Raw genomic sequence first — 72089 nt, 5'->3', positions numbered from 1 at the left:
GGAATTCCGATACCGAGTTCCGATATTTTTGTGATATTGGAAATCAGAATCGGAAGTTCCCAGTCATCTTCGGCGTGTGCGGTGCGTATGGTTCCTAGGGTCTGGAGGAGAGGAAACTCTCATTCAGGCCCTGGGATCCATATTCATGTAAAAAAATAAAGAATAAAAATAAAAAATATGGATATACTCACCCCTCCAAAGGACCCTGGCTGTCACCGCTGCAAGCGTCTGCCTCCGTTCCTGAGAATTGCAGAGTGAAGGACCTTCGATGACGTCGCGGTCACGTGAGCGGTCAGATGACAGCCAGGGTTCGTCAGAGGGTGAGTATATCCATATTTTTTTTTTTTATTCTTTATTTTTTACATTAATATGGATCCCAGGGCCTGAAGGAGAGTTTCCTCTCCTCCAGACCCTAGGAACCATCCAGGATACCTTCCGATATTTCTGTCCCATTAACTTGCATTGGTATCGGGTATCGGTATCGGCGATATCCGATATTTTTGGGATATCGGCCGATCCCATCCGATACTGATACTTTCAAATATTGGAAGGTATCGCTCAACACTAGTAATGATTTCCGCAATGAAAATAAACTTGCCATTTCTACATAGAGCAGAGAAAAGAGAAAAATTATATGGGTAAAAAGGCAATTCTAAGTACACAATGCCATATAAAATGATGATTGCAATGTATTAAAAGGATAAAAACTTTAATGGGAGTGCTTCTTTAACTCCTTCATGACCCAGCCTATTTTGACCTTAAAGACCTTGCCGTTTTTTGCAATTCTGACCAGTGTCCCTTTATGAGGTAATAACTCAGGAACGCTTCAACGGATCCTAGCGGTTCTGAGATTGTTTTTTCGTGACATATTGGGCTTCATGTTAGTGGTAAATTTAGGTCAATAAATTCTGTGTTTATTTGTGATAAAAACGGAAATTTGGCGAAAATTTTGAAAATTTTGCAATTTTCACATTTTGAATTTTTATTCTGTTAAACCAGAGAGATATGTGACACAAAATAGTTAATAAATAATATTTCCCACATGTCTACTTTACATCAGCACAATTTTGGAAACAACATTTTTTTTTGTTAGGAAGTTATAAGGGTTAAAATTTGACCAGCGATTTGTCATTTTTACAACGAAATTTACAAAACCATTTTTTTTAGGGACCACCTCACATTTGAAGTCAGTTTGAGGGGTCTATATGGCTGAAAATACCCAAAAGTGACACCATTCTAAAAACTGCACCCCTCAAGGTGCACAAAACCACATTCAAGAAGTTTATTAACCCTTCAGGTGCTTCACAGCAGCAGAAGCAACATGGAAGGAAAAAATGAACATTTAACTTTTTAGTCACAAAAATGATCTTTTAGCAACAATTTTTTTATTTTCCCAATGGTAAAAGGAGAAACTGAACCACGAAAGTTGTTGTCCAAATTGTCCTGAGTACGCTTATACCTCATATATGGGGGTAAACCACTGTTTGGGCGCACGGCAGGGCTTGGAAGGAAAGGAGCGCCATTTGACTTTTTGAATAAAAAATTGGCTCCAGTCTTTAGCGGACACCATGTCACGTTTGGAGACCCCCCGTGTGCCTAAAAATTGGAGCTCCCCCACACGTGACCCCATTTTGGAAACTAGACGCCCCAAGGAACTTATCTAGATGCATAGTGAGCACTTTGAACCCCCAGGTGCTTCACAAATTGATCCGTAAAAATGAAAAAGTACTTTTTTTTCACAAAAAAATTCTTATAGCCTCAATTTTTTCATTTTCACATGGGCAACAGGATAAAATGGATCCTAAAATGTGTTGGGCAATTTCTCCTGAGTACACCAATACCTCACATGTGGGGGTAAACCACTGTTTGGGCACATGGTAAGGCTCGGAAGGGAAGGAGCGCCATTTGACTTTTTGAATGAAAAATTATTTCCATCGTTAGTGGACACCATGTCGCGTTTGGATAGCTCTTGTGTGCCTAAACATTGGGGCTCCCCCACAAGTGACCCCATTTTGGAAACTAGACCCCCCAAGGAACTTATTTAGATGCCTAGTGAGCACTTTAAACCCTCAGGTGCTTCACAAATTGATCTGTAAAAATGAAAAAGTACTTTTTTTTCACAAAAAAATTCTTTTCGCCTCAATTTTTTCATTTTCACATGGGCAGTAGGATAAAATGGATCATAAAATTTGTTGGGCAATTTCTCCCGAGTACGTCGATATCTCATATGTGGGGGTAAACCACTGTTTGGGCACTCGGCAGGGCTCGGAAGGGAAGGCGCGCCATTTGACTTTTTGAATGGAAAATTAGCTCCAATTGTTAGCGGACACCATGTCGCGTTTGGAGAGCCCCTGTGTGCCTAAACATTGGAGCTCCCCCACAAGTGACCCCATTTTGGAAACTAGACCCCCCAAGGAACTTATCTAGATGCATATTGAGCACTTTAAACCCCCAGGTGCTTCACAGAAGTTTATAACGCAGAGCCATGAAAATAAAAAATAATTTTTCTTTCCTCAAAAATTATTTTTTAGCCTGGAATTTCCTATTTTGCCAAGGATAATAGGAGAAATTGGACCCCAAATATTGTTGTCCAGTTTGTCCTGAGTACGCTGATACCCCATATGTGGGGGTAAACCACTGTTTGGGCGCACGGCAGGGCTCGGAAGCGATGGCACGCCATTTGGCTTTTTAAATGGAAAATTAGCTCCAATCATTAGCGGACACCATGTCACGTTTGGAGAGCCCCTGTGTGCCTAAACATTGGAGATCCCCCAGAAATGACACCATTTTGGAAACTAGACCCCCAAAGGAACTAATCTAGATGTGTGGTGAGGACTTTGAACCCCCAAGTGCTTCACAGAAGTTTATAACGCAGAGCCATGAAAAAAAAAAAAATTATTTTCTCAAAAATGATCTTTTAGCCTGCAATTTTTTATTTTCCCAAGGGTAACAGGAGAAATTTGACCCCAAAAGTTGTTGTCCAGTTTCTCCTGAGTACGCTGATACCCCATATGTGGGGGTAAATCACTGTTTGGGCACATGCCGAGGCTCGGATGTGAAGTAGTGACGTTTTGAAATGCAGACTTTGATGGAATGCTCTGTGGGTGTCACGTTGCGTTTGCAGAGCCCCTGATGTGGCTTAACAGTAGAAACCCCCCACAAGTGATCCCATTTTGGAAACTAGACCCCGAAAGGAACTTATCTAGATGTGTGGTGAGCACTTTGAACCCCCAAGCGCTTCATAGAAGTTTATAATGCAGAGCCGTGAAAATAATAAATACGTTTTCTTTCCTCAAAAATAATTATTTAGCCCAGAATTTTTTATTTTCCCAAGGGTTACAGAAGAAATTGGACCCCAAAAGTTGTTGTCCAGTTTCTCCCGAGTACGCTGATACCCCATATGTGGGGGTAAACCACTGTTTGGGCACATGCCGAGGCTCGGAAGTGAAGTAGTGACGTTTTGAAATGCAGACTTTGATGGAATGCTCTGTGGGCGTCACGTTGCGTTTGCAGAGCCCCTGATGTGGCTTAACAGTAGAAACCCCCCACAAGTGACCCCATTTTGGAAACTAGACCCCGAAAGGAACTTATCCAGATGTGTGGTGAGCACTTTGAACCCCCAAGCGCTTCATAGAAGTTTATAATGCAGAGCCGTGAAAATAATAAATACGTTTTCTTTCCTCAAAAATAATTATTTAGCCCAGAATTTTTTAATTTTCCCAAGGGTAACAGGAGAAATTTGACCCCAATATTTGTTGTCCAGTTTCTCCTGAGTACGGTAATACCCCATATGTGGGGGTAAACTACTGTTTGGGCACATGCCGGGGCTTGGAATTGAAGTAGTGACGTTTTGAAATGCAGACTTTGATGGAATGCTCTGCGGGCGTCACGTTGCGTTTGCAGAGCCCCTGATGTGCCTAAACAGTAGAAACCCCCCACAAGTGACCCCATTTTGGAAACTAGACCCCGAAAGGAACTTATCTAGATGTGTGTTGAGCACTTTGAACCCCCAAGTGCTTCATAGAAGTTTATAATGCAGAGCCGTGAAAATAATAAATACGTTTTCTTTCCTCAAAAATAATTATTTAGCCCAGAATTTTTTATTTTCCCAAGGGTTACAGGAGAAATTGGACCCTAAAAGTTGTTGTCCAGTTTCTCCTGAGTACGCTGATACCCCATGAGTGGGGGTAAACCACTGTTTGGGCACACGTCGGGGCTCAGAAGGGAAGTAGTGACTTTTGAAATGCAGACTTTGATGGAATGGTCTGCGGGTGTCACGTTGCGTTTGCAGAGCCCCTGGTGTGCCTAAACAGTAGAAACCCCAACAAGTGACCCCATTTTAGAAACTAGACCCCCCAAGGAACTTATCTAGATATGTGGTGAGCACTTTGAACCCCCAAGTGCTTCACAGACGTTTACAACGCAGAGCCGTGAAAATAAAAAATCATTTTTCTTTCCTCAAAAATTATGTTTTAGCAAGCATTTTTTTAGATTCACAAGGGTAACAGGAGAAATTGGACCCCAGTAATTGTTGCGCAGTTTATCCTGAGTACACTGATACCCCATATGTGGGGGTAAACCACTGTTTGGGCACACGTCAGGGCTCGGAAGTGAGGGAGCACCATTTGACTTTTTGAATACGAGATTGGCTGGAATCAATGGTGGCGCCATGTTGCGCTTTGAGACCCCTGATGTGCCTAAACAGTGGTAACCCCTCAATTCTAACTCCAACACTAACCCCCCCACACCCATAACCCTAATCCCAACTGTAGCCATAACCCTAATCACACCCCTAACCACAACCCTAATTCCAACCCTAACCCTAAGGCTATGTGCCCACGTTGCGGATTCGTGTGAGATATTTCCGCACCATTTTTGAAAAATCCGCGGGTAAAAGGCACTGTGTTTAACCTGTGGATTTTCCGCGGATTTCCAGTGTTTTTTGTGCGGATTTCACCTGCGGATTCCTATTGAGGAACAGGTGTAAAACGCTGCGGAATCCGCACAAAGAATTGACATGCTGCGGAAAATACAACGCAGCGTTTCCGCGCTGTATTTTCCGCACAATGGGCACAGCGGATTTGGTTTTTCATATGTTTACATGGTACTGTAAAGCTGATGGAACACTGCTGCGAATCCGCAGCGGCCAATCCGCACCGTGTGCACATAGCCTAATTCTAAAGGTATGTGCACACGCTGCGGAAAACACTGCGGATCCGCAGCAGCTTCCCATGAGTTTACAGTTCAATGTAAACCTACGGGAAACAAAAATCGCTGTACACATGCTGCGGAAAAACTGCACGGAAACGCAGCGGTTTACATTCCACAGCATGTCACTTCTTTGTGCGGATTCCGCAGCGGTTTTACAACTGCTCCAATAGAAAATCGCAGTTGTAAAACCGCAGTGAAATGCGCAGAAAAAAACGCGGTAAATCCGCCATAAATCCGCAGCGGTTTAGCACTGCGGATTTATCAAATCCGCAGCGGAAAAATCCGCAGAGGACCAGAATACGTGTGCACATACGGAAACCCTAACCCTACCCCTAACCCTACCCCTAGCCCTAACCCTACCCCTAACCCTAACCCTAACCCTACCCCTAACCCTACCCCTAACCCTAACCCTAACCCTAGCCCTAACCCTACCCCTAACCCTACCCCTAACCCTACCCCTAACCCTACCCCTAACCCTACCCCTAACCCTACCCCTAACCCTAACCCTAGCCCTAACCCTACCCCTAACCCTATTCTAACATTAGTGGAAAAAAAAAATTTCTTTATTTTTTTATTGTCCCTACCTATGGGGGTGACAAAGGGGGGGGGGGTCATTTATTATTTTTTTTATTTTGATCACTGAGATATAATCTATCTCAGTGATCAAAATGCACTTTGGAACGAATCTGCCGGCCGGCAGATTCGGCGGGCGCACTGCGTATGCGCCCGCCATTTTGGAAGATGGCGGCACCCAGGGAGAAGACGGACGGGACCCCGGCTGGATCGGTAAGTATGATGGGGTGGGGTGGGGGACCACAGGGGGGGGGGATCGGAGCACGGGGGGGAATCGGAGCGCGGGAGGGGTGGAACGGAGCACGGGGGGCGTGGAATGGAGCACGGGGGGGCTGGAATGGAGCACGGGGGGGTGGAACGGAGCACCGGGGGGGGTGGATCGGAGTGCAGGGGGGTTGATTGGAGCACGGGGGGAGCGGACAAGAGCACGGGGGGGAGCGAAGCACTGGATGGAGGGGAGCCGGAGCAGTGTACCGGCCAGATCGGGGGGCTGGGGGGGCGATCGGTGGGGTGGGGTGGGGGCACATTAGTATTTCCAGCCATGGCCGATGATATTTCAGCATCGGCCATGGCTGGATTGTAATATTTCACCCGTTATAATAGGTGAAATATTACAAATCGCTCTGATTGGCAGTTTCACTTTCAACAGCCAATCAGAGCGATCGTAGCCACGAGGGGGTGAATCCACCCCCCCTGGGCTAAACTACCACTCCCCCTGTCCCTGCAGATCGGGTGAAATGGGAGTTAACCCTTTCACCCGATCTGCAGGGACGCGATCTTTCCATGACGCCACATAGGCGTCATGGGTCGGATTGGTACCGACTTTCATGACGCCTACGTGGCGTCATGGGTCGGGAAGGGGTTAAGACTTGCCACAATAAAAGTCACATATATTGTGATTTCAATCTTTTACTTTGATTTTGGGGTGTCCAGCTTTCAGTTAGTTGATTTTGTTTCCAATTATCATTAAATTGTCGTTTTTGTTCTCAGCAGATTACATACAGATAATTGTTATCAGTAAATGTTTTCATCTTGAATCTTTCATTCAATGAGATCCAATTAGCAACGTATTTGCCATCAATATCATTGCTTTAATGTGTATGTGGATATCGAGGCACTACGTTTTTGTCACCTTGGCTTACCTTCAGAAATTGTTAGTTACAAGAGAGAGCTAGAAGTAAAGTTTTACTGTTGTGGTGAAGATAAAAGAAAATAATTCACCGCAAAAGGTTTGCATGGCTTAATTTATCAATTCCCTGAGGAACAGATTGTTTCTGCTGCAGATAGAGCTGTACTTGTTTGTTACTGAAACTTTTAACATTTGTATTTTTTCTACCTATTATTTATGATGCAAGATGTGTTATCTAGCTGAAACATAATAATAGATGTTTAAACCTGATTAAAATGAAGCTTTACTTTAAAATGATTTTGTAACATTTTTAAAAAAAATGCTATTAACTACTGTTGAGCATTCTGATACTGCAAATATCGGGTATCGGTCGATATTCGCTGTTTCGGATTTCCGATACTGAGTTCCAATATTTTTAAGATATCGGATACCAGAATTGGAAGTTCCTATAGTGCAATGATGCACTATAATGGAGTGTGGGCGGTGCGTGGGCGGAGACTGCGTCTGTGCGTGACCGTGGGGGGATCTATGCGGGCTGCCAGGGGTCTGTGCGGGCCTCTCAGGGGTGTGTGCGGCCTGCCGGGGGTCTGTGCGGCCTGCCGGGGGTCTGTACGGGCCTCTCTGGGGTCTGTGCGGCCTGTTGGGGGTCTGTGCGGCCTGCCAAGGGTCTGTGCGGGCCTCTCGGGGGTCTGTGCGGCCTGCCGGGGGTCTGTGCGGGTGTGCAGGCATCGTCTGATGGGACTACAAATCCCATCGGGCTATGCCTGCTACAATGGCAGTGATTGACACATTAGCCAATGATGGGACAGTATAAGCCCCATCATCCCGCTAATGTGTTGAATGTAAAAAAAAAAATACTACATACAACATACATGCAACATACTACATGTATACAACATACATACTACTTATATACAACATACAAACATACATGCATACTACATACAACATACATACAACATAATACATACATACATACTACATACATACAACATACATACAACATACTACATACATACAACATACATACATGCATACTACATACATACATACATACATACTACATACATATTACATACATACAGTACTTTATACATACAGTACTACATATGCAGTGCCCCAGAGTCCTGGTCGTTGCAGTAATGTCGCTCTGCCACTAAGGGGAGTGATGTTATGTCTAATTGCACTAAAGGAGTTCACCTGACCAGGTAGAACAGTCACACATTACACTTCACACTCCGGCCACCAGGGGGAGCAAAAGGCACTATGTATTAGGGCCACTCCTCACACTCTGGTAAAACTGGGGGTTGGATAGGAAGTTAGGGAGAAAGCAACCTGGGAGAGCTCCAGGGAGGACCTGTCAGGGGTGGGTTCCTGGCAGGTACCTAGCAGAAAGAACAGTATGTTATGGAGCCGTGCCTGCACTACCTTGCGGCGGCATCCTAAGGAAGGACACGAAGCGAAGTATATTGTGGAGAAGTGAGAAACGAGATCACAGCACAAGGAGATAGAACCAATAAGAGTCATGCCTCGAGATCGGCAACATCCTACTGAGGCGCGTAGCGGTGGCCGGAACGCCGAGGAAGTAACAGACTTCAAGCATTACTTCAAACAGCGGCAGGACAGTTGATTATAGGTTGGCTGTCTACTTTAAATCACCTAAGCAGACATAGGGGACAAACGTGGAGAGGGGCGTCTCTAGGGTCCCAGAATAGCTCCAAGCCTACCCGTCATACGGGTGTGTCCTAGCCATATTATCTGGGGCCAGAGAGAGAAAAAGAACAGATACAAAAGTTGTGAGGACTATCCCGTGGTGCTCAGCAGGGAAGGACTGCAACACACAGGCGCTAGTTGGTAGGCACTGATTTCCACCTGCAAAGGGAACTCTGGATGTGCCTTCGGACCGGCCGGTCTCAGCCAGCCCTGTTAGCAGTGCTCTGGATTGCGGATCTTGAAGCCTTCAGTAAAAAGGTAAAAAGACTGCAACCCTGTGTCCTCGTTATTATCTGCCATCTACAGCCATCAGTAGCACAGGCATGGGAGAAAAGGCGTCCATTCTCGGCAAACCACCCCCGAGCACAGGCTCTGAATGCTGGCATTGCAAAACTACTGTCCCTTGAAATGCTGTCATTCAGGCTGGTGGAGACTACCACTTTCCATAACTAGATGGCATTGGCAGTCCCACAATACAATGTGCCCAGCCGCTTTTATTTCAGCTGGCAAGCCGTCCCTGCCCTGCAAAAGCATGTGGAGGGACACATAAAACACACGCTACTGAACACCGTCAGTAGCAAGGTCCACCTCACCACCGATGCGTGGACCAGTCACCATGGACAAGGGCGATACCATTCCCCCCAAAAATTAATTTCAGTACGGCCTGTTGACATTTGGCCACGGCTGTGCTCATATCGGTCGGAACAGGTAAGCGTTCACGGATCAAGGTGGAGGTAGACTGCGGCGGCTCCTGCAGCGATGATTCTGAGGAAGTGGAGTATGAGGAGCAGGCAATGTGTACAGACTGGATTCCTGCAATCCTTGGAGTTTGGCAGAACATGTCCTGCGCCACTCGCACGATCTGTACCCGGCTCCACAACATTAACCCAATGGGCAGTGAGGGAAAGGTATCGCCCTTGTCCATGGTGACTGGCCCACGCATCGGTGGTGAGGTGGACCTTGCTACTGACGGTGTTCAGTAGCGCGTGTTTTATGTGTCCCTCCACATGCTTTTGCAGGGCAGGGACGGCTTGCCAGCTGAAATAAAAGTGGCTGGGCACATTGTATTGTGGGACTGCGAATGCCATCTAGTTACGGAAAGTGTCAGTCTCCACCAGCCTGAATGACAGCATTTCAAGGGACAGTAGTTTTGCAATGCCAGCATTCAGAGCCTGTGCTCGGGGGTGGTTTGCCGAGAATGGACGCCTTTTCTCCCATGCCTGTGCTACCGATGGCTGTAGACTGGGCTGGGAGTGTGAGGATGACTGGGAATGTGGTGATGTGGGTGGAATTACACTGGGTCTCTGGACAACAGTGCCAGAGGTTCTTCCATGGCGAACCTGTGAGGAAGCCGAACCAGCTGTGTGTGAGCTGGAGGAAGAGGCAACAACACGAGCTGAAGAGGTGGTAGGTGCCACTGTAGGTTGGCCTAGGTCTTCAGTGTGTTTTTGTAACTCCACCGCTGGCTTGGTCCGCACATGTTTCCACATATTTGTGGTATTGAGGTTGCTGACACTTTTCCCTCTTTTGACTTATTGATGACACACCTTGCATTTACTAAGCAAATGTCATCTGCAACTGTGTCAAAGAAGGACCAGGCACTGCAAGTCTTGGGAGCGCCCGTTTTGGCTTTTGGAAGAGCCATGCTCTGAATGGGTGCCGAAGTGGCGGCTACAGACACCGCAGTCTTTCCCCTCCCTCTCCCTCTTTGGGCCGTTCAGGGAATCACTTCCTCAGAGCTGCTCCCACCACCTTCTTGTACCTCATGCCACGATGGGTCAAGGACCTCATCATCTACACTACTCTCTTCCCCCAACTGCTTCTACTGGGTATTCTCGGCAGCACAGTACGCACCAGAAAGTGGCACCTGAGTCTCATCATCAGATGCGTACTGAGGTGTGCTGGCCAAAGGCACTGGTGTTGTGAATTCTGTTATCGAACTCCCTCCTGTGGTCATGAACGGTACTTCGGCGAGTTCTGTCCATGGACTCCCTCTGGTGGCTGTGAGTGGAGCTGCTGGTTCTGAGGTTCCTTCCACAGGTGACCTAGTTTAGTCTTTGGCTGGTTGCTCTATTTAACTCCACTCTGATCATTACTCCATGCCAGCTGTCAATGTTCTTGTACTGGTTCAGTTCACTCTTGAATCTTTCTGGTGACCTGTCTACTCCAGCAGAAGCTAAGTCCCTGCTAGTTATTATTTGTTCATTATTTCCTTGTCCAGCTTGGTATCATGATTTTGCCTTGCTAGCTGGAAGCTCTGGGATGCAGAGTGGCACCTCCGCACCGTGAGTCGGTGCGGAGGTCTTTTTGCATACTCTGCGTGGTCTTTTTGTAGTTTTTTGTGCTGACCGCAAAGGTACCTTTCCTATCCTCGGTCTGTTTAGTAAGTCTGGCCTCCCTTTGCTGTAACCTATTTCATTTCTGTGTTTGTGACTTTCATGTTTACTCACAGTCAATATATGTGGGGGGCTGCCTTTTCCTTTGGGGAATTTCTCTGAGGCAAGGTAGGCTTTATTTTCTATCTCTAGGGCTAGTTAGCTCTTAGGCTGTGAAGAGGTGTCTAGGTAGAGTTAGGTACGCTCCACGGCTATTTCTAGTTGTGTGATATAGAGTTGAGCGACCTTGACCTTTTTAGAGTCGAGCCGGGTTTCGCGAAACCCGACTATCTCAAAAGTCGGGTCGAGTGAAATCGGCCGATTATGACGTAAAGTCGGGATCGACCGAAACACGAAACCCAATGCAAGTCAATGGGGCAGCATAGTCGGCAGTGAGTGGGGGCCAGGAAAACACCTAGAGTGCCCATTTTAATGTCAAAACCATCCATTCTTCTTAATGAAGCTTGTCAAGCGTAATTTACCTTATAATAATTGGAAGGCATTTGAAATTGGGGGTCATTTGGCTAAAGTTGTGGTGGGTAGGGCTGGTTCAAGTAATTAGTGGGCCCAGGAAATCTGGACCACGTCACGGCAGTGGAGCAGGGAGAAGTAAGTATTTCAACTTTGCAAGTGCTGTGAACCTGAGCAAGCAGGGGGGGCCCACTCGTTGGCATTGGCACTGGCACAGGGCCCCTCAAAGTACAGCGGTGTGTTTGCACGGCGGGGGCGCCTCCCACCGGCAGCAACACTTTTGCGTACCATGAGAGGCCCTGTGCCAGTGACGTCGCCAACTAGTATTCCTCCCCCCACCTGATGAAGGAACCTGCACTTTCATCTGCACCTTCCTGTTTGTCCCCGTGTAAGGTGGTATGGTATGCGGGAAGGGGGACCTGACTTTCAGCAGGGTCACAATCTTGCAGTGTAGCGTGCACGGGAAATGTTGCGTTATGGGTCAATGTACCAGCAGACTCATCTATCACTGGCTGGGCAATGGGCAGGATGAGGAGGAAACACAGATATAGGCCCAAAGAATAAAGTGGGCTAAATGCAGTTCAAAATTGGTAACACAGGACTAATCAGGGGGCATTGCAGTGGAGGACAACTGGAATGAGAGGCTGACACAGAGAGTAGGCCCAAATCAGTAAGTAGTCGAAATGCAGTTCAAAATTGGCAACAGTAGTAAACAGGCGGCACAGCTTTGTTCAGTGGAGGAGAACAGCAAGGAGTGGCAGACACCGATAGTAGGCCCCAACCCAACTAGTAGGCCAAATGCAGTCTAACATTAACAACTACTTAACGAGCGCCTGAAAACGGAATTTCAGGACAGGAAACCAGGAGAACAGCAAGGAGCGGCAGACACCGATAGTAGGCCCCAAACCAACTAGTACGCCAAATGCAGTTGTTCCGTTTAACCACAATTTAATGAGAGCCTGAAGATAGAAGTTCAGGAAAGGCAACCTGGAGAACACCTTGGAGTGGAACACACCATCTCTCTACACCCCATACCCAATTTGTAGGCCTAATGCAGCGTAGTTTCCAACAACTACTAAACGAGAGCATGATGATCGAAGCATTGGCGAGGAAACTTGGGGAACACCTTGGAGTGGAACACACCATCTCTCTACAGTGGAACACACCATCTCTCTACACCCCATACCCAATTTGTAGGCCTAATGCAGCGTAGTTTCCAACAACTACTAAACGAGAGCCGGAAGATCGAAGCAATGGAGAGGAAACCTGGGGAACACCTTGGAGTGTAACACACCATCTCTCTACACCCCATACCCAATTTGTAGGCCTAATGCAGCGTAGTTTCCAACAACTACTAAACGAGAGCCGGAAGATCGAAGCAATGGAGAGGAAACCTGGGGAACACCTTGGAGTGTAACACACCATCTCTCTACACCCCATACCCAATTTGTAGGCCTAATGCAGCGTAGTTTCCAACAACTACTAAACGAGAGCCGGAAGATCGAAGCAATGGAGAGGAAACCTGGGGAACACCTTGGAGTGGAACACACCATCTCTCTACAGTGGAACACACCATCTCTCTACACCCCATACCCAATTTGTAGGCCTAATGCAGCGTAGTTTCCAACAACTACTAAACGAGAGCCGGAAGATCGAAGCTCAGGAAAGGCAACCTGGGGAACACCTTGGAGTGTAACAAACCCTCTCTCTACACCACGGAAGGGCTGATTCTTAGGAAGGAAGGCTGTCGGAAAGAAGCAGGGCGCGTCCGAGGGTGATTATATTCTTATTAGGTATATACTCACCCTCGGACGCGCCCTGCTTCTTTATTTGTAATGAATGTTTATTTGCAATGTGGTTTTGACTTACTCAATTTTTTTGGTAAATAATGATTTTATTATTTTCATTGTTTTGCATCTTCTTGGCAATAATATAAAGAAGACGCGACAGGACAACACTCGGTGGATGCCATATCTGTGTTTAAAATTGAAAAAACTTTTCAGTTAACTACTTGCAGGAGAAAGTTATTGTAGCTGGTGGCCATTATTAGTACTGTACCAGATTTTTGTTGTATGTGTTTGTTTTTAATGTTAAAATGTCTGCATTTGATATCTCTCCAGTATTTTCTTTTTTATAAGCAAAATACTTATTTTTATATTTTCTGATGTTGGTTCCAGGGGTACACGGGCAGCAGTGGTGTGGTCAGTGGAGGCCTAGTGGAAGGAGTGACCGCAGACAGGCATCGAAGGCCTAAAATAATAACACATGGCTGTAGGCAATTTTAAATTGGTTACAGGGGTACACGGGCAGCAGTGGTGTGGTCAGTGGAGGCCTAGTGGAAGGAGTGACCGCAGACAGGCATCGAAGGCCTAAAATAATAACACATGGCTGTAGGCAATTTTAAATTGGTTCCAGGGGTACACGGGCAGCAGTGGTGTGGTCAGTGGAGGCCTAGTGGAAGGAGTGACCGCAAACAGGCATCGAAGGCCTAAAATAATAACACATGGCTGTAGGCAAATCTAAATTGGTTACAGGGGTACACGGGCAGCAGTGGTGTGGTCAGTGGAGGCCTAGTGGAAGGAGTGACCGCAGACAGGCATCGAAGGCCTAAAATAATAACACATGGCTGTAGGCAATTTTAAATTGGGTCCAGGGGTACACGGGCAGCAGTGGTGTGGTCAGTGGAGGCCTAGTGGAAGGAGTGACCGCAGACAGGCATCGAAGGCCTAAAATAATAACACATGGCTGTAGGCAATTTTAAATTGGTTCCAGGGGTACACGGGCAGCAGTGGTGTGGTCAGTGGAGGCCTAGTGGAAGGAGTCACCGCAGACAGGCATCGAAGGCCTAAAATAATAACACATGGCTGTAGGCAATTTTAAATTGGTTACAGGGGTACACGGGCAGCAGTGGTGTGGTCAGTGGAGGCCTAGTGGAAGGAGTAACCGCAGACAGGCATCGAAGGCCTAAAATAATAACACATGGCTGTAGGCAATTTTAAATTGGTTCCAGGGGTACACGGGCAGCAGTGGTGTGGTCAGTGGAGGCCTAGTGGAAGGAGTGACCGCAGACAGGCATCGAAGGCCTAAAATAATAACACATGGCTGTAGGCAATTTTAAATTGGTTCCAGGGGTACACGGGCAGCAGTGGTGTGGTCAGTGGAGGCCTAGTGGAAGGAGTGACCACAGACAGGCATCGAAGGCCTAAAATAATAACACATGGCTGTAGGCAATTTTAAATTGGTTCCAGGGGTACACGGGCAGCAGTGGTGTGGTCAGTGGAGGCCTAGTGGAAGGAGTGACCGCAGACAGGCATCGAAGGCCTAAAATAATAACACATGGCTGTAGGCAATTTTAAATTGGTTACAGGGGTACACGGGCAGCAGTGGTGTGGTCAGTGGAGGCCTAGTGGAAGGAGTCACCGCAGACAGGCATCGAAGGCCTAAAATAATAACACATGGCTGTAGGCAATTTTAAATTGGTTACAGGGGTACACGGGCAGCAGTGGTGTGGTCAGTGGAGGCCTAGTGGAAGGAGTGACCGCAGACAGGCATCGAAGGCCTAAAATAATAACACATGGCTGTAGGCAATTTTAAATTGGTTCCAGGGGTACACGGGCAGCAGTGGTGTGGTCAGTGGAGGCCTAGTGGAAGGAGTCACCGCAAACAGGCATCGAAGGCCTAAAATAATAACACATGGCTGTAGGCAATTTTAAATTGGTTACAGGGGTACATGGGCAGCAGTGGTGTGGTCAGTGGAGGCCTAGTGGAAGGAGTGACCACAGACAGGCATCGAAGGCCTAACATAACAAAAATGTCAATACAATGGTATTGTCAGTGGCAGGCATTGAAGGATGTCAGCGCATAGACTAAACATTGGTGGAGCTGTGAGATAATTTTGCAAGTGGTAGAGCACTGTTTGAGCTGGGGTGGGGGGAAACTGTCTTGTGGCCGGCGGTACAGGCCCAGGGCCCCTCATATTACAACGGTGTGTCTGACGTTGGGTGCGCACCACCACCGCCAGAGACACTTTATTGTACTAGGAGGGACCCAGTGGCAGTGCCGTCGACCAAAAGCGGGCTCACCCACCTCTTCAGACAAACTGCACTCTCACGGGTGCTGTCGCCAAGTGTCGATACCACGGCCCCGTGTGGGGAGTTTGGCCATTTAGTGAGGTGTAAACATGTCGTATGCTGGACAATCAGGTGCAGAAAATTACGAGATTGGAAAAGGCATTCAGAATAGTCCACAGGCAAGACCTTTTCATAGGAAAGCTAGGTGTCAGCCGGGCAAGGTGGGGCAAAAGATTTCGAAATCCAGTTGTGGTTCATTTTAATGAAGGTTAGATCATCTACATTTTGGGTAGCCAGACGAGTCCTTTTTTCTGTTAGTATTGAACCTGCAGCACTGAATACTCTTTCTGATAGGACACTAGCTGCCGGGCAAGCAAGCTCCTGCAATGCATATTCTGCCAATTCTGGCCAGGTGTCTAATTTTGATGCCCAGTAATCAAATGGGAATGACGGTTGAGGGAGAACATCGATAAGGGATGAAAAATAGTTTGTAACCATACTGGACAAATGTTGTCTCCTGTCACTTTGAATTGATGCTGCAGTACCTGTCCTGTCTGCGGTCATAGCAAAATCACTCCACAACCTGGTCAGAAAACCCCTCTGGCCAACGCCACTTCTGATTTCTGCCCCTCTAACTCCTCTGGTCTGCTGGCCCCTGCAGCTCGTGTGAGAACGATCACGGGCGCTGTGTGCAGGGAATGCCAGAAGCAAACGGTCAACAAGAGTTGATTGTTTGGTTGCTAATATTAGTTCCAAGTTCTCATGTGGCATTATATTTTGCAATTTGCCTTTATAGCGAGGATCAAGGAGGCAGGCCAACCAGTAATCGTCATCATTCATCATTTTAGTTATGCGTGTGTCCCTTTTGAGGATACGTAAGGCATAATCCGCCATGTGGGCCAAAGTTCCAGTTCTGAAATCTGCGGTTGTGCTTCGTTGAGGGGCAGTTTCAGGCAAATCCACGTCACTTGTGTCCCTCAAAAAACCAGAACCCGGCCTTGCCGCGCCAACAATTTCCAGTGGCCCCGAAAAAGCTTCCTCATTAAAAATATAATCATCCCCATCATCCTCCTCGTCCTCCTCCTCCTCTTCGCCCGCTACCTCGTCCTGTACACTGCCCTGGCCAGACAATGGCTGACTGTCATCAAGGCTTTCCTCTTCCTCAGCTGCAGACACCTGATCCTTTATGTGCGTCAAACTTTGCATCAGCAGACGCATTAGGGGGATGCTCATGCTTATTATGGCGTTGTCTGCACTAACCAGCCGTGTGCATTCCTCAAAACACTGAAGGACTTGACACATGTCTTGAATCTTCGACCACTGCACACCTGACAACTCCATGTCTGCCATCCTACTGCCTGCCCGTGTATGTGTATCCTCCCACAAAAACATAACAGCCCGCCTCTGTTCACACAGTCTCTGAAGCATGTGCAGTGTTGAGTTCCACCTTGTTGCAACGTCTATGATTAGGCGATGCTGGGGAAGGTTCAAAGAACGCTGATAGGTCTGCATACGGCTGGAGTGTACGGGCGAACGGCGGATATGTGAGCAAAGTCAACGCACTTTGAGGAGCAGGTCGGATAACCCCGGATAACTTTTCAGGAAGCACTGCACCACCAGGTTTAAGGTGTGAGCCAGGCAAGGAATGTGTTTCAGTTGGGAAAGGGAGATGGCAGCCATGAAATTCCTTCCGTTATCACTCACTACCTTGCCTGCCTCAAGATCTACAGTGCCCAGCCACGACTGCGTTTCTTTCTGCAAGAACTCGGACAGAACTTCAGCGGTGTGTCTGTTGTCGCCCAAACACTTCATAGCCAATACAGCCTGCTGATGTTTGCCAGTAGCTGCCCCATAATGGGAGACCTGGTGTGCAACAGTGGCAGCTGCGGATGGAGTGGTTGTGCGACTGCAGTCTGTGGACGAGCTCTCGCTTCTGCAGGAGGACGAAGAGGAGGAGGAGGGGGTGCGAACGGCTACAGCCAATTGTTTCCTAGACCGTGGGCTAGGCAGAACTGTCCCAAACTTGCTGTCCCCTGTGGACCCTGCATCCACCACATTTACCCAGTGTGCCGTGATGGACACGTAACGTCCCTGGCCATGCCTACTGGTCCATGCATCTGTTGTCAGGTGCACCTTTGTGCTCACAGATTGCCTGAGTGCATGGACGATGCGCTCTTTAACATGCTGGTGGAGGGCTGGGATGGCTTTTCTGGAAAAAAAGTGTCGACTGGGTAGCTCGTAGCGTGGTACAGCGTAGTCCATCAGGGCTTTGAAAGCTTCGCTTTCAACTAACCGGTAGGGCATCATCTCTAACGAGATTAGTCTAGCTATGTGTGCGTTCAAACCCTGTGTACGCGGATGCGAGGCTAAGTACTTCCTTTTTCTAACCATAGTCTCATGTAGGGTGAGCTGGACTGGAGAGCTGGAGATCGTGGAACTAGCGGGGGTGCCGGTGGACATGGCAGACTGAGAGACGGTGGGAGATGGTATTGTTGCCACCGGTGCCCTAGATGCAGTGTTTCCTACTACGAAACTGGTGATTCCCTGACCCTGACGGCTTTGGCCTGGCAAAGAAACCTGCACAGATACTGCAGGTGGTGCAGAAAATGGTGGCCCTACACTGCCGGAAGGGATGTTGCGTTGCTGACTAGCTTCATTGGCCGAGGGTGCTACAACCTTAAGGGACGTTTGGTAGTTAGTCCAGGCTTGCAAATGCATGGTGGTTAAATGTCTATGCATGCAACTTGTATTGAGACTTTTCAGATTCTGTCCTCTGCTTAAGGTAGCTGAACATTTTTGACAGATGACTTTGCGCTGATCAATTGGATGTTGTTTAAAAAAATGCCAGACTGCACTCTTTCTAGCATCGGATACCTTTTCAGGCATTGCAGACTGAGCTTTAACCGGATGGCCACGCTGTCCTCCAACAGGTTTTAGCTTTGCCACGCGTTTTGGGCAAGATACGGGCCCGGCAGATGGAACCTGTTGCGATGTTGATGCCTGCTGCGGCCCCTCCTCCTCCGCTTCAGAACTGCTGCCGCCTGCACCCTGTTCCCCCAATGGCTGCCAATCGGGGTCAAGAACTGGGTCATCTATTACCTCTTCTTGTAGCTCGTGTGCAACTTCGTCTGTGTCACCGTGTCGGTCGGTGGTATAGCGTTCGTGATGGGGCAACATAGTCTCATCAGGGTCTGATTCTTGATCAGCACCCTGCGAGGGCAATGTTGTGGTCTGAGTCAAAGGACCAGCATAGTAGTCTGGCTGTGGCTGTGCATCAGTGCACTCCATGTCAGATTCAACTTGTAATGGGCATGGACTGTTAACTGCTTCACTTTCTAAGCCAGGGACGGTATGTGTAAAGAGCTCCATGGAGTAACCCGTTGTGTCGCCTGCTGCATTCTTCTCTGTTGTTGTTTTTGCTGAAGAGGACAAGGAAGCGACTTGTCCCTGACCGTGAACATCCACTAACGACGCGCTGCTTTTACTTTTACCAGTTTCACGAGAGGAGGCAAAAGAGCTAGAGGCTGAGTCAGCAAGATAAGCCAAAACTTGCTCTTGCTGCTCCGGCTTTAAAAGCGGTTTTCCTACTCCCTGAAAAGGGAGCGTTCGAGGCCTTGTGTAGCCAGACGACGAACCTGGCTCCACAGCTCCAGACTTAGGTGCAATATTTTTTTTCCCACGACCAGCTGATGCTCCACCACTACCACTACCCTCATTACCAGCTGACAATGAACGCCCCCGGCCACGACCTCTTCCACCATACTTCCTCATTGTTTTAAAAACGTAAACAAACTAACGGTATTTGTTGCTGTCACACAAATTACACGGTGAGCTATAACTTCAGTATGATTTAGCTACCCCTTTACAGGTGAGTGAGACCACAACGAAAATCAGGCACAATGTTACACACTCTGTTGTTGGTGGCAACAAATGAGAGAGATGCCACACACGCAGGACTGTCACTGAAGCACAAATGTAAATATTAATCTCCCACTGATTTGATTTTTTTTTTTTTTTCAGGGAGACTTTAGGAAAAAAAAAATAGAATAAAATGATTTTTTCAGGAAGAATTTAGAAACCAAAGAAAATAAAATGATTTTTTCAGGGAGAATTTAGAAAACAAATAAAACAAAAAAAGGCTTTCTATGGCCCACTGAGTGAGAGATGACGCACACAGGAGTCAGGAGTGGCACACAAGCCCAGAGGCCAATATTTATCTCCCACTGATTGATGTAGTGATTTTTTCAGGTAGATTTTGGAACCCAAATCAAGCTAAAAAAATAATAGGCTTTCTATGGCCCACAATTGGAGAGAGAGAGAGAGATGGCACACCCAGGAGTCAAGACTGGCACACAAGCAGAAAGGGCAATATTAATCTCCCACTGATTTTTTTTTTTTTTTTTTTTTTCAGGGAGACTTTAGGAAAAAAAAAATAGAATAAAATGATTTTTTCAGGAAGAATTTAGAAACCAAATAAAATAAAATGATTGTTTCAGGGAGAATTTAGAAAACAAATAAAACAAAAAAGGCTTTCTATGGCCCACTGAGTGAGAGATGACGCACACAGGAGTCAGGAGTGGCACACAAGCCCAGAGGCCAATATTTATCTCCCACTGATTGATGTAGTGATTTTTTCAGGTAGATTTTGGAACCCAAATCAAGCTAAAAAAAATAATAGGCTTTCTATGGCCCACAATTGGAGAGAGAGAGAGAGATGGCACACCCAGGAGTCAAGACTGGCACACAAGCAGAAAGGGCAATATTAATCTCCCACTGATTTGTTTTTTTTTTTTTTTCAGGGAGACTTTAGGAAAAAAAAAATAGAATAAAATGATTTTTTCAGGAAGAATTTAGAAACCAAATAAAATAAAACGATTTTTTCAGGGAGAATTTAGAAAACAAATAAAACAAAAAAAGGCTTTCTATGGCCCACTGAGTGAGAGATGACGCACACAGGAGTCAGGAGTGGCACACAAGCCCAGAGGCCAATATTTATCTCCCACTGATTGATGTAGTGATTTTTTCAGGTAGATTTTGGAACCCAAATCAAGCTAAAAAAAATAATAGGCTTTCTATGGCCCACAATTGGAGAGAGAGAGAGAGATGGCACACCCAGGAGTCAAGACTGGCACACAAGCAGAAAGGGAAATATTAATCTTCCACTGATTTGTTTTTTTTTTTTTTTTCAGGGAGACTTTAGGAAAAAAAAAATAGAATAAAATGATTTTTTCAGGAAGAATTTAGAAACCAAATAAAATAAAATGATTTTTTCAGGGAGAATTTAGAAAACAAATAAAACAAAAAAAGGCTTTCTATGGCCCACTGAGTGAGAGATGACGCACACAGGAGTCAGGAGTGGCACACAAGCCCAGAGGCCAATATTTATCTCCCACTTTTTTTTTTTGTTCCAGGGAAAATTTATAAACCCAATAAAAAAAATAATAAATAGGCTTTCTATGGCCCACTATCTGAGAGACAGAGAGAGATGGCACGCTTAGGACTGGCACACAAGCCCAAAGGCCAATATTAATCTCCCTTTTTTTTTTAAGGGAGAATTTATAAAACCAAAAAAAAAATAAATAAATAGGCTTTCTATGGCCCACTATTTGTGAGAGAGATGGCACGCTCAGGACTGGCACACAAGCCCAGAGGCCAATATTAATCTCCCACTTTTTTTTTTTTTTTTCAGGGAAAATTTATAAACCCAATAAAAAAAAAATAAATAAATAGGCTTTCTATGGCCCACTATCTGAGAGAGAGAGATGGCACGCTTAGGACTGGCACACAAGCCCAAAGGCCAATATTAATCTCCCACTGATTGATTTATTGATTTTTTCAGGTAGAATTTAGAACCCAAATAAAGCAAAAAAAAAAAAAAAAGGCCTTTCTATGGCCCACTGAGTGAGTGATGATGCACACAGGAGTCAGGAGTGGCACACAAGCCCTGAGGCCAATATTTTTCTCCCACTGATTGATGTAGTGATTTTTTCAGGTAGATTTTAGAACCAAAATCAAGCAAAAAAATAAATAGGCTTTCTATGGCCCACTGAGTGAGTGATGATGCACACAGGAGTCAAGAGTGGCACACAAGCCCTGAGGCCAATATTTTTCTCCCACTGATTGATGTAGTGATTTTTTCAGGTAGATTTTATAACCCAAATCAAGCAAAAAAATAAATAGGCTTTCTATGGCCCACTGAGTGAGAGATGACACAGACAGGGATGGCACTCTAGCAGAAATGTCAATCTTAATCTCCCACAAAAAAAAAAAAAAAAACAGGGAGTGTCCTTCAATTACTATCTCCCTGCAGTAATCTCAGCCAGGTATGGCAGGCAGCAATAAGGAGTGGACTGATGCACAAATTAAATAAAAAGTGTGTACAAACCAAAAAGATAGCTGTGCAGAAAGGAAGGAACAAGAGGATTTGTGCTTTGAAAAAAGCAGTTTGTTTGCACAGCGGCGTACACACAGCAATGCAGCTATCAGGGAGCCTTCTAGGGCAGCCCAATGAGCTACAGCGCTGAGGGGGAAAAAAAAAAAAATGTAGCTTCCACTGTCCCTGCACACCGAAGGTGGTGTTGGGCAGTGGAAATCGCTACAGCACAAGCGGTTTGGTGGTTAATGGACCCTGCCTAACGCTATCCCTGCTTCTGACGAAGCGGCAGCAACCTCTCCCTAAGCTCAGATCAGCAGCAGTAACATGGCGGTCGGCGGGAACTCCCCTTTATAGCCCCTGTGACGCCGCAGACAGCAAGCCAATCACTGCAATGCCCTTCTCTAAGATGGTGGGGACCAGGACCTATGTCATCACGCTGCCCACACTCTGCGTTTACCTTCATTGGCTGAGAAATGGCGCTTTTCGCGTCATTGAAACGCGACTTTGGCGCGAAAGTCGCGTACCGCATGGCCGACCCCGCACAGGGGTCGGATCGGGTTTCATGAAACCCGACTTTGCCAAAAGTCGGCGACTTTTGAAAATGAACGACCCGTTTCGCTCAACCCTAGTGTGATAGGATTAGGGGTTGCGGTCAGCAGAGCTCCCACTTCCCAGTGCTTGTCCTGTGTCAGTTTACCCATCTGGTCGTTCCGGGTGCTCCTAACCACCAGGTCCATAACAGTACAGCTGGCCCAAAGTATTAATGTATCTCAATAGAGGGATAAGAGAAGTTCTGAGACCATTTTTTTTTCTCTGCAGTGTGTTTTGTCTTTCTTTTCCCCTTAACCTCTGGATGGTTCAGGACACAGGTGTAAATATGGACATTCAAGGTCTGTCCTCTTGTGTGGATCATCTCACTGCAAGGGTACAAAACATTCAAGATTTTGTGGTTCAGAATCCGATGTTAGAGCCTAGAATTCCAATTCCTGATTTGTTTTCTGGGAATAGATCTAAGTTCTTGAATTTCAAAAATAATTGTAAACTGTTTCTAGCTTTGAAACCCCGCTCCTCTGGTGACCCCGTTCAACAAGTAAAAATCATTATTTCTTTGTTGCGTGGTGACCCTCAAGACTGGGCATTTTCCCTTGCGCCAGGAGATCCTGCATTGCGTGATGTAGATGCGTTTTTTCTGGCGCTTGGATTGCTTTATGATGAACCGAATTCAATGGATCAGGCAGAGAAAATCTTGCTGGCTTTGTGTCAGGGTCAGGACGGAGCGGAGGTGTATTGTCAGAAGTTTAGAAAGTGGTCTGTGCTTACTCAGTGGAATGAGTGTGCCCTGGCGGCAATTTTCAGAAAGGGTCTTTCTGAAGCCCTTAAGGATGTCATGGTGCGATTTCCCACGCCTGCTGGTCTGAATGACTCTATGTCCTTGGCCATTCAGATCGATCGGCGCTTGCGTGAGCGCAAAGCTGTGCACCATTTGGCGGTATTATCTGAGCATAGGCCTGAGCCTATGTAATGTGATAGGACTTTGACCAGAGCTGAACGGCAAGAACACAGACGTCGGAATGGGCTGTGTTTTTACTGTGGTGATTCCACTCATGCCATCTCCGATTGTCCTAAGCGCACTAAGCGGTTCGCTAGGTCTGCCACCATTGGTACGGTACAGTCTAAATTTCTTTTGTCCGTTACTCTGATTTGCTCTTTGTCATCCTATTCTGTTATGGCATTTGTGGATTCAGGCGTTGCCCTGAATTTGATGGACTTGGAGTTTGCCTGGCGCTGTGGTTTTTTCTTGGAGCCCTTGCAGTATCCTATTCCATTGAGAGGAATTGATGCTATGCCTTTGGCCAAGAATAAGCCTCAGTACTGGACTCAATTGACCATGTGCATGGCTCCTGCACATCAGGAGGATATTCGCTTTTTGGTGTTGCATAATCTGCATGATGTGGTCGTTTTGGGGTTGCCATGGCTACAGGTCCATAATCCAGTATTGGATTGGAAATCTATGTCTGTGTCCGGCTGGGGTTGTCAGGGGGTACATGGTGATGTTCCTTTGCTGTCAATTTCGCCTTCCACTCCTTCTGAAGTCCCTGCGTTTTTGTCAGATTACCAGGATGTATTTGATGAGCCCAAATCCAGTGCCCTACCTCCTCATAGGTACTGCGATTGTGCTATTAATTTGATTCCTGGTAGTAAGTTTCCTAAGGGCCAACTGTTTAATTTATCTGTACCAGAGCACGCCGCTATGCGGAGTTATATAAAGGAATCCTTGGAGAAAGGTCATATTCGCCCGTCGTCATCACCGTTGGGAGCAGGGTTCTTTTTTGTGGCCAAGAAGGATGGCTCTTTAAGACCTTGTATTGATTACCGCCTTCTTAATAAGATCACAGTCAAATTTCAGTACCCTTTGCCGCTGCTGTCTGATTTGTTTGCTCGGATTAAGGGGGCTAGTTGGTTCACCAAGATAGATCTTCGAGGGGCACATAATCTTGTGCGAATTAAACAGGGCGACGAATGGAAAACAGCATTTAATATGCCCGAGGGCCATTTTGAGTACCTGGTTATGCCATTCGGGCTTTCTAATGCTTCATCTGTGTTTCAGTCCTTTATGCATGACATCTTCCGAAAGTACCTGGATAGATTCATGATTGGATATTTGGATGATATTTTGGTCTTTTCGGATGATTGGGAGTCTCATGTGAAGCCGGTCAGAATGGTGTTCCAGGTCCTTCGTGCGAATTCCTTGTTTGTGAAGAGGTCAAAGTGTCTCTTTGGAGTTCAGAAGGTTTCATTTTTGGGTTTCATTTTTTCCCCTTCTACTATCGAGATGGACCCTGTTAAAGTTCAGGCCATTTATGATTGGACTCAGCCGACATCTGTGAAGAGCCTGCAGAAGTTCCTGGGCTTTGCTAATTTTTACCGTCGCTTCATTGCTAATTTTTCTAGTGTTGCTAAACCGTTGACTGATTTGACCAAGAAAGGTGCTGATGTGGTCAATTGGTCCTCTGCGGCAGTAGAGGCTTTTCAGGAGTTGAAGCATCGGTTTTTTTCTGCCCCTGTGTTGTGCCAGCCAGATGTTTAGCTCCCGTTTCAGGTCAAGGTTGATGCTTCTGAGATTGGAGCAGGGGCTGTTTTGTCGCAAAGAAGTTCTGATGGCTCGGTGATGAAACCATGTGCCTTCTTTTCTAGAAAATTCTCGCCTGCTGAGCGCAATTATGATGTTGGCAATCGAGAGTTGTTGGCCATGAAATGGGCATTCGAGGAGTGGCGACATTGGCTTGAAGGAGCCAAGCATCGCGTGGTGGTCTTGACAGATCACAAGAATCTGACTTATCTCGAGTCTGCCAAACGGTTGAATCCTAGACAGGCTCGATGGTCGCTGTTTTTCTCCCGTTTTGATTTTGTGGTTTCGTACCTTCCGGGCTCTAAGAGTGTGAAGGCTGATGCCCTGTCAAGGAGTTTTGTGCCTGACTCTCCGGGTGTTCCTGAGCCGGTGGGTATTCTCAAAGAGGGGGTAATTTTGTCTGCCACCTCCCCTGATTTGCGGCGGGTGCTGCAGAAGTTTCAGGCTGATAGACCTGACCATTGTCCAGCGGAGAAACTGTTTGTCCCTGATAGATGGACTAGTAGAGTTATCTCTGAGGTTCATTCATTCGGTGTTGGCTGGTCATCCTGGAATCTTTGGTACCAGAGATTTGGTGGCTAGATCCTTTCGGTGGCCTTCTTTGTCACGGGATGTGCGTTCTTTTGTGCAGTCCTGTGGGACTTGTGCTCAGGCTAAGCCCTGCTGTTCTCGTGCCAGTGGGTTTCTTTTGCCCTTGCCGGTCCCAAAGAGGCCCTGGATGCATATTTCCATGGATTTTATTTCAGATCTCCCTGTCTCTCAAAGGATGTCGGTCATTTGGGTGGTTTGTGATCGCTTCTCTAAGATGGTCCATTTGGTACCCTTGTCTACATTGCCTTCCTCCTCTGATTTGGTGCCATTGTCTTTCCAGCATGTGGTTCGTTTGCATGGCATTCCGGAGAACATCGTCTCGGACAGAGGTTCCCAGTTTGTTTCAAGGTTTTGGCGGTCCTTTTGTGCTAAGATGGGCATTGATTTGTCTTTTTCCTCGGCTTTCCATCCTCAGACAAATGGCCAAACCGAACGAACTAATCAGACTTTGGAAACATATCTGAGATGCTTTGTTTCTGCTGATCAGGATGATTGGGTGTCCTTCTTGCCTTTGGCTGAGTTCGCCCTTAATAATCGGGCCTGCTCGGCTACTTTGGTTTCGCCTTTTTTCTGTAATTCCGGTTTGCATCCTCCTTTCTCTTCAGGGCAGGTTGAGCCTTCGGACTGTCCTGGTGTGGATACTGTGGTGGACAGGTTGCAGCAGATTTGGACTCATGTGGTGGACAATTTGACATTGTCCCAGGAGAAGGCTCAACGTTTCGCTAACTGCTGGCGCTGTGTTGGTCCTCGACTTCGTGTTGGGGATTTGGTTTGGTTGTCGTCTCGTTATGTTCCTATGAAGGTTTCCTCTCCTAAGTTTAAGCCTCGTTTCATTGGTCCGTATAAGATTTCTGAAGTTCTCAATCCTGTGTCATTTCGTTTGGCCCTTCCAGCTTCTTTTGCCATCCATAATGTGTTCCATAGGTCGTTATTGCGGAGATACGTGGCGCCTATGGTTCCCTCCGTTGACCCTCCTGCCCCGGTGTTGGTCGAGTATGTGGTGGAGAAGATTTTAGATTCTCGTATTTCGAGACGGAAACTCCAGTACCTGGTCAAGTGGAAGGGTTATGGTCAGGAAGATAATTCCTGGGTTGTTGCCTCTGATGTTCATGCTGCCGATCTGGTTCGTGCCTTTCATTTGGCTCGTCCTGATCGGCCTGGGGGTTCTGGTGAGGGTTCGGTGACCCCTCCTCAAGGGGGGGTTACTGTTGTGAATTCTGTTATCGAACTCCCTCCTGTGGTCATGAACGGTACTTCGGCGAGTTCTGTCCATGGACTCCCTCTGGTGGCTGTGAGTGGAGCTGCTGGTTCTGAGGTTCGTTCCACAGGTGACCTAGTTTAGTCTTTGGCTGGCTGCTCTATTTAACTCCACTCTGATCGTTACTCCATGCCAGCTGTCAATGTTCTTGTACTGGTTCAGTTCACTCTTGGATCTTTCTGGTGACCTGTCTACTCCAGCAGAAGCTAAGTCCCTGCTAGTTATTATTTGATCATTATTTTCTTGTCCAGCTTGGTATCATGATTTTGCCTTGCTAGCTGGAAGCTCTGGGATGCAGAGTGGCACCTCTGCACCGTGAGTCGGTGCGGAGGTCTTTTTGCATACTCTGCGTGGTCTTTTTGTAGTTTTTTGTGCTGACCACAAAGATACCTTTCCTATCCTCGGTCTGTTTAGTAAGTCTGGCCTCCCTTTGCTGTAACCTGTTTCATTTCTGTGTTTATGACTTTCATCTTTACTCACAGTCAATATATGTGGGGGGCTGCCTTTTCCTTTGGGGAATTTCTCTGAGGCAAGGTAGGCTTTATTTTCTATCTCTAGGGCTAGTTAGCTCTTAGGCTGTGAAGAGGCGTCTAGGTAGAGTTAGGTACGCTCCACGGCTATTTCTAGTTGTGTGATAGGATTAGGGGTTGCGGTCAGCAGAGCTCCCACTTCCCAGAGCTTGTCCTGTGTCATGCAAAAGCATCAGAAAAAGAAGCGCACTTACCCCAGGTACGGTGGTCACAGTTTTATTCGGACATATTTAAAACATCGGCAGGGAGGAAAGTGAACAGTGAACGGACTACAGCCGTTTCGTGCTATACGGCACTTCAACGCGTCCTTGATAGCAAAAGGAAGTGAGGGGTGTTCTTTTATTTCCACAGGATTTACTGCTCCTCCCCCTTCCTTTAGCTACACATCAGGTGATCAAATCACCTGTATTCGAAACATGATAGTGAATAAACAAAGATACAAAAAGTTAAAAACAATCATAATCAAACAACAAACAAAAAAGTGGAGACAATATATAGATACATTATCAGTAAAAAAGCTATTCTGAAAAAACTTTTACAAAAAGACGGACATGTCAATTCTCTCGTTCAAACCTAAGGGACCTAGAGCGCCTGCGCGGAGTATCCACCTCCCTTCTCTCTGTAATAGGAGGCGATTCCAATCGCCTCCCTGTTGCGGCGAGGCCACTCTTTCCAGTCCTGCAAATCGCAAGGTGCGTACATCACCCTCATGATGAGTCTTCACATGATTAATCAGTTTCGGGACCCCTTTTCCTGTCCTAACTGAGTTGAAATGTTCCCTGATCCTGATAATCAAAGGCCAAATAGTCTTACCAATATAGAAGAAGCCGCAAGGGCAAAAAATGATGTAAACAATATATGTGGACCTACAAGTTATAAAATCATGTACCACATGTTGAATAGGACCAATTCTAATACTATTGCCCGTGAGATGGTACGTGCAGAAATTACATTGTCCGCACTTAAAATTGCCTTTTGGCGCATTCCCACCTAGCCACGTCTCCCATTTGGAAGCAAATCTATTACGTACCAGCATGTCTCTCACATTTTTGCTGCGACGACATGCGAACAAGGGTCCTCTGTCAACCATTTCTTTTAAATCGCTGTCTTGTCCCAAAATCTGCCAGTTTTTTCTAACTGCGGACCTGATGGCCGAATCCATGGGCCCAAATTTGAAACAAAAAACAAATTTCTTTTCTTCTTTTTTGTTGTTCCTACCCGAAGAATCGCTAAGGTTCGTATTTGTAGCTCTGCTGAGCGCTCTATCCAAAATAGGTTGCGGGTAACCCCGTTCCACAAACCTGCTGTACATCTCATTGGACTGCTGCTCGAACCCTCTTGTGTCACTATTCACTCTTTTGACTCGTAAAAACTGGCTGAAAGGCAAAGCCTGTTTAGTATAGAAGGGATGGACACTATTGAAGTGTAGTAGAGAATTAGACGCAGACGGTTTGCGATGGATCTGTGTGAATGGTACCCTCATTCACCTTCAATTTGACATCTAGAAATACCAATTCATCCCCTCCGAATTGAGAAGTGAACTTCATGCTCATGGTGTTGGACCCCCCCAGGTACTCCACAAAATCTGTAAATGCCACCTGGGGGCCGTCCCACACCAGGAACATGTCGTCCATATACCTAGCATAGAATTTGATATGCTGGAGAAAAGGATTTCTGGAAGAGTAAATGTATTCCTCCTCAAATTTGGCCCAAAATAAATTGGCCAGGGTGAAGATTTTAGGGTCAGGCATAGAGCAGCGGTGCGGTGACATTTCTCTTTTGCTCTTGGTTGGACTTGTCCTGTGTCAGTTTACCCATCAGGTCATTCCGGGTGCTCCTAACCACCAGGTCCATAACACACTGGCCCACCCGCTTCTTCAGAATCAGAGAGACAAAGCTGTTGGGCATCACTGCATACTGCCTCTTCTTCCATTTCTCCAATGCTGCTTGGCTGGCCCCCTCTTTCCAAGCCAAGAGATTCAGAGAACAGAAGTAGAGATGGCTCCTGTCCTGGGCTCTCTGACTGCCTGGGCAATTTGGCAGGTGGTGAAGAGACAGATGGGTGCTCTCCAGTGCTCTGTGCCTGAGAGGATGTGGCACTAATTGAAGTCGATGCGTTAGCTGGCATCCATCCGACAACGGCTTCAGTTTGTTATTTCCGCAGCAGCGGGGTACGGAGATCTCCTACAAAGCTGCGCATGAAGAACTGTTCCCTGCTGAAACTGGGTGATGATGAGTCACCGATGCCCGCAGCAGGCACAGAATCCCCTCGTCCTCTCCCTGCTCCACGCCCACGCCCACGTGCCTTACTCCCTGCCTTCTTCATCTTGGTAGACTGATAAAGATAGGCAGAAAAGTACTAAGGGCTTAGTGTGCTTATTCCTGAACAGCTCCTAACAGGTATAAGAAACACTAATTTTCTAAACTGTGGACTAGACTTTTATATGAGCTAATGTGGCCTACACAACTGTAAAGTGGTGTGTTTGGTGAACTTTATTATTTTTTTTTCTTTGCAGAACAGACTACAGAGCAAGCTGCACTCACACACAGACCGCACAGACAGCCGTGAACAGCGCTGCAAGGCCAAAACAAGCTCCTCTATGTAATTCTATATAGTGTTTTTCCACAATCTAGCAGGATACGGAGGGAAAGCCACTAATAGGATAAATTTGAAAAACTGTGCAGCAGGCTGCACTAATTGCAAAAAAGGACAATGGATTGAACAGTATGAGGCAGTGACGCACACTGAGCTGACTACAACCAGCGGTGGCTGCGGACAGACTACAGAGTGAGCTGCATTCACACACACAGAGACCTTGCAGACAGCTGTGAACAGCGCTGCAAGGCAAAAGCAAGGTTCTCACACAGCGGTTGCTAAATTAGCCTGGGTAAAGCACAATGAAGCAAATCGCTATCTCTAAACTGGCCCTCAGTCAGAACACAGCGTCCTGTCCCTAACTGAATTCACAGCAGAGTGAGCCCAAAATGGCGGCGGCGAGTTTTATAGTGCATCATGACATCATTTCAGCAGCCAATCACTGCCATGCCAGTAGTTACATGCCTACCATGCAGAAGAAGATGTGCCCACACTTCTAATCATTCCTCATTGGCTGAATTCGGGCTCTTTGAATTATGGGAACTTCCAATTCCGGTATCCGATATACTGAAAGTATCGGAACTCGGTATCGGTACTTGCGGTATCGGAATGCTCAAAACTAATGATGAGATGATGCCTTTGTCTGTGCGTGGTAAATCAAATGCCAACTACTGCTCATATAGAAGAGTGGTGGCCCACTCCTGCACAGGGCCCACTGGGCTGTTTTCTTCTTCCCCTGTGGTCCAGTCAGATCCTGACCAAACTTACTGAAGACAGAGGAAAGTGGGAGCAAACGGTAACTAATAAACTTGGAGAGGAATAGGATAATGAAACTATTTAGAGGCAATGTTTCACTTTACCTAATGAACGGCATTGGGTGCTGAAATTTATGCCAATATATGATTTCATTGCCTTATTGCCAAATATTTAAATGAACCTCAATAAAAAGTATAAAGTTAAAAACTACCAAAAATATTAAATGTTGTTACAGTCATAGGTGTTATATATATATGCAACAACATCGCAACATATAGAAAACTGTTAGAAAAAAAAGTGAACTTTATGCACCTAATCCAGACTAAGTAATAAAAGTTAGATGTATAACTTTGATAGAAGCACTGAGATAACTCTTAGCAGTATATTATTCTAAAGCACTGTATGTACAATAAGGTAAGGGTCAAATTTAGATATACATTAGAATTGGATGTCATCCTGTTACTGAACATTGTGAACAGTTACTGGAGAGACAATTGAGCCTTGATTAGCAATGTGATACCTGCGAACAGTGCTTATGGAGAATGGAGTGTAGGAAGCATTAAGTACATTATTTTCAACCATTACATTGTGCCGATATGTAAAATACCTGCTAAGACTAGGAATATATTCAAGTTTTATTTTTAACGCTGAAATTACCTTGCATTATGTTATGCAAGGTAATGTTAGGGAATTATAAATCTAGAATGTTTGCATAACTGTACTGCTGCACAAAGTACAAAAATAAAGTAGAGCATGTTGTTAAAAGCTAGTCAAATGAATGGTTTTAGAGGTCCTTACCCCCATGGCAGAGCCATAGGTCATTACTTCATAGTGTAGTTCATAATAACACAATAAACCTAAACATTATAACAAGTATTGAATGCCAGTATTGACCTGCCAACGCAAGATGGCTAGACAGCTTCAAGAAATTTCAGTCATGTTTGACAGCGAAGTCCTCCAAGATTGATTCTCTCCCAAGTTGAAGCAAAAAAAAAAACATAAATGGAGCTGGTAATACTTCCCAAAATTATTATTCTATTAAATTAGTTATGAAGTTGGGCTGGATTACTGGGTGCTAGAGAGTAAAGGTACCGTCACATTAAGCGACGCTGCAGCGATATAGACAACGAGCCGATCGCTGCAGCATCGCTGTTTAGGTCGCTATAGAGACGTCAAACACGGCAACACCAGAACGATGCAGGAGCGATCCAGTGACGTACTTATCGTTCTCGCTGGTTGTTAGCTCCATGTAAAAACATTGCAGGCATCGTTGCTTTTGCTGTCAAACATGATGAATCACGCCAACCTGACGACCAAATAAAGTTCTGGACTTCTCGCTACGACCAGCGATGTCACAGCGGGATCCTGATCGCTGCTGCGTGTCAAACACAACGAGATCGCTATCCAGGACGCTGCAACGTCACGGATCGTTGTTGTTCTCGTTGTAAAGTTGCTCAGTGTGAAGGTGCCTTAAGAGGAGACAGCAAGAAAAGATTGTGGCTGAGCTGAACCAACTGCAGACAAATTATGGTCACACAGCTCTATATCTTCTGTCCTTGTCCACTCACAAAGGAGACATGAGTAAATTGATACTGTACCCATAGAATACTACTGTAATTTGTGGACCTATGCAACAACAAAGTAAATAAATGCCTACTGGTTCAGTACATCTATATAATTACTATTTTGCATTCAATCATTTACATATTTTACTACACTTGAAACTGAATTTGTTTTCAGCAGGCAGCACTGATAGTTAAACTGAGTGTGTGAGAGGAAACTTCAAATGACATCACATTAAAACTGTATTAGTGGCCCCAGTGTGGTCATAGCTGCAGTGTACCAAAGACACTCAGCAGTAGAGTTGAGTAAACTTGTTTGAAAAACGCACACCAATCTCAAATTCGGCGCAAACATAGCACATTTGGATTCATGTTCGCTTTCAGGAGTATTTTTACTCAAAGTCGGCAAAATTTCGGTCACAGTTCAGCAAATCATTGTATTTCCACTAAAGCTTTTGTTATTACTTTGGCTAGGATAGTGGAGTTGTATGATGAACGGGAGGGATGGGGTGACATGTTTAATGAAGGGAGGGAGTGTAGAGAGTTTAGAAAAGCGTATGGAGAGGTTAGAAAATCGGCGCACCCATTTTTTTTCCATCGTGTTGATTCAGGCTGTCAATCAGGGCACATAAACCATCCACAAGATCATGACGCAAGCTCTTCTCAGTTGAACTGCCAAAGTCACATGTCCCTGGCCATATAAAAAGCGGACATCTTGTTTAGCTACTCCAAATCTTTTGTGATAAAACTGATTCATTGAAAAATTAGAAGGCTAGATTTCACTTAAAAATCATTAGACCTAATATTTAGGTGCAGCGAGGAGGCCAAATTAGCTAATCCAAACCGTTTGGGATAAACTGTGTTTCAGTGGCAAATCAGATGGCTAGATTTCCACTTAAAAATCGTTAGTAGTGTTGAGCATTCCGATGCCGCAAGTATTGGGTATCGGCCGATATTTGCAGTATCGGAATTCCGATATTGAGTTCCGATACTTTCAGTATATCGGATACCGGAATCGGAAGTTTCCATAATTCAAAGAGCCAGTTTCATTTAATTCAGCCAATGAGGAATGATTAGAAGTGTGGGCACATCCTGTTCTGCATGGTAGGCATGTAACTACTGGCATGGCTCTGATTGGCTGCTGAAATTATGTCATGATGCACTATAAAAGTCGCCGCCACCATTTTTGGTTCACTCTGCTGTGAATTCAGTTTGGGACAGGATGCTGTGTCCCGACTCAGGGCCAGTTTTGAGATAGCGATTTGCTTCATTGTGCTTTACCCAGGCTAATTTAGCATCCGCTGTGTGAGAACCTTGTATTTGCCTTGCAGCGCTGTTCACAGCTGTCTGCAAGGCCTCTGTGTGTGTGACTGCAGCTCACTCTGTAGTCTGTCCACAGCCACAGCCGGTTGTAGCCAGCTCAGGGTGCGTCACTGCCTCATACTGTGCAATCCATTGTCCTTTTTTGCAATTAGTGCAGCCTGCTGCACATTTTTTCAAATATATCGTATTCGTGGTTTTCCCTCTGTATCCTGCTAGATTGTGGAAAAACACTATATTGGATTAGATAGAGGAGTTTTTCTTGGCCTTGCAGCGCCATTCACGGCTGTCTGCACGGGCTCTGTGTGAGTGCAGATCACTTTGTAGTCTGTTCAAGCCGCCAGCCGGTTGCAGTCAGCTCAGCATGCGTCACTGCCTCATACTGTTCCATTGTCCTTTTTTCAATTAGTGTTGCCTGCTGAACATTTTTCCAAATTTATCCTATTAGTGGGTTTCCATCCGTATCCCGCTAGATTGTGCAAAAACACTATATAGGAGTACATAGAGGAGCTTTTTTGGCCTTGCAGTGCCGTTCACGGCTATCTGCATGGTCTCTGTGAGTGCAGCTCACTCTGTAGCCTGTTCTGCGAAACAAACAAAAACTTTATAAAGTTCACCAAACACTCCACTTTACAGTTGTGCATGGCCACATTAGCTCATATTAAAGTGTAGTCCACACTTTATAAAATTAGTGTTTCTTATACCTGTTAGGAGCTGTTCGGGAATAAGCACACTAAGCCCTTAGTACTTTTCTGCCTATCTTTATCAGTCTCCCAAGATGAAGAAGGCAGGGAGTAAGGCACGTGGTCGTGGGTGTGGAAGTGGAGCAGGGAGAGGACGTGGGGATTCTGTGCCTGTTGCGGCACCGGTGACTCATCATTACCCAGTTTCAGCAGGGAACAGTCCTTCATGCGCAGCTTTGTAGGAGATCGCCGTACCCCGCTGCTGCAGGATGAACAAATTGAAGCCGTTGTCGGATGGATGGCAGCTAACGCATCGACTTCAATTAGTGCCACATCCTCTCAGGCACAGAGCACTGAAGAGCATCCATCTGTCTCTTCACCACCTGACAAATTGCCCAGGCAGTCAGAGAGCCCAGGACAGGAGCCATCTCTACTTCTGTTCTCTGAATCTCTTGGCTTGGAAAGAAGGGGCCAGCCAAGCAGCATTCTAGAATCTGAAGAAGAGGCAGTATGCAGTGATGCCCAACAGCTTTGTCTCTCTGAATCTGAAGAGGCTGGTGGGCCAGTGCCTCCAGTCAGCACACCTCAGTACGCATCTGATGATGAGACTCAGGTGCAACTTTATGGTGCGTACTGTGCTGCTGAGACTACACAGGAGAAGTAGTTGGTGGAAGAGGGTAGTGTAGATGATGAGGTCCTTGACCCATCATGGCGTGAGGTACAGGAAGGTGGTGGGAGCAGCTCGGAGGTGGGACTTTCCTTCTTAATAAGACACAGCACAGCCATCATTCTTAGCCCCTTGGCGCCAGGCGCCGCCTCCGCAGCGTTGTATGAATCTGTCCCGGAGCCTGCGCTGTCATGTTATCCCTTGACCATGCGCAGCTAGCGCTGCCCATCTTCTGACATCATTTGTTGTCAGGCTGACTGCACCTGTGCGGCCGCCCTGCCTGAGATCACGCCCCGCAGTGTCTTATTTATTCACACTGTGGGCCTGGGATTCATGGACATGTGCAGTGCATATCTTTGCCTCTCACTCATCTCCTTCCACCTTCTTCTGACTGTGCGGCCTCACGGCCTTGGCATGTGATTAGAGATCAGCTTACACCACACAGTCTGAAGAAGGCGGAAGGAGATGAGAGAGAGGCGAAGATATGCACTGCACAAGGCTATGAATCCCAGCCCCCCAGTGTCTTTTGATTTATTCATACTGCAGGGCTGGGATTCATGGGCATGCGCAGTGCATATCTTTGCCTCTCACTCTTCTCCTTGCGCCTTCGTCTGACTGTGCGGCCTCACGGCCATGGCATGTGATTAGAGATCAGCTGACGATGCACAGTCTCAAGAAGGTGGAAGGAGACGAGTGAGAGGCCAAGATATGCACTGGGCATGCTCATGAATCCCAGGCCCGCAGTGTGAATAAATCAGAAGACACTTCGAGGCGGGATCTCTGGCAGGGCGGCCGCACAGGCGCAGCCAGCCTGACAACAAATGATGTCAGAAGATGGGCAGCGCTAACTGTGCATGATCAAGGGATAACATGGGCAGCACGGTGTCACAGTGGTTAGCACTGCAGCCTTGCAGCGCTGGGGTCCTGGGTTCTAATCCCACCCAGGACTACATCTGCAAAGAGTTTGTATGTTCTCTCCGTGTTTGCGTGGGTTTCCTCCGGGTTCTCCGGTTTCCTCCCACATTCCAAAGACATACTGATAGGGAATCTAGATTGTGAGCCCCATCGGGGACAGTGATGATAATGTGTGCAAACTGTAAAGCACTATGGAATATGTTAGTGCTATATAAAAATAAAGATTATTATTATTTATAACATAACAGCGCAGGCTCCGTGACAGATTCAAACAATGCTGAGGAGGCGGCGCACGGTGCCAAGGGGGTGTAAATGACGGCTGTGCTGCGTCTCATTAAGAATGAAAGTCCCGCCTCCGGGACGGTTTCAGGGTATGAGCGGACACATTTTATAAGTGGTAACTTCAGCGAGCATAATTAAAAGAGCCACCTTTTCCTTGTGCAGCATTAGTACTGCACAAGGTGGATCTTTTAGTTGCAAACACCTGGGGGGGGTTAAAGGTTCCCTTTGAACTTGCTCCAATTAGGCCTCAGCCTATACTCTGCTTCTCCTGCCTTCCCTGGGCTCCAACACCGCCAGTTGCTGCTCAGAAGTGTCTTTGGTATGGGTACTCCCTCCTGCCCAGCCCGGTTCCAGCACGCCAGCTGTTTCCGGGTAGTGTGAAGGTCCTTTTGCCTCAATACATTGTCCTGTCGTGTTGCGGTCGGGTTAGCCGACTCTATGGTGCCTGCAGTTTAGGTGCTTCCTATGTGGGCTGTGGGAATTGGCAATCAAGGCTGGTTGCGTACAGAGGCGTATCTAGGGTTTCTGGCACCCGGGGCAAGAATTCAGTTTGGCGCCCTCCCCCCGGACATATGGGATTTCACACTTAGTCATGTACCCAAGAGCCGCTCTCCCTAATGCTCTCAATATTCAGTGAAAAACTGAGAGAAGCAGAAGAGAAGCTCATTGTCACAGGACCATACGTATGAAAATCGCATGTGAGTGAAGTGTCCATGTGATGACTACTGGAACCTGCAGAGCTGAATCCTGACATCGCAGGCTTCTGAATTCTCACAACCAATTGACTGCACACTTTTAGGATTCTCCCTTGACGGTGGACAGTCATGTCAGCACAAGTATGTGATTTGTATACTTCTGACCACATTCTGAGTAGACTCTCTCAGTTCATTTTCATTGACTGAGGTCACACATATCTAGTCAGCATGTGACCGCATTATTGTAAATCGCCAGCATGAGAGAATCCTGACAGTGTGCAGTGCGCACTGTGAGAATTCAGAAGTCTGCAGTCACAAAGAATGACTGGAGACTCATTACAAACCTGGACATCCCCTTTAATGTTCATAACATAAATAAAAACATGAGAGTTATTTAGTATCACAAATAACATTTATATACAGGAACCTTATAGATGACGTCATCTCTGGAGTCTTTCTCCTTCTTTTCTTCATCTTGTCCAGACCACATGATGAGTTTTCTCATCCACAGCCGTCTCTGCAGACTTCCATCTTCTCCGCTCTTTGGCAGAAAATCTCCACATGATGCCCTTAAAGATACAAGTGTCATTATAATGTTCCTGAATAAAAAATTGCCCCTCACTATATTGTCTGCACAAAATATGACCCCCACACTGTCCCTCTTATGGTACATGCTCTTCACACTGACCTCTCCTTTCCATACCGGCCCCCTCATCACACTGTCCTCTCACACTGTTTCCCTCTATAGGGCCCAGCATTTATACTGTACTCTCATCACACACCCCCTCCTTGGTATACTGTCCCCTCCTGGCTGTGCCCTTACACTGTCCCCCATGCTATGTCTCACTACTCAGTTTCTATTCTGTGCCCACTCACTTTTCTCCCCCCACACTATCTCCTCACACTATTCCCCTCCCTCCTCATATTGTCTCCTCTCACATCCCTCCTGTTCACCATACTGTCTCCTCATATATTTACCCCCCACTTTCTATACTGCCTGCTCACCTGACTCCCCATTCTCCTGTACTGTTTCCTCATATATGCCCATTATTTTCCTCTACCCCACCCCATCATTGCTCTCTTCACCACCTCCATCTTTGCCTTCTCCACCACTACTATCATTGCTTTCTCCCCCACCACCTCATAATTTCCCATTCCACCACCTCCATCATTTCCTCCTTTGCCTTTTCCACCATAGCCATCATTTTCTCTTCCCCCACCATCCCCATCATTGCCCTTCCCACCACCATCATCATTGTCCTCTCCGCCGCAATCACCATACTTGCCCATTCCACCACCTCCATCATTTTCTCCCCCTCCAATATCATCAGTGTGCTTTCCACCACCATGATCCTTGTCAATTCTACCACCTCCATCATTTCTTCCCCCTTCATTATTGCCCTTTCTACCACCTACATGATTTCATCCTCCCCACCATCATTGCATTCTCCCCCCACCACCATCATTGCCCATTCCAATTTCCCCATCCATCATTGCCTCTCCCAACCCCCATCATTGCCCATTCCACCACCTCCATTATTTCCTTCCCCCCACCCCCATCATTGCCCATTCCACCACATCCATCATTTCCTCCTCCCCCTCCATCCCAATTATTGCACTCTCCCTGTAAGCCCCATCATTGCCCTCGCCTCTCCTCCTCGTACACACACAAAACCATTTACGTCTCTTCACATTCACCCGCAGCGCTACGCATGCACGCACAAACACACACACATATTGCATACAGTATAATGACTGTTGTGAATTCTGTTATCGAACTCCCTCCTGTGGTCATGAACGGTACTTCGGCAAGTTCTGTCCATGGACTCCCTCTGGTGGCTGTGAGTGGAGCTGCTGGTTCTGAGGTTCCTTCCACAGGTGGCCTAGTTTAGTCTTGGCTGGCTGCTCTATTTAACTCCACTCTGATCGTTACTCCATGCCAGCTGTCAATGTTCTTGTACTGGTTCAGTTCGCTCTTGGATCTTTCTGGTGACCTGTCTACTCCAGCAGAAGCTAAGTCCCTGCTAGTTATTATTTGTTCACTATTTCCTTGTCCAACTTGGTATCATGATTTTGCCTTGCTAGCTGGAAGCTCTGGGATGCAGAGTGGCACCTCCGCACCGTGAGTCGGTGCGGAGGTCTTTTTGCATACTCTGCGTGGTCTTTTGTAGTTTTTTGTGCTGACCGCAAAGATACCTTTCCTATCCTCGGTCTGTTTAGTAAGTCTGGCCTCCCTTTGCTGAAACCTGTTTCATTTCTGTGTTTGTGACTTTCTTCTTAACTCACAGTCAATATATGTGGGGGGCTGCCTTTTTCTTTGGGGAATTTCTCTGAGGCAAGCTAGGCTTTATTTTCTATCTCTAGGGCTAGTTAGCTCTTAGGCTGTGAAGAGGCGTCTAGGTAGAGTTAGGTACGCTCCACGGCTATTTCTAGTTGTGTGATAGGATTAGGGGTTGCGGTCAGCAGAGCTCCCACTTCCCAGGCTTGTCCTGTGTGAGTTTATCCATCAGGTCGTTCCAGGTGCTCCTAACCACCAGGTCCATAACAAATGACCACACCTAGTTACTCCTACACACGCAGCTGAGCTCCATACACCTTGCACACACGGCTCCGCTCCGTACACCTCGTACACACGTGGCTCCACTCCATACACTTTGTACACACGCGGCTCCGCTCCGTACGGCTTGTACACACGCGGCTCTGCTCCGTACACCTCGTACACATGTGGCTCTGCTCTGTACACCTCGTACACACGCAGCTCTGCTCCGTACACCTCGTACACACGCGGCTCTGTTCTGTACACCTCGTACACACACGGCTCTGCTTCATACACCTCATAGACAAACATGACTCCGCTCCATACACCTTGCACACACGGCTCCACTCTGTACACCTCATACACACACGGCTCCGCTCCATAAACTTCGTACACATACGGCTCCGCTCCATACACCTTGCACACACCCAGTTCCACTCCGTACACCTCATACACACACGGTTCAGCTCCATACACCTTGCACACACCCAGTTCCGCTCTGTACACCTAGTACACACACAGCTCCGCTCCGTACACACCCAGCTCCGCTCCATACACCTTGCACACACGACTTCTGCTCTGTACACCATGTACATACACGGCTCTGCTACATCCACACAAACCACTCCTGACCCCACACAAAAGCTTACCCTCCTCCAGCACCATGACAACCAGCAGAGTCCTGCACTACACAGAGGCCATTCATCATGTGGCTCCTGACTCCTCCCCTACTGTGACCTCATCACAGGTCCTCTGCGCACAGAGAGCAGCGGCAGCAACAGCTGTGGTGTGCAGCTCTCTGCGGTGGAAGAACTCTGCTGTGGGGTAGTTATGCTGCTGGGATTCGACGCACAGCACTTTTTCTGAGCCGGCTGTCAATGTGACAGCCGGCTCAGAGAACGGGACTATCTCAGTGTGGGGGTGGCAGAATGCCGCCGATGAGGAGCCTCCTTGGACCGCCGCATCATCAGGCAGTCCGCTGGCGCCCCCCTGTCGGCTGTGCCCGGGGCACATGCCCCGGCTGTCCCCCCTGGATACGCCACTGGTTGCGTAGTGCCAATAGGACAAGCTCCCCCTGTAGGACTGTGGGTTTTCAGTAACTACGGCCGGCTCGCGGCCTAGCAATTTTTTTTTCCTGTGGACCTTCTGCTGCCTATCTGAGTTCCAGCACCGTTAGCTGGTTCTTAGGAAGACAATCTTGAATAGGTCCCCCTGGTTCCAGTACCATCAGCTGGTTCCAGGCAGAGCCTTTGGCTTAGGTGCCTCCTTCTGGGTATCCGAGTTCCACCAACGTCAGGTGGTCCTTGTTAGTGCTTTCAGGCACAGGTACCTCCTGCTTAGTAACCGGGTTCCAGTACCATCAGCTGGTCCTCGGTAGTAGCATTGCCTCTTCTACCTTCGGGTAGCCATCCGGGTTCCAGTACCATCAGCTGGTTCTCAGCAGTGTCTTTGGCTCTTGTACCTTCTGCTCCCCATCCTGGTTCCAGTACAGTCAGCTAGTTCTGGGCAGAGCCTTTGGTTTAGGTGCCTCCTTCTGGGTATCCGAGTTCCACCAACATCAGGTGGTCCTTGGTAGTGCTTTCGGGCACGGGTACCTCCTGCTTAGTAACCGGGTTCCAGTACTGTCAGCTGGTCCTCGGTAGTACCACTGGCTCTTCTACCTTCGAGTAGCCATCTGGGTTCCAGTACCGTCAGCTGGTTCTCAGCAGTGTCTTTTGCTCTTGTACCGTCTGCTCCCCATCCTGGTTCCAGTACCGTCAGTTTGTTCCGGGCGGAGCCTTTGGCTTAGGTGCCACCTTCTGGGTATCCGAGTTCCACCATTGTCTGGTGGTCCTTGGTAGTGCTTTCAGGCACGGGTACCTCCTGCTTAGTAACCAGGTTCCAGTACCATCAGCTGGTCCTCGGTAGTACCATTGGCTCTTCTACCTTCGGGTAGCCATCCGGGTTCCAGTACCGTCAGCTGGTTCTCGGCAGTGTCTTGGCAGTGTCTTTGGCTCTTGTACGTTCTGCTCTCCATTCTGGTTCCAGTACCGTCAGCTGGTTCCGGGCAGAGCATTTGGCTTAGGTACTTCCTTCAGGGTATCTGAGTTCCACCAACGTCAGGTGGTCCTTGGTAGTGCTTTCAGGCATGGGTACCTCCTGCTTAGTAACCGGGTTCCAGTACCATCAGCTGGTCCTCGGTAGTACCATTGGCTCTTCTACCTTCGGGTACCCATCCGGGTTCCAGTACCGTCAGCTGGTTCTCGGCAGTGTCTTTGGCTCTTGTACCTTCTGCTCCCCATCCTGGTTCCAGAACAGTCAGCTGGTTCTCGGCAGTTCCTCAGCCTTCTTGTACCTTCTGCTACATTTCCAAGTTCAAGAGCCTAAAGATGACGACCCTGAAGACCGAGAAGCAGAAGAACAAGAAGCTGCAGAACAAAAAGCAGAAGAACATTAAGCATACGACTAAAAATCAGAGCAAAACATATTATGTAAATTATAAGCAGAAGAAGACTAAGCAGTGTATGGGGGTGAGTCTTTTCCTCCTCGTGGTACCCCTGGAAAAAACCTGCTGCTGCAGGCCAAACTGAACGTGGACAAATCCTGTTGTAAATCTTTTGTGACAGGCAGAACGGAAGGTGTAATCTTCAAACTTTTATAGATAGCAACTACAGGAATGCCTGTCACAAATAAGAATATGATGAAGAAGAAGAATATGAAGAAGATGGAGAAGTAGAATATGATGAAGAATAATAGTTGAATAAAAAGAATATGAAGAATGAAAAAAAAGAATAATATGAAGAAGGTGAAGAAGAAGATGAATAAGGTGAAGGAGAAGTTGATGAAAAAGATGCTGCTGCTGAGGATGATGAAGAATAAAGTGTGGGAGAAGTAAAAAAGAAGGTGAAGAGCATGGAAGTAGTGAAACATAAATATCTGACAAAATATAAAAAATCTTAACATAGTAAATATCTTTGTAACTCCGAACGTCTTAAAAAAACATTAATTCCTGCTATTCCATTTGATTGGGCTAAACCTCTATGCCTTTAATGTCACCTCCACCTCCCTCAATACATTCTACATTATTCTTACTTGTTTTCCTTCATGTACAATTAACCTACAAGGAAAGAAAGGGTTTGTTTAATTCCTATATTTTTGTCCCATTGACTTGCATTGGTAACGGGTATCGGTATCGGCGATATTTTTGGAATATCGGCCAATCCAATCCCATACCGATACTTCTGGATATCGGAAGGTATCGCTCAACACTACTCACCATCTAGATAAGTTCCTTAGGGGGTCTACTTTCCAAAATGGTGTCACTTGTGGGGGGTTTCAATGTTTAGGCACATCAGGGGCTCCCCAACACAACATGGCGTCCCATTTCAATTCCAGCCAATTTTGCATTGAAAAGTCAAACGGGGCTCCTTCCCTTCTGAGCTCTGCCATGCATCCAAACAGTGGTTTATCCCCACATATGGGGTATCAGCGTACTCAGGAAAAATTGCACAACAAATTTTGGGGTACAATTTCTTCTGGTTTCCTTGGGAAAATAAAAAATTTGGGGCAAAAATTCATTTTTGTGAAAAAATATTATATTTTATTTTTACGACTCTACATTATAAACTTCTGTGAAGCAGTTGGTGGGTCAAAGTGCTCACCACACATCTAGATAAGTTCCTTAGGGGGTCTACTTTCCAAAATTGTGTCACTTGTAGGGGATTTCAATGTTTAGGCACATTAGTGGCTCTCCAAAAGCAACATGGCGTCCCATCTCAATTCCAGCTAATTTTGCATTGAAAAGTCAAATGGCGCTCCTTCCCTTCCGAACTTTGCCATGCGCCAAAACAGTGATTAACCCCCACATATTGGATATCGGGGTACTCAGGACAAATTGTGCAACAACTTTTGGGGTGCATTTTCTCCTGATACCCTTGGTAAAATAAAACAAATTGGAGCTGGATTAAATTTTTTGTGAAAAAAAATTAAATGTTCCTTTTTTTTAAACATTCCAAAAATTCCTGTGAAGCACCAGAAGGGTTAATAAACTTCTTGAATGTGGTTTTGAGCACCTTGAGGGGTGCAGTTTTTAGAAAGGTGTCACGCTTGGTTATTTTCTATCATATAGACCCTAACATTTTTGCAACTCCGCATGTACTGTTATTTTCTATAGAAATACTGTATAAACTTGGAACATCTTTCCACATAAGAGGTTATGCATAAAGAAAAGCAGATGTAATTTCTGTAAAGTTCTGCTAGTTAATGTACTCTCAGGTAAAAGATTTAATGTTTTCATTTTTGCATAAGTTTGCCATTACCAGCAAAGAGAGCATAGAGTAAGAAGAACTCATGTAACTAATAAATGCAAAGTGAAGGCACTTATTTTCTACATTATATGTAAGGTCCTTGAGACCTCTATGGTTACTGATGCCTGCCTTCTGTGAGTGCCCCCCTGTGGTCGGCGCTCATAGCACACCTGCATTTCTGCTGCATAGCAGCGATCTAATGATCGCTGCTATGTAGCAGAGCCGAACGAGTTGTGCCAGCTTCTAGCCTCACATAGAGGGTATTGAAAAATGGCAAAAGTAAAAAAAAAAAAGTTAAAAAAAATGTGAAAAAAATAAAAAAAATATAAAAGTTTAAATCACCCCCTTTCGCCCTATTCAAAATAAATCAATAAAAAAAAATCAAACCTACACATATTTGGCATCACCACGTTCAGAATTGCCCGATCTATCAATAAAAAAAAAAGGATTAACCTGATCGCTAAACAGCGTAGCAATAAAAAAAAATTGAAACGCCAGAATTATGTTTTTTGCATTAAAATGCAATAATGGGCGATCAAAAGAACATATCTGCACCAAAATGCTACCATTAAAAACACCAGCTCAGCACGCAAAAAATAAGCCCTCACCTGACTCCAGATAAAATGGAGACGCTACGGTATCAGAAAATGGCGCATTTTTTTTTTTAGCAAGGTTCGGAATTTTTTTTCACCACTTAGATAAAAAAGAACCTAGACATGCTAGGTGTCTATGAACTCGTAATGACCTACAGAATGATAATGGCAGGTCAGTTTTAGCATTTGGTAAACCTAGCAAAAAAGCCAAACAAAAAACAAGTGTGGGAGTGCACTTTTTATTGCAATTTCACCGCACTTGGAATTTTTTTCCCGTTTTCTAGTACATGACATGCTAAAACCAATGATGTCATTCAAAAGTACAACTTGTTTTGCAAAAAATAAGCCCTCACGTGGCCATATTGGCGGAAAAATAAAAAAGTTATGCCTCTGGGAAGGAGGGGAACGAAAAACGAACACGGGAAAACAGAAAATCCCAAGGTCATGAAGGGGTTAATGGAATTCAGCTATGTTCAGCAAATATTCGACAAATAAATCAGAGAATATTGCAAAACTGGAAATCGTAATCCAAAACGAACATTGAAATATTCACTCATCTCTAACATCTACCTTCTGTTCCAAGCTGAGACCCGAGACATGTCTTAATATACCAAAGCGCACATAGCAAGGGTACTTATCCAGAAGTCTTCCTCCCGGCTGGAGCTGTAAATATATGGTATGTCCCTGTATATACTTTAAGAGTCTCAATTTGATAACGGTCAAAAAATAAATACCCTCTGCCTCTTATAGCAGAGCTGTTTGATCATCTCAAAGGTTCCAGAATCTTTACCAAACTTGACCTGAGGTGTGCATACAATCTGATCTTCATTCTTCAGGGGGGAATGGAAGCTTGCCTACAACACTTAGGATGGCCATTATGAATATTTTGGTATGCTGTTTGGGCTCTGTAATGCCACAATCCCCAGCAGAACTAGATAAAAATATCTTCTGGAACCTTCTTTATTCGTGTGTGGTGGTCTCCCTGGACGACATCTTGGTGTTCTCTCCCAGTCTGCCCACACATAGAATGGATGTTCTCCAGGTTCTGCAGAGACTGAAAGCACCTTTGTCTCCTTAAAACTGGCTTTCGTCTCCACCCTGGGGCTGCATCATCTGGACAACAATAAGCAATTCTTTTTGGAAGTAGATGGCTCTTCTTTTCCGATGCTGGACCCGTCCTCACACAGAAGTCTCCTTCCAGCTCTATGGTGACCTGCAGTTATTACTCTATGGCATTGAACGCAATTACATGGTAGGCGATTAAGAACTCTTGGCGATAAAACCGGCTCTGAAGGAGTGGCACTTTCTACTTGAAGGAGCGGTTCAGCCCATAATTATCTACAAGGACCACATGAACTTGGCCTATTTGCAATCCGTGCAGTGCTTAAATATGTGTCAAGCCAGTTGGTCTTTGATTTTATCCTCCACTTTCGGCTGGCAGACAAGAGAATCAAAGCCGACGCGCTTTCCAGGTATTTTCTGCCTTGTGAGAAGTAGGAGGAGCCTCAGAACATCATTGAACCCTCCAAGATGCTTACGGTTGCTTCACTAGACTTATCTCAGGTTCCACCTGGAAAAACTTTAGTCTCCGAACCAGACAAGAAACGGATGCTTCACTGGGGTCACAGTTCTTTTCATTTCATGGTGCTATTAGTGGCCTTCATTGGGCAAGGAAGTTGCAGATATTGGCCTGTCCAATCTGTGCCCAGAATAAGACTCCAAAATATCTTCTGTTGCCCGTACCATCTGCTCCCTGGCAGCATGTCACGATGGACTTTATCACCAATCTTACAGCATCAGACAGAAATACCATCATCTGGGTAGTTGTAGATTACTTTTCTAAGGTGGCCTACTTTACTCCACTGTCCAGTCTTCTGTCTGCTCTTGTGCTTGCCGAGATGTTTATTTAACATATTTTCCGCCTCTATGGGTTACCTCTGCATATTGTCTCTGATAGGGCGTCCAATTTCCCGCTAACTACAAACTACTGAATCTCACCTAGACTTCTCTTCTGCCTACCATCTGCAGTCCAATGGCCAGGTAGAGCGGGCTAAACAGATTCTGACCAAGTACCTGCAGCACTTTGTCAATGCTCCCCACAGTGATTGGGCCGAACTCCTGCTTTGGGCCGAATTCTCATACAACAACCATGCGAGGGAATCCTCAGCTAAATTCCTGTTTTTCGTAATGCATACCCCATTACTGCACTGAAAATCTCCTAAAAGTTTCTCTAAGGTCTGGAGAGATACCAAGATTTCTTTAATGAAATCTTCCAAACTGATGAAGAGACACGCAGAAAAGAAACGTCTGGATCCATCTCTCTTTTGCCCTGGGGAAAAATATGAGATGCTTAGCATAAAATTTGGCCAAAAATTATGTGCCCATTAACCAACACTAGTCTGGATGTGCCAGTCAGCTTTTTGTCTTTTGCAATGTTAGCTTACTGACTGAGCAGTTCACCCTACACCAGGTGGTGATTTTAATTACAGGAGGTCCTTACTTACCCATAAATACAGGCATTGCTGACAGAGGTGTCCACATTCACCCAGGAATTCAGTCATCAGCCTTAGAGAGGTATTCACACAGGTCAGAGACCCATCAGGCTGAGACCACCTTGACGTTGGTTGATGGGCACATAATATTTGGCCTAATTTTATGCTAAGTGTCTCATATTTTTTCCTAATCCTCAAAAGCCACACTGCTATTCAAATTTCACATGTTCCAAATTGACATGCTTTAGCATGATAGAGTGCAACCTTTTTTTGTATGTTGTATATGGAGGTAGCTCCTCCTGGTATGCACCTATTGACACTAGTCTGGATGTGCCAGTCAGTTTTTTGTCTGTTGTCTACCAGATGAGTCCGCCAGCACCTGTTGCTCCTGGGTTCCTGCTTTGCCTGCCTGTGCCAGCTGAGCATTACCTTCTTGTTGTTCTAGCTTCCTGTTCCTTGTGGGCCAGCTGTCCATCCTGGTGTAGCACCTAGTGTCCATCTGAAGCCAAGTCTAACCCCACCATCATGGGCTCTAGCAAAGAGCCTGGTGTTCACCTAGATATGCCCTTCCAGGATCTCCTCTGATCATGGCACCACTCCCGTTACAACAAGCAACTTCACTTCTCTATGGCTCAAAAGAAATGCAATTAAGGTTTTGGAGTGACTGAGCTTCAATTCATGGTGAAAAACCTTAAAATATGGCTGAATTGTAAAAAAAAAAAATCTTAAGAAAAATTTATCGCAAGTTATCACATAAGATTAATTTAATCTGTTACTGCCAATTGTGCCACAGTTAGGCTATGTTCCCACAATAAGCGTTTTGGTGATTTTTTTTGTTGTTGAAGATTTTCTGCAGCATTTCTTCACCCATTAAGTAAAATGGTTGCTTGCATTTTTTCAAAAGGAAGCAGCATCAAAAACTCATTTTGGGTACTTAACATTATTAGCTTTAGGGGTAATTATTCTTCACATTAGTGATACAGATATCATATAAGAAGACGGAGTCACAAACCCACTGATATAAATAAGAACGCAGATTATTATATTATTATTACAAAATAAAAAAATACAAAATTTAAAAAAATGTAAAATTAAACATAAAGGATAAAAAATCTTAGATTCAGAATGAGGACTCAAAATGAAAAGAGAAAAGCTGGAGTAAATATTCATGGGCAACAGTTAATGCTCGATTGCATATCATGATAGGCTATCACAAAATATATCGGAAAGTTTCATCCAGAGAAACAATTGATGTTAGTAACGTCAGTAAAATGTATCTACCTATATATGTGTATATCAAGGAAGAATCCCTGAGTGAAACATGTTAATATACGCATATTATCACAGTACAGCAAAAAGTATTTACCCATGATTAAAGTGTACCTGTGCACACCTCCATACCCCAACTCACATATTGCAAAGATTTCCTTGAGGGGAAATGTAATGTAATTTATTTTCCGCTGTAACTTTTTGTACTGTTGCATACAAAAGGTTGCTTAAAGTATAGACTTCACAGGACTAAGAAATGGCAGAATGTATTGAATAATAGAAATCTTTCTCTTGTGAAAAAGTTTCTTCAGACAAACTCTTGATGTTATGTAATTTCTGCATGTTATTGGATGAAATAAAAAAGGTGCACTATTGTGTGGTATGATATTGTATGATATTTCAGATATCATATGTAACAATAAAATATAAGACAAAATAATGTAATATCTGTCTACTATAATATAAATGGTTATACCAAAAGATTAGACCAAACAGTATATGAGGCGTACCTCCAAAAGCATATATATCCAAAAAAGAGGGGAAGTAACAGACCAAAATTAAAATATAAGAAATTTTATTTAATGCGATTAAAAGACAAAAATGCAATTCAAATATATATTTATACATAAAACAAGGGGAAACATGGCAAGGTGAACCCACAGCAATCCGTATAGTTAAATATATATAACGGAATGAGGAAAATCCACTAACTCCATACACGTGCACCAGCAGGCTCTGGATTACAGAGAAAAATGACCACAGAGTAGTGCAAGAGTAACCAATGGGATTGATCTCAAAGAATCATATAAATAATATAATATATATAATAATCTTTCAACAAAATGTCTATGAGTGACAAAAAGAGAGGAAATGTGCCTCCTGAGGATTGTTGAAGTAAATTGAGCAGGGACCATACAGTTATACCTATGCACGGTGCCAAAGTGGCCAAAGAATAACAGATAAAGTGTCAGTGCATGGTATAAATAACGCTAGGGGCCATATACATCCAAGTGGAAGCCAAATCAGGCAGGTCACAAGCATAGTGTCAACATAGTGTGCATACCTGCTGGGGGGAGGACTTGCCGTGGGACAGGATGAACCCCGACGCGCGTTTCGCAACGTAGCTTCTTCCAGGGGGTCGTATGGTATGTGGGACGCAGTGCGGGCTTTATGAAGTGCGGCGGTTGTCATGGCGCTGGCGTCCATCCGGCGCAGAGCAGGAAGCGGTGGGTTCGGCGTCCCACGTGATCAAGTCCCGCCCACCTCTGACGCGTCAGAGAGGTCGGGAGCAAGAAGACGCTACGGGACACGTTGCCACGGCAACCCGGGGAGGCCGATAGACGCAAGCGCACCACGCAGCACCCAAGAAGCACCAGCACAAGGCTGCAGGTAAGTATGAACAGATATATATGTACCGGAGGTGTAGAGGTTGAGTGGATGTAAAGAGACATTAACCAGACGCTGGGAGAAATGGATAACGAAAAGGACATAAGAAAGGAGAAAGAGTGTCAAAATAGAATGACTAAAGGGTCTGCACAAAGGAGTGTAATGTACAGATGTGAACAGTGTAACACTATGATGGGTACAGAGAACGCAGGGGGAATAAAGTGCAGATATGCACATATGCATATAAAGTGACGAACTACATAGCAGTTCCCATAAAAATGCAGTGTGAACAATACTGTAAAATACACAACGTAGAATACCAGAGAGGGTATATACAAAAAATATGGTAATAGAAAACATTATGCAAATATATACAAAAAATTATTAATAAAAGGTGAAAAAACTGTTTTATAAAGAGTGAAAATTTTTTTAAATATTTTTCTTCTTTCTTCACACAGATCCGTGACCTAGATGGGTGATGTCAAGCGCAGAAAACGAGTACACAGCAGCTGGTTAAGGTAATTTCACATAATTAGAACTACAAAAAAAGAGAGACAACAGTTGTTAATACCATGATATATACAGACACAAGGGAGGGAATATGAGTAATGACATAGTGAATGCAGATTAGTCGTATATATACAAAGTTAAAAAAGCGGCACTGGCAAAAGTCCCGAAAAATATAAAAAGAATATAAAAAATGTTAAAGAAAGGGAGCAAAACTCATCACTTCATTCAGACCCTTGGGTTGAAGTGAGCCTAACCTAGAGATCCACCGGGTCTCAAGTTGAGCCAATTTAGTTCTCAAATCACCGCCTCTCAAGTCTTTCAGGATCCTATCAATGCCAATCACTCTTAGTAGACTGGAATCACAATTGTGAGCCAGTTTAAAGTGACGTGGTATGGGTTTAAGAGACACTAAGTCACTAGCCTCACGGGCATTGATTATGTCACGGACATGTTCTCGAGTTCGTATTTTAAGTGGTCTGGATGTCATCCCTATATACTGAAGACCACATGGGCACGTGGCCCGGTAAACCACATGATCCGTGCCACATGTGATGTTATGCGTAATCCGAATATTCTTGCCCTGTGAGTCCTTGAATTCTTGGGTCTTGTCCATATTGTTACAAGCCAGGCATCTCTTACAAGGGAAGAAACCCCAACTGGGTCTTCGGGAGTTGAAAATATTCTGGGTAGTATTACCCTTGTACTGACTGTGGACTAGCATGTCTTTCAAGTTCTGAGATCTCCTATATGTGATAGATGGAGTAGGGGGAACACATTTAGCCAGGAGGGGATCGTTGAGAATAATGGGCCAGAATTTAGAAAGAGCCTGCCTCATAGGCTTCCATTTTTCATTGTAGGTAGAGATAAATCTCACCGTCATGGATGTTGATGGTTTATTCCTAGGCTGTAGAAGTTCTGATCTGGGTTTGTTATTCGCCTTGGACCAACCCCGACGAATGATCCTATTTGAATACCCCCTCTGTGAGAACCGCTGAGCCAGTTCTGAGGACTGTGTTTGGAATGAAGACTCAGTAGAACAAATTCTTTTCGTTCTCAAAAATTGTCCATATGGAATGCTGTCTTTCAGGGGTCTAGGGTGTGATGAGGCAGCATGTAACACCGAGTTCACAGACGTTTCCTTCCTGAACACCTCAGTGTGTAGAAGGCCATCCTCACCTCAATTTTATGTTCAGCGAGTTGTCATTCAGAAGTTGGATGAAGGAGGTGAGGTCTGTTTCGGAGCCCTGCCAAATCACAAAAATATCGTCAATAAAACATACCCAGGTGCACACCTTCTCAATCAAGGGGATGACGTCAGTTAAGAAAATCGCGCGTTCCCATGACCCCATGAATAAATTAGCATATGAGGGTGCAAATGCAGCCCCCATAGCAGTCCCCTGTAATTGGAGGTAGAGAACTTCTTTAAACATAAAGAAGTTGTGGGTCAGGGCGAATTCCAATAAAGTAAGTAAAAATTCAATTAGATCATTGTCGTTGGTAGACATATGAAGGAAATATCTGGCTGCTTCGATCCCGTCACTGTGACGAATAGACGTGTACAGCGACTCAACGTCAAAGGTTACCAACCACATCTCAGTTTCTAGGGGTTTGTCAGCCAGTTTACGAAGTACGTCCCCAGTATCCTGAATATATGACGGGAGACTCTCTACCATAGGTTTAAGGTGGAAATCCAGGAATTTGTTGATCTGTTCACACAATCCACCACCCCCGGAGACAATGGGGCGTCCAGGGGGATGAGTTGTGGATTTGTGTACCTTGGGAAGTAAATATAAACAAGGTGTGCGTGGTGTCTCAGGAATCAACCCATCCATTGTCTCCTTAGAAATTGTTCCATTGTAGAATGCTTGTTCAACCATATCCCTAAGTTGGTTCTGATACATAGATGTAGGGTTGAAGGTCAAATGCTTATAACAGCTGGAGTCCTTAAGTTGCCTAAATGTCTCCTTCTCGTACATAGGGGAAGGCCACAAGACAATATTTCCCCCTTTATCAGAGGGTTTGATGACAACATTGTCAAGTGACTTTAATTCCTTAATGGCCTTTCTTTGTCGCCTCGTCAGGTTATCATGTTGTATCCCAGTAGGGATACGGCGAAATTCTTCAGTTACCAACCGGACAAATAAGTCAATGTCAGGATACAAGCTAAGAGGGGGAAATTTCTTAGGCTTCGGTATGGTAAAATTACTCACAGTTGGTGTCGGAGTCTCATTGCTGAGTTCTTCCAGTATAGCGATGGTTTCCAGTTCTTGGGAGGACCACTCACTTGCGATAGAAGGTTTATCATGTAACTTTTTGAGCACCAACTTCCTGGCGAACAGATGTAGATCCTTTAGGGCTGTGAAGTAATCGAAGGATGCCACCGGGGAAAATGTTAGACCCATGCTTAGTACATCAATTTGATCTGTGGATAACTGAACATCAGACAGATTAATTACCTGGAGTTTGGAAGATTTATTGGAGGATCTCAGGTTCCTGTGTTGGTATGGACTAAATCTATGACCACCTCCGCGTTTACTCCTATTGCTGGAGCCTCCTTTGAATGAATGGGACCCAGACGTGCTCTCAATAGATGATAAAGATGAGCTCGATGGAGCCCTCTGAAGTGAACGGGGTTGTTGCCATCTGTATACATTGTTGGTCTGGAAGTCATTTAAATCTCGTTGAAATTTCTTGTTTTTTGTATCTTGGATCTCATTGACCCAAGTAGTTAAAAGTTTGTCCATTTCAGCTTTAAACATCTCCATATCAGTAGGTGATAGGGTATTTGTCAGTTTTACTTGGAGGGCCTCAATCTCACCCTCCAATGACTCTAAAGTTTTTTTGTTTATACCAATAAGGATCTCCATCAGAGATCTGGAGCAAGTGGTACAGGCATCTTCCCACCTACCACGAAAAAATGAGTCCTCTACAGGGAATGACGGTAAAATTCTCACCCTTAGACCACGGGGGATAAGGCTTTTCATCAAATAATTCTCAAGGGAGGCCTTGTTCCACCAGACACGGGCTCTTTTTTTGATTAAAAATTTAAATGAGTTTTTCAGTTCGAGCGTGCTCCCATCAACATTACCCACACTTGCACATGTTCACCCTTGAAAATAGTATCAATATTGGAAAGCCATAATTGATCTCTGGCTTTAATGTCCATGGTCAAGAAAACTGTGAAAACACAGGAAATCAATCAATATACCAAAAGATTAGACCAAACAGTATATGAGGCGTACCTCCAAAAGCATATATATCCAAAAAAGAGGGGAAGTAACAGACCAAAATTAAAATATAAGAAATTTTATTTAATGCGATTAAAAGACAAAAATGCAATTCAAATATATATTTATACATAAAACAAGGGGAAACATGGCAAGGTGAACCCACAGCAATCCGTATAGTTAAATATATATAACGGAATGAGGAAAATCCACTAACTCCATACACGTGCACCAGCAGGCTCTGGATTACAGAGAAAAATGACCACAGAGTAGTGCAAGAGTAACCAATGGGATTGATCTCAAAGAATCATATAAATAATATAATATATATAATAATCTTTCAACAAAATGTCTATGAGTGACAAAAAGAGAGGAAATGTGCCTCCTGAGGATTGTTGAAGTAAATTGAGCAGGGACCATACAGTTATACCTATACACGGTGCCAAAGTGGCCAAACAATAACAGATAAAGTGTCAGTGCATGGTATAAATAATGCTAGGGGCCATATACATCCAAGTGGAAGCCAAATCAGGCGGGTCACAAGCATAGTGTCAACATAGTGTGCATACCTGCTGGGGGGAGGACTTGCCGTGGGACAGGATGAACCCCGACGCGCGTTTCGCAACGTAGCTTCTTCCAGGGGGTCGTATGGTATGTGGGACGCAGTGCGGGCTTTATGAAGTGCGGCGGTTGTCATGGCGCTGGCGTCCATCCGGCGCAGAGCAGGAAGCGGTGGGTTCGGCGTCCCACGTGATCAAGTCCCGCCCACCTCTGACGCGTCAGAGAGGTCGGGAGCAAGAAGACGCTACGGGACACGTTGCCACGGCAACCCGGGGAGGCCGATAGACGCAAGCGCACCACGCAGCACCCAAGAAGCACCAGCACAAGGCTGCAGGTAAGTATGAACAGATATGTATGTACCGGAGGTGTAGAGGTTGAGTGGATGTAAAGAGACATTAACCAGACGCTGGGAGAAATGGATAACGAAAAGGACATAAGAAAGGAGAAAGAGTGTCAAAATAGAATGACTAAAGGGTCATGTACAGATGTGAACAGTGTAACACTATGATGGGTACAGAGAACGCAGGGGGAATAAAGTGCAGATATGCACATATGCATATAAAGTGACGAACTACATAGCAGTTCCCATAAAAATGCAGTGTGAACAATACTGTAAAATACACAACGTAGAATACCAGAGAGGGTATATACAAAAAATATGGTAATAGAAAACATTATGCAAATATATACAAAAAATTATTAATAAAAGGTGAAAAAACTGTTTTATAAAGAGTGAAAATTTTTTTAAATATTTTTCTTCTTTCTTCACACAGATCCGTGACCTAGATGGGTGATGTCAAGCGCAGAAAACGAGTACACAGCAGCTGGTTAAGGTAATTTCACATAATTAGAACTACAAAAAAAGAGAGACAACAGTTGTTAATACCATGATATATACAGACACAAGGGAGGGAATATGAGTAATGACATAGTGAATGCAGATTAGTCGTATATATACAAAGTTAAAAAAGCGGCACTGGCAAAAGTCCCGAAAAATATAAAAAGAATATAAAAAATGTTAAAGAAAGGGAGCAAAACTCATCACTTCATTCAGACCCTTGGGTTGAAGTGAGCCTAACCTAGAGATCCACCGGGTCTCAAGTTGAGCCAATTTAGTTCTCAAATCACCGCCTCTCAAGTCTTTCAGGATCCTATCAATGCCAATCACTCTTAGTAGACTGGAATCACAATTGTGAGCCAGTTTAAAGTGACGTGGTATGGGTTTAAGAGACACTAAGTCACTAGCCTCACGGGTAGGGTTGAGCGAAACGGGTCGTTCATTTTCAAAAGTCGCCGACTTTTGGCAAAGTCGGGTTTCATGAAACCCGATCCGACCCCTGTGCGGGGTCGGCCATGCGGTACGCGACTTTCGCGCCAAAGTCGCGTTTCAATGACGCGAAAAGCGCCATTTCTCAGCCAATGAAGGTAAACGCAGAGTGTGGGCAGCGTGATGACATAGGTCCTGGTCCCCACCATCTTAGAGAAGGGCATTGCAGTGATTGGCTTGCTGTCCGTGGCGTCACAGGGGCTAAAAAGGGGCGTTCCCGCCGACCGCCATGTTACTGCTGCTGATCTGAGCTTAGGGAGAGGTTGCTGCCGCTTCTTCAGAAGCAGGGATAGCGTTAGGCAGTGTCCATTAACCACCAAACCGCTTGTGCTGAAGCGATTTGCACTGTCCAACACCACCTTCGGTGTGCAGGGACAGTGGAAGCTACATTTTTTTTTTTCCTCAGCGCTGTAGCTCATTGGGCTGCCCTAGAAGGCTCCCTGATAGCTGCATTGCTGTGTGTACGCCGCTGTGCAAACCAACTGCTTTTTTCAAAGCACAAATCCTCTTGTTCCTTCCTTTCTGCACAGCTATCTTGTTTGTTTGTCCACACTTTTTATTTAATTTGTGCATCAGTCCACTCCTTATTGCTGCCTGCCATACCTGGCTGAGATTACTGCAGGGAGATAGTAATTGAAGGACAGTTCCTTTTTTTTTTTTTTTTTGTGGGAGATTAAGATTGGCATTTCTGCTAGAGTGCCATCCCTGTCTGTGTCATCTCTCACTCAGTGGGCCATAGAAAGCCTATTTATTTTTTTGCTTGATTTGGGTTCTAAAATCTACCTGAAAAAATCACTACATCAATCAGTGGGAGAAAAATATTGGCCTCAGGGCTTGTGTGCCACTCCTTACTCCTGTGTGTGCCATCTCTCACTCAGTGGGCCATAGAAAGCCTATTTATTTTTTTGCTTGATTTGGGTTCCAAAATCTACCTGAAAAAATCACAACATCAATCAGTGGGAGAAAAATATTGGCCTCAGGGCTTGTGTGCCACTCCTGACTCCTGTGTGTGCCATCTCTCACTCAGTGGGCCATAGAAAGCCTATTAATTTTTTTGCTTGATTTGGGTTCTAAATTCTACCTGAAAAAATCAATAAATCAATCAGTGGGAGATTAATATTGGCCTTTGGGCTTGTGTGCCAGTCCTAAGCGTGCCATCTCTCTCTCTCAGATAGTGGGCCATAGAAAGCCTATTTATTATTTTTTTTATTGGGTTTATAAATTTTCCCTGGAAAAAAAAAAAAAAGTGGGAGATTAATATTGGCCTCTGGGCTTGTGTGCCAGTCCTGAGCGTGCCATCTCTCTCACAAATAGTGGGCCATAGAAAGCCTATTTATTTTTTGGGTTGATTTGGGTTCTAAATTCTACCTGAAAAAATCAATAAATCAATCAGTGGGAGATTAATATTGGCCTTTGGGCTTGTGTGCCAGTTCTAAGCATGCCATCTCTCTCTCTCAGATAGTGGGCCATAGAAAGCCTATTTATTATTTTTTTTATTGGGTTTATAAATTTTCCCTGGAAAAAAAAAAAAAGTGGGAGATTAATATTGGCCTCTGGGCTTGTGTGCCAGTCCTGAGCGTGCCATCTCTCTCACAAATAGTGGGCCATAGAAAGCCTATTTATTTTTTGGGTTGATTTGGGTTCTAAATTCTACCTGAAAAAATCAATAAATCAATCAGTGGGAGATAAATATTGGCCTCTGGGCTTGTGTGCCACTCCTGACTCCTGTGTGCGTCATCTCTCACTCAGTGGGCCCTAGAAAGCCTATTTTTTGTTTTATTTGTTTTCTAAATTCTCCCTGAAAAAATCATTTTATTTTATTTGGTTTCTAAATTATTCCTGAAAAAATCATTTTTTTTGTATTTTTTTTTTTCTAAAGTCTCCCTGAAAAAAAAAAAAAAATCAAATCAGTGGGAGATTAATATTGCCCTTTCTGCTTGTGTGCCAGTCTTGACTCCTGGGTGTGCCATCTCTCTCTCTCCAATTGTGGGCCATAGAAAGCCTATTAATTTTTTTGCTTGATTTGGGTTCCAAAATCTACCTGAAAAAATCACTAAATCAATCAGTGGGAGATAAATATTGGCCTCTGGGCTTGTGTGCCACTCCTGACTCCTGTGTGCGTCCTCTCTCACTCAGTGGGCCCTACAAAGCCTATTTTTTTTTATTTGTTTTCTAAATTCTCCCTGAAACAATCATTTTATTTTATTTTGTTTCTAAATTCTTCCTGAAAAATTCATTTTTTTGTATTTTTTTTTCTAAAGTCTCCCTGAAAAAAAAAAAAAAAATCAAATCAGTGGGAGATTAATATTGCCCTTTCTGCTTGTGTGCCAGTCTTGACTCCTGGGTGTGCCATCTCTCTCTCTCTCTCCAATTGTGGGCCATAGAAAGCCTATTTATTTTTTTGCTTGATTTGGGTTCCAAAATCTACCTGAAAAAATCACTAAATCAATCAGTGGGAGATAAATATTGGCCTCTGGGCTTGTGTGCCACTTCTGACTCCTGTGTGCGTCATCTCTCACTCAGTGGGCCCTAGAAAGCCTATTTTTTGTTTTATTTGTTTTCTAAATTCTCCCTGAAACAATCATTTAATTTTATTTGGTTTATAAATTCTTCCTGAAAAAATCATTTTTTTTTATTATTTTTTTTTTTCTAAAGTCTCCCTTTTAAAAAAAAACAAACAAATCAGTGGGAGATTAATATTTACATTTGCGCTTCAGTGACAGTCCTGCGTGTGTGGCATCTCTCTCATTTGTTGCCACCAACAACAGAGTGTGTAACATTGTGCCTGATTTTCGTTGTCGTCTCACCCACCTGTAAAGGGGTAGCTAAATCATACTGAAGTTATAGCTCACCGTGTAAGTTGTGTGACAGCAACAAATACCGTTAGTTTGGTAACGTTTTTAAAACAATGAGGAAGTCTGGTGGAAGAGGTCGTGGCCGGGGGCGTTCATTGTCAGCTGGTAATGAGGGTAGTGGTAGTGGTGGAGCATCAGGTGGTCGTGGGAAAAAAAATATTGCACCTAAGTCTGGAGCTGTGGAGCCAGGTTCGTCGTCTGGCTACACAAGGCCTCGAACGCTCCCTTTTCTGGGAGTAGGAAAACCGCTTTTAAAGCCGGAGCAGCAAGAGCAAGTTTTGGCTTATCTTGCTGACTCAGCCTCTAGCTCTTTTGCCTCCTCTCGTGAAACTGGTAAAAGTAAAAGCAGCGCGTCGTTAGTGGATGTTCACGGTCAGGGACAAGTCGCTTCCTTGTCCTCTTCAGCAAAAACAACAACAGAGAAGAATGCAGCAGGCGACACAACGGGTTACTCCATGGAGCTCTTTACACATACCGTCCCTGGCTTAGAAAGTGAAGCAGTTAACAGTCCATGCCCATTACAGGTTGAATCTGACATGGAGTGCACTGATGCACAGCCACAGCCAGACTACTATGCTGGTCCTTTGACTCAGACCACAACATTGCCCTCGCAGGGTGCTGATCAAGAATCAGACCCTGATGAGACTATGTTGCCCCATCACGAACGCTATACCACCGACCGACACGGTGACACAGACGAAGTTGCACACGAGCTACAAGAAGAGGTAATAGATGACCCAGTTCTTGACCCCGATTGGCAGCCATTGGGGGAACAGGGTGCAGGCGGCAGCAGTTCTGAAGCGGAGGAGGAGGGGCCGCAGCAGGCATCAACATCGCAACAGGTTCCATCTGCCGGGCCCGTATCTTGCCCAATACGCGTGGCAAAGTCAAAACCTGTTGGAGGACAGCGTGGCCATCCGGTTAAAGCTCAGTCTGCAATGCCTGAAAAGGTATCCGATGCTAGAAAGAGTGCAGTCTGGCATTTTTTTAAACAACATCCAATTGATCAGCGCAAAGTCATCTGTCAAAAATTTTCAACTACCTTAAGCAGAGGGCAGAATCTGAAAAGTCTCAATACAAGTTGCATGCATAGACATTTAACCACCATGCATTTGCAAGCTTGGACTAACTACCAAACGTCCCTTAAGGTTGTAGCACCCTCGGCCAATGAAGCTAGTCATCAACGCAACATCCCTTCCGGCAGTGTAGGGCCACCATTTTCTGCACCACCTGCAGTATCTGTGCAGGTTTCTTTGCCAGGCCAAGCGAAGCTTTCAAAGCCCTGATGGACTACGCTGTACCACGCTACGAGCTACCCAGTCGACACTTTTTTTCCAGAAAAGCCATCCCAGCCCTCCACCAGCATGTTAAAGAGCGCATCGTCCATTCACTCAGGCAATCTGTGAGCACAAAGGTGCACCTGACAACAGATGCATGGACCAGTAGGCATGGCCAGGGACGTTACGTGTCCATCACGGCACACTGGGTAAATGTGGTGGATGCAGGGTCCACAGGGGACAGCAAGTTTGGGACAGTTCTGCCTAGCCCACGGTCTAGGAAACAGTTGGCTGTAGCCGTTCGCACCCCCTCCTCCTCCTCCTCGTCCTCCTGCAGAAGCGAGACCTCGTCCACAGACCGCAGTCGCACAACCACTCCATCCGCAGCTGCCACTGTTGCACACCAGGTCTCCCATTATGGGGCAGCTACTGGCAAACGTCAGCAGGCTGTATTGGCTATGAAGTGTTTGGGCGACAACAGACACACCGCTGAAGTTCTGTCCGAGTTCTTGCAGAAAGAAACGCAGTCGTGGCTGGGCACTGTAGATCTTGAGGCAGGCAAGGTAGTGAGTGATAACGGAAGGAATTTCATGGCTGCCATCTCCCTTTCCCAACTGAAACACATTCCTTGCCTGGCTCACACCTTAAACCTGGTGGTGCAGTGCTTCCTGAAAAGTTATCCGGAGTTATCCGACCTGCTCCTCAAAGTGCGTGGACTTTGCTCACATATCCGCCGTTCGCCCGTACACTCCAGCCGTATGCAGACCTATCAGCGTTCTTTGAACCTTCCCCAGCATCGCCTAATCATAGACGTTGCAACAAGGTGGAACTCAACACTGCACATGCTTCAGAGACTGTGTGAACAGAGGCGGGCTGTTATGTTTTTGTGGGAGGATACACATACACGGGCAGGCAGTAGGATGGCAGACATGGAGTTGTCAGGTGTGCAGTGGTCGAAGATTCAAGACATGTGTCAAGTCCTTCAGTGTTTTGAGGAATGCACACGGCTGGTTAGTGCAGACAACGCCATAATAAGCATGAGCATCCCCCTAATGCGTCTGCTGATGCAAAGTTTGACACACATAAAGGATCAGGCGTCTGCAGCTGAGGAAGAGGAAAGCCTTGATGACAGTCAGCCATTGTCTGGCCAGGGCAGTGTACAGGATGAGGTAGCGGGCGAACAGGAGGAGGAGGACGAGGAGGATGATGGGGATGATTATATTTTTAATGAGGAAGCTTTTCCGGGGCCAGTGGAAATTGTTGGCGCGGCAAGGCCGGGTTCTGGTTTTTGGAGGGACACAAGTGACGTGGATTTGCCTGAAACTGCCCCTCAACCAAGCACAACCACAGATTTGAGAACTGTAACTTTGGGCCACATGGCGGATTATGCCTTACGTATCCTCAAAAGGGACACACGCATAACAAAAATGATGAACGATGACGATTACTGGTTGGCCTGCCTCCTTGATCCTCGCTATAAAGGCAAATTGCAAAATATAATGCCACATGAGAACTTGGAACTAATATTAGCAACCAGACAATCAACTCTTATTGACCGTTTGCTTCTGGCATTCCCTGCACACAGCGCCCGTGATCGTTCTAACACGAGCTGCAGGGGCCAGCAGACCAGAGGTGTTAGAGGGGCAGAAATCAGAAGTAGCGTTGGCCAGAGGGGTTTTCTGACCAGGTTGTGGAGTGATTTTGCTATGACCGCAGACAGGACAGGTACTGCAGCATCAATTCAAAGTGACAGGAGACAACATTTGTCCAGTATGGTTACTAACTATTTTTCATCCCTTATCGACGTTCTCCCTCAACCGTCATTCCCATTTGATTACTGGGCATCAAAATTAGACACCTGGCCAGAATTGGCAGAATATGCATTGCAGGAGCTTGCTTGCCCGGCAGCTAGTGTCCTATCAGAAAGAGTATTCAGTGCTGCAGGTTCAATACTAACAGAAAAAAGGACTCGTCTGGCTACCCAAAATGTAGATGATCTAACCTTCATTAAAATGAACCACAACTGGATTTCGAAATCTTTTGCCCCACCTTGCCCGGCTGACACCTAGCTTTCCATTGTAAAGGTCTTGCCTGTGGACTATTCTGAATGACTTTTCCAATCTCGTAATTTGCAGCACCTGATTGTCCAGCATCCGACATGTTAACACCTCCCTAAATGGCCAAAGTCCCCACACGGGGCCGTGGTATCGCCACTTGGCGCCAGCACCCGTGAGAGTACTGTTTGTCTGAAGAGGTGGGTGTGCCCGCTTTTGGTCGACGGCACTGCCACTAGGTCCCTCATAGTACAATAAAGTGTCTGGCGGTGGTGGTGCGCACCCAACGTCAGACACACCGTTGTAATATGAGGGGCCCTGGGCCTGTACCGCCGGCCACAAGACAGTCCCCCCCCAGGTCAAACAGTGCTCTACGACTTGCAAAATTTTCTCTCACAGCTCCACCAATGTTTAGTCTATGCGCTGACATCCTTCAATGCCTGGCACTGTCAATACCATTGTATTGACATTTTTCTTATGTTAGGCCTTCGAAGCCTGCCTGCGGTCACTCCTTCCACTAGGCCTCCACTGACCTGTCTACTGCTGCCCGTGTTCCCCTGGAACCAATTTTAAATTGCCTACAGCCAGCCCAATTTATTATGTTAGGGCTTCGAAGCCTGTCTGCGGTCCCTCCTTCCACTAGGCCTCCACAGACCTGTCTACTGCCGCCCGTGTTCCCCTGGAACCAATTTTAAATTGCCTACAGCCAGCCCAATTTATTATGTTAGGGCTTCGAAGCCTGTCTGCGGTCCCTCCTTCCACTAGGCCTCCACTGACCTGTCTACTGCTGCCCGTGTTCCCCTGGAACCAATTTTAAATTGCCTACAGCCAGCCCAATTTATTATGTTAGGGCTTCGAAGCCTGTCTGCGGTCCCTCCTTCCACTAGGCCTCCACTGACCTGTCTACTGCTGCCCGTGTTCCCCTGGAACCAATTTTAAATTGCCTACAGCCAGCCCAATTTATTATGTTAGGGCTTCGAAGCCTGTCTGCGGTCCCTCCTTCCACTAGGCCTCCACTGACCTGTCTACTGCTGCCCGTGTTCCCCTGGAACCAATTTTAAATTGCCTACAGCCCAATTTTTGTTATGTTAGGCCTTCGAAGCCTGTCTGCGGCCCGTTCTTTCCACTACTACTACACTGACCTGGCTACTGCCGCCCGTGTTCCCCTGGAACCAATTTTAAATTGCCTACAGCCAGCCCAATTTATTATGTTAGGGCTTCGAAGCCTGTCTGCGGTCCCTCCTTCCACTAGGCCTCCACTGACCTGTCTACTGCTGCCCATGTTCCCCTGGAACCAATTTTAAATTGCCTACAGCCAGCCCAATTTATTATGTTAGGGCTTAGAAGCCTGTCTGCGGTCCCTCCTTCCACTAGGCCTCCACTGACCTGTCTACTGCCACCCGTGTTCCCCTGGAACCAATTTTAAATTGCCTACAGCCAGCCCAATTTATTATGTTAGGGCTTCGAAGCCTGTCTGCGGTCCCTCCTTCCACTAGGCCTCCACTGACCTGTCTACTGCTGCCCGTGTTCCCCTGGAACCAATTTTAAATTGCCTACAGCCAGCCCAATTTATTATGTTAGGGCTTCGAAGCCTGTCTGCGGTCCCTCCTTCCACTAGGCCTCCACTGACCTGTCTACTGCTGCCCGTGTTCCCCTGGAACCAATTTTAAATTGCCTACAGCCAGCCCAATTTATTATGTTAGGGCTTCGAAGCCTGTCTGCGGTCCCTCCTTCCACTAGGCCTCCACTGACCTGTCTACTGCCGCCCGTGTTCCCCTGGAACCAATTTTAAATTGCCTACAGCCAGCCCAATTTATTATGTTAGGGCTTCGAAGCCTGTCTGCGGTCCCTCCTTCCACTAGGCCTCCACTGACCTGTCTACTGCTGCCCGTGTTCCCCTGGAACCAATTTTAAATTGCCTACAGCCAGCCCAATTTATTATGTTAGGGCTTTGAAGCCTGTCTGCGGTCCCTCCTTCCACTAGGCCTCCACTGACCTGTCTACTGCTGCCCGTGTTCCCCTGGAACCAATTTTAAATTGCCTACAGCCAGCCCAATTTATTATGTTAGGGCTTCGAAGCCTGTCTGCGGTCCCTCCTTCCACTAGGCCTCCACTGACCTGTCTACTGCCGCCCGTGTTCCCCTGGAACCAATTTTAAATTGCCTACAGCCAGCCCAATTTATTATGTTAGGGCTTCGAAGCCTGTCTGCGGTCCCTCCTTCCACTAGGCCTCCACTGACCTGTCTACTGCTGCCCGTGTTCCCCTGGAACCAATTTTAAATTGCCTACAGCCAGCCCAATTTATTATGTTAGGGCTTCGAAGCCTGTCTGCGGTCCCTCCTTCCACTAGGCCTCCACTGACCTGTCTACTGCTGCCCGTGTTCCCCTGGAACCAATTTTAAATTGCCTACAGCCAGCCCAATTTATTATGTTAGGGCTTCGAAGCCTGTCTGCGGTCCCTCCTTCCACTAGGCCTCCACTGACCTGTCTACTGCCGCCCGTGTTCCCCTGGAACCAATTTTAAATTGCCTACAGCCAGCCCAATTTATTATGTTAGGGCTTCGAAGCCTGTCTGCGGTCCCTCCTTCCACTAGGCCTCCACTGACCTGTCTACTGCTGCCCGTGTTCCCCTGGAACCAATTTTAAATTGCCTACAGCCAGCCCAATTTATTATGTTAGGGCTTCGAAGCCTGTCTGCAGTCCCTCCTTCCACTAGGCCTCCACTGACCTGTCTACTGCTGTCCGTGTTCCCCTGGAACCAATTGTAAATTGCCTACATCCCAATTTTTGTTATGTTAGGCCTTCGAAGCCTGTCTGCGGCCCGTTCTTTCCACTACTACTACACTGACAAGGCCACTGCTGCCCGTGTTCCCCTGGAACCAATTTTAAATTGCCTACAGCCAGCCCAATTTATTATGTTAGGCCTTCAAAGCCTGTCTGCGGTCCCTCCTTCCACTAGGCCTCCACTGACCTGTCTACTGCTGCCCGTGTACCCCTTGAGCCAACATCAGAAAATATAAAAATAAGTATTTTGCTTATAAAAAAGAAAATACTGGAGAGATATCAAATGCAGACATTTTAACATTAAAAACAAACACATACAACAAAAATCTGGTACAGTACTAAAAATGGCCACCAGCTACAATAACTTTCTCCTGCAAGTAGTTAACTGAAAGTTTTTTTCAATTTAAAACACAGATATGGCATCCACCGAGTGTTGTCCTGTCGCGTCTTCTTTATATTATTGCCAAGAAGATGTAAAACAATGAAAATAATAAAATCATTATTTACCAAAAAAATAGAGTAAGTCAAAACCACATTGCAAATAAACATTCATTACAAATAAAGAAGCAGGGCGCGTCCGAGGGTGAGTATATACCTAATAAGAATATAATCACCCTCGGACGCGCCCTGCTTCTTTCCGACAGCCTTCCTTTCTAAGAATCAGCCCTTCCGTGGTGTGGAGAGAGGGTGTGTTACACTCCAAGGTGTTCCCCAGGTTGCCTTTCCTGAGCTTCGATCTTCATAATCTCGTTTAGTAGTTGTCGGAAAGTAGGCTGCATTAGGCCTACAAATTGGGTATGGGGTGGAGAGAGATGGTGTGTTACACTCCAAGGTGTTCCCCAGGTTTCCTTGCCATTGCTTCGGTCTTCCGACTCTCGTTTAGTAGTTGTAGAAAACTACACTGCATTAGGCCTACAAAATGGGTATCGGGTGGAGAGAGATGGTGTGTTACACTCCAAGGTGTTCCCCAGGTTTCCTTGCCATTGCTTCGGTCTTCAGACTCTCGTTTAGTAGTTGTAGAAAACTACACTGCATTAGGCCTACAAAATGGGTATCGGGTGGAGAGAGATGGTGTGTTACACTCCAAGGTGTTCCCCAGGTTTCCTTGCCATTGCTTCGGTCTTCCGACTCTCGTTTAGTAGTTGTAGAAAACTACACTGCATTAGGCCTACAAAATGGGTATCGGGTGGAGAGAGATGGTGTGTTACACTCCAAGGTGTTCCCCAGGTTTCCTTGCCATTGCTTCGGTCTTCCGACTCTCGTTTAGTAGTTGTAGAAAACTACACTGCATTAGGCCTACAAAATGGGTATCGGGTGGAGAGAGATGGTGTGTTACACTCCAAGGTGTTCCCCAGGTTTCCTTGTCATTGCTTCAGTCTTCAGACTCTCGTTTAGTAGTTGTAGAAAACTACACTGCATTAGGCCTACAAAATGGGTATCGGGTGGAGAGAGATGGTGTGTTACACTCCAAGGTGTTCCCCAGGTTTCCTTGCCATTGCTTCGGTCTTCCGACTCTCGTTTAGTAGTTGTAGAAAACTACACTGCATTAGGCCTACAAAATGGGTATGGGGTGGAGAGAGATGGTGTGTTCCACTCCAAGGTGTTCTCCAGGTTGCCTTTCCTGAGCTTCTATCTTCAGGCTCTCGTTAAATTGTGGTTAAATGGAACAACTGCATTTGGCGTACTAGTTGGTTTGGGGCCTACTAACAGTGTCTGCCGCTCCTTGCTGTTCTCCTGGTTTCCTGTCCTGAAATTCCGTTTTCAGGTGCTCGTTAAGTAGTTGTTAATGTTAGACTGCATTTGGCCTACTAGTTGGGTTGGGGCCTACTATCGGTGTCTGCCACTCCTTGCTGTTCTCCTCCACTGAACAAAGCTGTGCCGCCTGTTTACTACGGTTGCCAATTTTGAACTGCATTTCGACTACTTACTGATTTGGGCCTACTCTCTGTGTCAGCCTCTCATTCCAGTTGTCCTCCACTGCAATGCCCCCTGGTTATTCCTGTGTTACCAATTTTGAACTGCATTTAGCCAACTTTATTCTTTGGGCCTATATCTGTGTTTCCTCCTCATCCTGCCCATTGCCCAGCCAGTGATAGATGAGTCTGCTCATAACGCAACATTCCCCGTGCACGCTACACAACAACATTGTGACCCTGCTGAAAGTCAGGTTGCTCTTCCCGCATACCATACCACCTTACACGGGGACAAAGAGGAAGGTGCAGATGAAAGTGCAGGTTCCTTCATCAGGTGGGGGGAGGAATACTAGTTGGCGACGTCACTGGCACAGGGCCTCTCATAGTACGCAAAAGTGTTGCTGCCGGTGGGGGGCGCCCCCGCCGTGCAAACACACCGCTGTACTTTTAGGGGCCCTGTGCCAGTGCCAATGCCAACGAGTGGGCCCCCCCTGCTTGCTCAGGTTCACAGCACTTGCAAAGTTGAAATACTTACCTCTCCCTGCTCCACTGCCGTGACGTGGTCCAGATTTCCTGGGCCCACTAATTACTTGAACCAGCCCTACCCACCACAACTTTAGCCAAATGACCCCCAATTTCAAATGCCTTCCAATTATTATAAGGTAAATTACGCTTGACAAGCTTCATTAAGAAGAATGGATGGTTTTGACATTAAAATGGGCACTCTAGGTGTTTTCCTGGCCCCCACTCACTGCCGACTATGCTGCCCCATTGACTTGCATTGGGTTTCGTGTTTCGGTCGATCCCGACTTTACGTCATAATCGGCCGATTTCACTCGACCCGACTTTTGAGATAGTCGGGTTTCGCGAAACCTGGCTCGACTCTAAAAAGGTCAAGGTCGCTCAACTCTACTCACGGGCATTGATTATGTCACGGACATGTTCTCGAGTTCGTATTTTAAGTGGTCTGGATGTCATCCCTATATACTGAAGACCACATGGGCACGTGGCCCGGTAAACCACATGATCCATGCCACATGTGATGTTATGCGTAATCCGAATATTCTTGCCCTGTGAGTCCTTGAATTCTTGGGTCTTGTCCATATTGTTACAAGCCAGGCATCTCTTACAAGGGAAGAAACCCCAACTGGGTCTTCTGGAGTTGAAAATATTCTGGGTAGTCTTACCCTTGTACTGACTGTGGACTAGCATGTCTTTCAAGTTCTGAGATCTCCTATATGTGATAGATGGAGTAGGGGGAACACATTTAGCCAGGAGGCGATCGTTGAGAATAATGGGCCAGAATTTAGAAAGAGCCTGCCTCATAGGCTTCCATTTTTCATTGTAGGTAGAGATAAATCTCACCGTCATGGATGTTGATGGTTTATTCCTAGGCTGTAGAAGTTCTGAACTGGGTTTGTTATTCGCCTTGGACCAACCCCGACGAATGATCCTATTTGAATACCCCCTCTGTGAGAACCGCTGTGAGAAACTGATATGTGGTTGGTAACCTTTGACGTTGAGTCGCTGTACACGTCTATTCGTCACAGTGACGGGATCGAAGCAGCCAGATATTTCCTTCATATGTCTACCAACGACAATGATCTAATTGAATTTTTACTTACTTTATTGGAATTCGCCCTGACCCACAACTTCTTTATGTTTAAAGAAGTTCTCTACCTCCAATTACAGGGGACTGCTATGGGGGCTGCATTTGCACCCTCATATGCTAATTTATTCATGGGGTCATGGGAACGCGCGATTTTCTTAACTGACGTCATCCCCTTGATTGAGAAGGTGTGCACCTGGGTACGTTTTATTGACGATATTTTTGTGATTTGGCAGGGCTCCGAAACAGACCTCACCTCCTTCATCCAACTTCTGAATGACAACTCGCTGAACATAAAATTGACGTGTAAATACAGCCAAACGAACATTGATTTTCTGGACACCAAAATCTTTAAAGGTGAGGATGGCCTTCTACACACTGAGGTGTTCAGGAAGAAAACGTCTGTGAACTCGGTGTTACATGCTGCCTCATCACACCCTAGACCCCTGAAAGACAGCATTCCATATGGACAATTTTTGAGAACGAAAAGAATTTGTTCTACTGAGTCTTCATTCCAAACACAGTCCTCAGAACTGGCTCAGTGGTTCTCACAGAGGGGGGTATTCAAATAGGATCATTCGTTGGGGTTGGTCCAAGGCGAATAACAAACCCAGATCAGAACTTCTACAGCCTAGGAATAAACCATCAACATCCATGACGGTGAGATTTATCTCTACCTACAATGAAAAATGGAAGCCTATGAGGCAGGCTCTTTCTAAATTCTGGCCCATTATTCTCAACGATCCCCTCCTGGCTAAATGTGTTCCCCCTACTACATCTATCACATATAGGAGATCTCAGAACTTGAAAGACATGCTAGTCCACAGTCAGTACAAGGGTAAGACTACCCAGAATATTTTCGACTCCAGAAGACCCAGTTGGGGTTTCTTCCCTTGTAAGAGATGCCGGGCTTGTAACAATATGGACAAGACCCAAGAATTCAAGGACTCACAGGGCAAGAATATTCGGATTACGCATAACATCACATGTGGCACGGATCATGTGGTTTACCAAGCCACGTGCCCATGTGGTCTTCAGTATATAGGGATGACATCCAGACCACTTAAAATACGAACTCGAGAACATGCCCGTGACATAATCAATGCCCGTGAGGCTAGTGACTTAGTGTCTCTTAAACCCATACCACGTCACTTTAAACTGGCTCACAATTGTGATTCCAGTCTACTAAGAGTGATTGGCATTGATAGGATCCTGAAAGACTTGAGAGGCGGTGATTTGAGAACTAAATTGGCTCAACTTGAGACCCGGTGGATCTCTAGGTTAGGCTCACTTCAACCCAAGGGTCTGAATGAAGTGATGAGTTTTGCTCCCTTTCTTTAACATTTTTTATATTCTTTTTATATTTTTCGGGACTTTTGCCAGTGCCGCTTTTTTAACTTTGTATATATACGACTAATCTGCATTCGCTATGTCATTACTCATATTCCCTCACTTGTGTCTGTATATATCATGGTATTAACAACTGTTGTCTCTCTTTTTTTGTAGTTCTAATTATGTGAAATTACCTTAACCAGCTGCTGTGTACTCGTTTTCTGCGTTTGACATCACCCATCTAGGTCACGGATCTGTGTGAAGAAAGAAGAAAAATATTTAAAACATTTTTCACTCTTTATAAAACAGTTTTTTCACCTTTTATTAATAATTTTTTGTATATATTTGCATAATGTTTTCTATTACCATATTTTTTGTGTATACCCTCTCTGGTATTCTACGTTGTGTATTTTACAGTATTGTTCACACTGCATTTTTATGGGAACTGCTATGTAGTTCGTCACTTTATATGCATATGTGCATATCTGCACTTTATTCCCCCTGCGTTCTCTGTACCCATCATAGTGTTACACTGTTCACATCTGTACATTACACTCCTTTGTGCAGACCCTTTAGTCATTCTATTTTGACACTCTTTCTCCTTTCTTATGTCCTTTTCGTTATCCATTTCTCCCAGCGTCTGGTTAATGTCTCTTTACATCCACTCAACCTCTACACCTCCGGTACATACATATCTGTTCATACTTACCTGCAGCCTTGTGCTGGTGCTTCTTGGGTGCTGCGTGGTGCGCTTGCGTCTATCGGCCTCCCCGGGTTGCCGTGGCAACGTGTCCCGTAGCGTCTTCTTGCTCCCGACCTCTCTGACGCGTCAGAGGTGGGCGGGACTTGATCACGTGGGACGCCGAACCCACCGCTTCCTGCTCTGCGCCGGATGGACGCCAGCGCCATGAGAACCGCCGCACTTCATAAAGCCCGCACTGCGTCCCACATACCATACGACCCCCTGGAAGAAGCTACGTTGCGAAACGCGCGTCGGGGTTCATCCTGTCCCACGGCAAGTCCTCCCCCCAGCAGGTATGCACACTATGTTGACACTATGCTTGTGACCCGCCTGATTTGGCTTCCACTTGGATGTATATGGCCCCTAGCGTTATTTATACCATGCACTGACACTTTATCTGTTATTCTTTGGCCACTTTGGCACCGTGCATAGGTATAACTGTATGGTCCCTGCTCAATTTACTTCAACAATCCTCAGGAGGCACATTTCCTCTCTTTTTGTCACTCATAGACATTTTGTTGAAAGATTATTATATATATATTATATTATTTATATGATTCTTTGAGATCAATCCCATTGGTTACTTTTGCACTACTCTGTGGTCATTTTTCTCTGTAATCCAGAGCCTGCTGGTGCACGTGTATGGAGTTAGTGGATTTTCCTCATTCCGTTATATATATTTAACTATACGGATTGCTGTGGGTTCACCTTGCCATGTTTCCCCTTGTTTTATGTATAAATATATATTTGAATTGCATTTTTGTCTTTTAATCGCATTAAATAAAATTTCTTATATTTTAATTTTGGTCTGTTACTTCCCCTCTTTTTTGGATATATAATATAAATGGTGCATATTAACTTTGCAACCTAAAATATTATTATCACTCATCACAAGAAAATGCCTTAGCATTATGATTGGCATGGAGATGGGACTTAACCCCTTAATCCCATATGACGTACTATCCCATCCAGGTGACCTGGGACTTAATTCCCAGTGACGGGATAGTACGTCATATGCGATCGGCCGCTCTCACGGGGGGAGCGCGGCCAATCGCGGCCGGGTGTCAGCTGCCTATCGCAGCTGACATCCGGCACTATGTGCCAGGAGCGGTCACGGACCGCTCCCGGCACATTAACCCCCAGCACACCGCGATCAAAGATGATCGCGGTGTGCCGGCGGTGCAGGGAAGCATCGCGCAGGGAGGGGGCTCCCTGCGGGCTTCCCTGAGACGATCGGTACACGGTGATGTACTCACCGTGTACCGAGCGTCTTCTCCCTGCAGTCCCCGGATCCAAAATGTCCGCCGGGCTGCATCCGGGTCCTGCAGGGAGCACTTCCGGGTCAGGATCAGGCTGCAGCTGCAGTGCTGTGCACACTGTCAGATCGGTGATCTGTGATGTCCCACCCTGGGACAAAGTGAAAAAGTAAAAAAAAAAAATTTCCACACTTGTAAAAAAAAAAAAAAAAAATTCCTAAATAAAGCAGAAAAAAAAAAAATATTATTCCCATAAATACATTTCTTTACCTAAAAGAAAACAAAAAAACAATAAAAGTACACATATTTAGTATCGCCGCGTCCTTAACGACCCGACCTATAAAACTGGCCCACTAGTTAACCCCTTCAGTGAACACCGTAAGAAAAAAAAAAAAAAAACGAGCCAAAAAACAACGCTTTATTATCATAACACTGAACAAAAAGTGGAATAACACGCGACCAAAATACGGATATAAATAACCATGGTACCTCTGAAAGCGTCATCTTGTCCCGCAAAAAACGAGCTGCCATATAGCATCATAACCAAAAAAAATAAAAAAGTTATAGTCCTCAGAATAAAGCGATGCCAAAATAATTATTTTTTCTATAAAATAGCTTTTATCGTATAAAAGCGCCAAAACATAAAAAAAATGATATAAATGAGGTATCGCTGTAATCGTACTGACCCGAAGAATAAAACTGCTTCATCAATTTTACCAAACGCGGAACGGTATAAACGCCTCCCGCAAAAGAAATTCAAGAATAGCTGGTTTTTGGTCATTCTGCCTCACAAAAAATCGGAATAAAAAGCGATCAAAAACTGTCACGTGTCCGAAAATGTAACCGATAAAAACGTCAACTCGTCCCGCAAAAAACAAGACCTCACATGACTCTGTGGACCAAAATATGGAAAAATTATAGGTCTCAAAATGTGGAGACGCAAAAACTTTTTTGCTATAAAAAGCGTCTTTTAGTGTGTGACGGCTGCCAATCATAAAAATCCGATATAAAAAACGCTATAAAAGTAAATCAAACCCCCCTTCATCACCCCCTTAGTTAGTCTAGGTTCACATTGCGTTAATGGGTTAACGCTAACGGACAGCGTTGCACGGCGAAAATGTCACAATTAACGCCGTGCAATGGGTCCGTTAGCACAACCATTGACAGCAATGTGATT

Source organism: Ranitomeya imitator, chromosome 1 (genome assembly GCF_032444005.1).
Source record: "Ranitomeya imitator isolate aRanImi1 chromosome 1, aRanImi1.pri, whole genome shotgun sequence".
NCBI lineage: Eukaryota > Metazoa > Chordata > Amphibia > Anura > Dendrobatidae > Ranitomeya > Ranitomeya imitator.
Note: the sequence above shows the minus strand (reverse complement) of the source record.